The 72,089-nt window shown below is 33.9% G+C and overlaps 1 long non-coding RNA gene across 2 annotated transcripts; it reads right to left on the bottom strand.

Annotated features, from left to right (window-relative positions):
• Window positions 1–34,970: 34,970 nt before the first annotated feature.
• LOC141581456 (uncharacterized) lies at window positions 34,971–62,104 on the bottom strand. 2 transcript variants are annotated; one of them, XR_012514096.1, is made up of 4 exons: window positions 61,677–62,104; window positions 60,839–61,020; window positions 44,390–44,437; window positions 34,971–37,531 (listed from the first exon to the last, which is right to left on the bottom strand). It is a non-coding gene; the product is annotated as an uncharacterized LOC141581456 (long non-coding RNA). The 2 variants fall into 2 exon arrangements; XR_012514097.1 differs by lacking the exons at window positions 34,971–37,531; window positions 44,390–44,437 and adding an exon at window positions 49,199–49,328.
• Window positions 62,105–72,089: the final 9,985 nt, after the last annotated feature.

Genomic DNA, 72,089 nt, shown 5'->3' with positions numbered 1-72,089 from the left:
GTTAATTTTCTTATACATTAACAATTAAAAATTGGAACTTGAAATTAAGGGCACAATACCATTTATAGTAACACAAAAATGAAATAATTTTATATAAATTAATAAAATGTGTGCAATATCTATATTAGGAAAACTATAAAACTCTAATGAAAGAAGTATATATGTATACTCTCTATGTATGTGTGACATATATATATATATACACACACACACACACACACACACATATATATATATATATATATATGCCACACATGTACACATACATATGGAGATATTCCACATTTATGAAGACTCAATATTGTCATGTTAGGGTTTCCCAATTTGACATATAGATTCAATACAATCTTAAAATCCCAGGAGGTTATTTTGTGCATATCGAAAAATGTATTTTAAAGGTTATATGGATAGTAAAAGACCCAGAATAGTCAACCCAATAGTGAAAAAGAAAACAAAGCTAGAGGATAAACTACCTGACATCAAGACTCTACAGTTAGAATAATCAAAACAGTGTGGTACTGGCAAATGAACTGCAAACAGATCAATGAAACAGAACAGAGCACAGATGCACAAAAATTTAGTTAACTGATCTTGGACAAAGAAACAATTCCAATTTAATAAGGAAAGGGCAGTCTTTCTAACAATCAGTACTAAAGCAATTGGGCATTCACATGCAAAATATAAATCTAAATAAATTTCTTACACCCTTCCCAAAAATTACCTCAAAATAGACCATAGACCTAAATGTAAAATACAAAAATATAAAACACCTGAAAGAAACATAGGAAAAATCTAGGCAACCTTTGGTTCGGCAATTCAAAGTGACCAAAAATATCAAAGGTTATATGTTCACACTTTGATAAAATTATATGGGATGACACTGGAGCTTGGATTATATTCAGAAATTATTTGTATATAATAATCAGTGTGATTTCTTAATTCTGAAATGAGGCATAGAAAACAATATGAATGAAAGTGACAAAAATCAGAGGATTTTTAGCCATTATCTTAGTCATTTGTGAAAAGATGCAGGTGACAAAACCAAATATAATGCTGCTACCAATAATTTCATTAGAAAAATTCATTAATGTCTTAATTTCATTAAGAAAATTCATAGTATTCCTATATTCATACTATATTGCATTTATGAATAATTATAGTGTTTTAAGTTTTGAACTAAAATTCTTTGATGAAATAATCTGTCATATAAAGTTACCAATTTATCTGAAGATTTTATAAAAATCATTATAGTTATTATCATCATACTCATTATCATCTTCCTTCTCATCATAGCTAGTATTTGCCAAATTGTCCTATGCTCCAGACATAATATGAATTACTTTACATGTATCTATCTACCTATCTATCTATCTGTCTATCTATCTATCTACCTATCTATCTATCTCTATCTCTAGATAAATATAGATTTATCTATATTTTCTTAAAGATAAATATAGATTTACCCATAGAGATAGACAGATAGAGATATAGAGAGAATACTTACAATAATTATAATACTTACTTGTTGATAAGAAACGGAGTACATTTCTTATCTCAACCTATTCTTAAACTGCAGATATGTTAAAACCAAACCTTCCATACTTTGTTCTTATGAGTATATTTTGTTTTCCTTTGAAGTAATTGAATTATGATGAATTGACTCAAAATGAATAAGTAATAAGGGGTATGAAGTTCCAGTTTCCAATGTAAGAATGTAATGGGAGCTAACAATGAGAAAGCTTGTACTAGGAATAAGTGAGTAGCAGTCCATTCATATGGTTTACACACATTGCTGGGTTAAATGGCTAATGGGATTTAAATGATCTTGACCCGCTACATTTCTTTAAACCTTCTCTTTCCATGATCACTTTTGCAGTTTCAGAATCACTCTGTTGGCTCATATCTATGATTCCATTTAACTTAAAACAAATAAGTTTCATATATTTGAGAAATAAAGGGAATACAAAGTGATCAGAATTTAGACTTGCCTCCTTGCACAGCTGAGTGGCCACAGTTTCCTGAGGCAAAACGACAGACAGAATTTAATAGAAGGAAATAAATTTGAAAATGTGTATCATTGGCTCAGGCCTATAATCCCAGCACTTTGGAAGGTCAAGGCAAGTGGATTACCTGAGGTCAGAAATTCAAGACCAGCATGGCCAACATGGAGAAAACCTATCTCTACTAAAAACACAAAAAACTTAGCCAGATGTGGTGACGGGCACCAGTAATTCCAGCTACTTGGGAGGCTGAGCCAAGAGACTCACTTGAATCTGGGAGGCAGAGCAAGACTCTGACTCAAAAAAAAAACCAAAAACAACACAACAAAAAACTGTGTATCAGAGGCTTGAGCTACTGCCTGAAAAATATTCAGAACAAGAGTACAAAGCCCTGGTGCTTGGGATGAAGAGTAGAAGAAAGAATTGCAACAAAAGAGACCCTGTGTATAAATTTTAAGGGTTTAAATAATTGCATTCATGACTTACTGAGTAAAAAATGTAAGGTACTTTTATAGTCGTCAAAATGTATTACCAATGAAAACAGCCAGTTTTTAGGAAACTACTCAAACTTTTAATGTCTCCTCTTACAAAGGCCAAATATTGCCAGGTATCATTTTCTCCATCACGTGGCTTCTTAAATAATAGATTTCTGAATATTTTTGCACCTTTTGCTGTGTGTAATGCTACTGCACCTATAATTGCACTACTATAATACAGAACAATTCAATTAAAATGTTTGTTCAACCTAGACTTTTGATTTATGAGCCTCAATTGGTCTCCTGCTTTATTTACTGAGCAATATATGGCATGAACCAAATCTCTCTTAATCCTTAGAGAGAGACTGAAATAAATCATAAACATCCTGCAGAAGCTCTGTCAGTGAACCTAGTGAAAAACTGATGTAGAACATTTGAATTGATTCATTCTGTTTCCTAAACTTATTCTTTTTTATTAAAGAATTTAACTTTTTTGGGGAAGGAGCTTTTAGAGATGTGGCCAAGATAAACTGCTGTACCTGGCTTTTCACGAAAACATCCTAAGGGTGACTTTGTAGCTTTGAGTAAGTAAGAAACAGTTAATCATCCTGAAACAAATTATTTATTACTTGTGATTTAAGTAATCGACTTAAATTTATAACTGCCCCTGGAAAGTAAATCACTTGTTAATTGTTCTTTTAAAAGTAGTAGATCTTTGGGCACGGTGTCTCAGGCCTGTAATCCCATCACTCTGGGAGGCCAAGGCGGGTGGGTCACCTAAGATCCGGAGTTTGTGACCAGCCTGGCCGACATATTGAAACCCCATCTCTACTAAAAAACATAAAAACATTCACTGGGTATGGTGGTGGGTGTCTGACTTCCCGTCTACTAGTGAGGCTCAGGCAGGAGAATTGCTTAAATGCAGGAAGCAGAGGTTGCAGTGAGCCAAGATTACGCCACTGCACTCCAGCCTGGGCAACAGAGTGAGACTCCATCTCTAAATAAATAAATAAACAAACAAATAAAAGTAGTAGGTCTTTGGTCCCAATAGTAATATGCCTAAACAGGCAGTATCTCCTTCCAATCCTTCAAAGTTTGTATTCAAACTTTTAGCCCCTGACTTCGTCTCCTATGCACCCAGAAAGGGACAGGTTATCCTCTTCTTAAACAGGTTCTTAACCTAAGACAACTTGAGTTAATCAGCTGATCCAGACACAAGTAAAGGAATTTCTTTTCTTTTCTTTCTTTTAATAGTTTGTTGTTGGCCAGGCTCAGTGGCTCACACTTGTGACCCTAGCACTTTGGGAAGCCAAATGGGGCAGATTATTTGAGGTCAGGCGTTTGAGACTAGCCTGCTAACATGGTGACACCCTATCTCTAGAAAAAATACAATTAGCCGAGCTGCTTAGTGTGCACCTGTAATCCCAGCGACTTGGGAGGCTGAGGCAAGAGAATTGCTTGAACTGCATAGTCAGAGGTTGCAGTGAGCCCACATGATGCCACTGCACTTCAGCCTGGGCAATAGAGTGAGACACTGTCTCAAAACAAACAAACAAACAAACAAATACAAAATTTGTTATTTTTCAATTTCAGCTAGTAAGCATTTTGAAAATAAAAAAACATAAACAAGAAAATAAAGTGATGCATAACCTGATCTTTAGAGGTACATGCTAATATTTCAGGGTATACCCTTCTAGTTTTCCTTCTTTGCATGTGTAAATAGATATTTCTTCCAAATTGAAAATATGTACAATGTATACTTTTCTACTCTGATTTTTAGTTTTTTTTAAAACTTTTAGGTTCAGGTATACATATGTGTGTTTGTTATACAGGTAAATTATGTGTCACAGGGGTTTAGTATACAAACTATTTCTCACCCAAATAATAAGCATATTTTGATCTTCACTCTCCCACCCTCCACCATCAAGGAGGCCCCAGTGTCTGTCATTCCTGTCTTTGTGTTCTTATGTACTCAGTGTTTGGCTCCAAATTATAAGTGAGAACATGTGGTATTTGGTTTTCTGTTTCTATGTTAGTTTGCTTAGGATAATAGCCTCCAGCTTCACCCATGTTGCTACCAAGGGCATAATCTCATTTTTTATGACTGTTTACCAATTCATGGTATACATGTATCATATTTTCTTTATCCAGGTTACCACTGATGGGCATATAGGTTGATCCTATATGTCTGTATGTTGATCCTATGTCTTTATAAAGGAATTTCTTGTGATAAAACATACAATACACCCCAATAGTGAACTTCAAAGTTTTTATTCCAAAGGAAGAGGAGTTATCTGGCAAATGTCATTAGATATTTTTCTACTATTATTTTTTCCTTAAGGAAAAGAATAAGATACTATCGAATGAAAACACAAATAAATCGCTAAAAAATTTTGCTAATAACATGATTTCTGGTTCTGAAGCAACCTCTTTTCTCTGCTTCAACTATCCTTTGGAATTTGACAAAAGCATTTTTGTGATCATGTTAGAAATTTGACACAGAAAAAGAATGCAAAAATCTAGAGGGTTGTTTTGTGAAAATTACCAAATGAATTAGATTTGAGTCTGTAGGCTATGGTTTAACATCTGTGGGGCATGATCTCAGAACACAAGACAATCTGTAAACAAGTGTCTCAAACCAATGTGCCTACTCTGGTAGGGAGGTGTGATTGATTTCCCTTAAGTTTTGAGAAGATATACCTGGTCTATAAAGACAGATAAACAATCTGCAAAGCAGGAGCTTCAAAGTTCTCACAGGCACGAGTGGGCCATTGTGCTTTTGCTGTGTGTCCTTAAATCTCTCTAGAAATGCAAACCAAAAGCATCAATAATGCAGAAAGCCTACCAGTGCTGGCATTTTAGCAATTTACCTTTGAAACATTTCTATTGCTTTTTTATACCTAAAGTCAGGTTTATAGAGTGGCTTCTAACAACTTTAATATAGGAAACATGATTATTTTTCAGTAATTTTTTGGGGGTGGTTTACTATTACTGTTTATTTTGTATATTACAATGATTATTATTGTTACACAGAGGTATTTAGCATTAGGAAATTTAAAAATCATTAAGTGAAATGCTTGTTTTGAAGCTAGGCTTGTGTGTGTATGTGTGTTTAAGAAGCATGTTTCATGTATGTTTAATAAGCATGTGTTTCATAAGCATGTTTCATAAGCATGTATTTCAACAATGGTAGACATCTACTTGATATAAAATATGTTAAAACATTAAATATGCTCTAAGTATAATGAAAAGGAAACATATTTATGTACAGGTAGAAAGATATGTAAATTTTGCTAATACAAAAATATGCCCTAGAGTCCTCAATTACCTTCCCTAAAATCAGGAAATATGCTCAATCTTGGCATACTTAAGGAGTAGCATAAAGAATTGTCAATCCATAGAAATAGTAGGGTGACACAGTTAACATGCATTGAACAAAAATAGCCTTTCTGAAAAGTAATTTGTCTAAATATATGATTTATTTTCAAAAACCGTGAATAAAATGTGATTCATGAGTTACCCAAATTTTATCAGTAATCCTTTAACTAAACTAAAAATTTAACTTCATTCCAAATTGGAAATGTTTATATATCAATAATCCATTATTCTTATATCTTTCCTGCTTTTGGTGTAATGTTCAATCAAGAGTAAGATGTTTAACTTTATCTAGTTTTCCTTTTGTTCAAACTTAGAGAAATATCAATCCACCAAATTAATAAATTACTTTCTAACATTACTAATAATTATGTGGCTGATAATATTAAATGAAAAAATGTGTACTCCTTCATGTAACAATTAAAATTGTTAGTATCAGTTGAATTATCAGGTAATTAGACATGCCTGTCTTCAGGCAGAGCTCTCTGTGAGTATCTGAGAAAATACAAGTTTTCACACCTTGGAATATTAACCATGGTTTTAATTTACATGTAAATATTTTTTCATTTCTATATATCTTTTAAAATTATTTAACAAAAATTCGTTTGACATTCTTTGTGCAATGATTGTACCATGTATTGCTTTCATTTGTGTTGTCTACTTTTTAGTTAAAAAAGTCCAACAAAAAGTACAGAGAAATTTATAACACATAACAATAAGAAAAATGTGGGTAGAACTCAAGAAAACCTATCCGCAAATAATGCTTGTAATAATATATAAAAATTTATGATAGTCACAGTTGTACTTTTAAAGTTTGTTTTTTACAGTTTTTGAGACATTATTCACCTATCTTACAAGTGATCAAATTAAAGTGTTTTAATTTTAATAGTTTAGCATATTAAGATGTGTATGACCATTCCCACAGTCACTGTTAGAAAACATTCATCCAGTTTTTGCCCATTCAGTATGATACTGGCTGTGGGTTTGTGGTAGATAGCTTTTATTATTTTGAGATAGGTTCCATGGATACCTAGTTGATTATATATTTAGAAGATCCCATCATCTCAGCCCAATATCTCTTTAAGATGATAAGCAACTTCAGCAAAGTCTCAGTATACAAAATCAATGTGCAAAAATCATAAGCATTCTTATACACCAATAACAGACTAACAGCCAAATCATGAGTGAACTCCCTCACAATTACTACAAAGAGAATAAAATACCTAGAAATACAACTAACAAAGGACATGAAGGACCTATTCAAGAACAACAAACCACTGCTCGGGGAAATAAGAGAGGACATAAACAGATGGAAAAACATTCCATGCTCATGGTTAGGAAGAATCAATATTGTGAAAATACCCATACTGATGAAAATAATTTATAGATTCAATGCTATCCCCATCAAGCTACCACTGACTTTCTTTACAGAATTGGAAAAAAGAAAAAAAACACCTTATGCTTCATATGGAATCAAAAAAAAGGCTACAGTAATCAAAGCAGCATGGTACTGGTACCAAAACAGAGATATAGACTAATAGAAAAGAACAGAAGCCTCAGAAGTAAGAGAACAAAGGCCACACATCTAAAATCATCTGATGTTTGACAAACCTGACCAAAACAAGCAATGGAGAAAGAATTCCCTGTTTAATAAATGGTGTTGGTAAAACTGGCTAGCCATATGCAGAAAGCTAAAATTGGACCCTTTTCATATATCTTATTCAAAAATTAACTCCAGATGGATTAAAGATTTAAACATAAGACCTAACACCATAAAAAACCCTAGAAGAAAATATAGGAAAAACCATTCAGGACATGGGCATAGGCAAGGACTTCATGACTAAAACACCAAAAGCAATGGCAACAAAGGTCAAAATAGACAAATTGGATCTAATTAATTTTAAGAGCTTCTGCACAGCAAAAGAAACAATCATTAAAGTGAACTGGAAACCAACAGAATGGGAAAAAAAAATTGCAAGCTTCCCATCTGACCAAGGGCTAATATCCAGAATCTACAAAGAACTGCAACAAACTTACAAGAAAGAAATAAGCAACCCCATCAAACAGTGGGCAAAGGACATGAACCGACATTTTTCAAAAGAAGACATTTATGTGACCAACAAACATGAAAAAATGCTCATCATCACTGGTCATTAAAGACATGCCAATCAAAACCACATTGAGATGCGATCTCACTCCAGTTAGAATGACAATCATTAAAAACTCTGGAGACAACAGATGCTGGAGAGGATGTGGACAAATAGGAATGCTTTTACACTGTTGGTGGGAGTGTTAATTAGTTCAACCATTGTGGAATACAGTGTGGCAATTCCTTAAGGATCTAGAAACAGAAATACCATTTGATGCAGCAATCTTATTACTGAGTATATACCCAAAGGATTATGAATTGTTCTATTATAAAGACACACGCATATGTACGTTCATTGTGGCACTGTTTACAATAGCAAAGACTTGGAACCAACCCAAATGCCCATCAAGAAAAGGCTGGAAAGAGAAAATGTGGCACATATACATCATGGAATACTATGTAGCTATAAAAAAGGATGAGTTTATGTCCTTCACAGAGACATGGATGAAACTGGAAACCATCATTCTCAGCAAACTGACACAAGAACAGAAAAACCAAACACTGCATGTTCTTACTCATAAGTGGGTGTTGAACAATGAGAACACGTGGAAACAGGTTGGAAAACATCACACACTTGGGTCTATTGGGGGATGGGAGGCTAGGGAAGTGATAGCAGGGAGTGGGGAGGTTGGGGAGGGATAACATTAAGAGAAATACCCAATGTGGGTGAAGGTGGGATCAAGGCAGCAAACCACCATGGCATGTATATACCTATGTAACAGTCCTGCAAGATCTGCACGTGTACCCCACAACTTAAAATATAATAAAACAAAATTCATCATTCTGAAAAGAATCATCATATAATTTAGCTATCCCTTCATTTTGCTTCCAGTCCTGCAGACTGAAGTGACCCCTAATCTAGTATAAGTTGCAATAGATTTGCCTCTTCTGAACATTTCATACTAAATGAGTCTTATGATATGTGTTCTCGTGACTGTGTTTTACTTAGCATAATGTTTCAAAGGTTCTTCTGTATTCTACCATATAGCAGTACTTCACTGCTTTCTATGAGTAAATAGTATTCTGTTAAACTAATATACCATATTTATTTATCCATTCATCATTAACAGACATTTGAGTTTTTTCTTTCAGTTGAAGTAATGCTACTATGAATATGTGTGTATTATTGGATCATCCATTTGAGGAATTGTCAGACTGCTTTACAAGGTAGCCATACCATTTTATATTTCCACCAGCATGTTTGAGGGTTCTGATTTTGCCACAGCCTCCCCAATATTTTTTAGCATCACTTTTTTTTTATAGTGGTTGTAAAGTTGGTACTACATTTCAGTTTTAATTTCCATTCCCCTGGTGACTGACTATACTATGGGACACCTTTTCATGTGATTGTTGACAATTTATATAACTTTTGTGAATAAATTTCTGTTCATATCTTAATCTCACTTTTTAAAATCGGTTACCTTTTTATTATTGAGTTCTAAGAGTTATTTTTATGTTTTAAATATAAGTCTCCTATAAGAAATATGTTTTGCAATTTTTTTCCATTCCATAGATGGACTTTTTCCTTATGTGACAGTGTCTTTTGAAACAAAAGTTTTAAATTTTGATCAAGTCAAATTTATCTATTTTTTCTTTCTATGCTCATGTTTTTGGAGTCACATCTAAGAATTGTTTTGGCAAATCTGAGGTCACAAAAATGAAAGCATAAATTTTATTTTAAACATTTTATAGTTTTTATTATATTTTGGTCTTTGATCCATTTTGGGTTTTGTATATATTTGTATATTTGTATATTATTTTGTATATAGTGTGAGTTAAGAATGAAACTTCACTCTTTAGCGCCTGAATATCCAATCATCCCAAAACTATTTGCTAAAATTTGTTAAAAAGATTCTTCCTGCACAGAATAGCTTTATACCCTTGTGTAAATCAACCACAGACATGTTGGTTTATTTGCGGACTCTCAATTCCATTGCTTGGCTATTTATGTCTACCTTTACATGAGTACATCTTGAATACTGTTACCTTGTAGAAAGCTTAGAAATCAGAAAGAGAGAGCTCTTCACATTTGTTTCTCTTTCAAAATTGTGTTGGCCATTTAGGTTCCATTGCTATTTTATATGACTTTTTAAATTAGTTGTCAATTTCTATAGCCAGCTGTGATTCTGATCAGAATTTTATTGAATCTATAGACCAATTTTTAGATTATTGGTATTTTAGGAATACTAAGTCTTGATTCATAAACTCAGGATGTTTTTTTTAAACCTATTTAGAGCTTCTTTCATTTATTTCAACAATGTTTTGTAATATTTGAAATATAAGTTTTTCACTTTTTATAAAATTTATTTCTTATTATTTTGCTCTTTGATGCTATTTTAAATGAAATAACTTTCCTGGTTTCATTTGAATTGTTCAAATGTTCAGGAATACAATTGACTGTTGTATTGTATATTGTATAGTGATGTTATATTATGCAAGGTTGTTACAGATATTTATTAGTTCTAGTTACTTTTTACAATTCATTAGAATTTCCTTTGTACAAGACAACGTCATCTTCAAATAGGAATAGTTTTACTTCTTTTGCAAAACAGAAGTCTTGTGTTTCTTTTTCCTGCCTAATTCCTATGGCTAAAACCAATTGTACAATATTGAGTAGAAGTGACCGGAGGGAACATCCTTGTTTTTCTTGTCATCTAAGAGAGAGTATATCCCATCTTTGACCATAAGTGTGATTTTAGCTGTGAATTTTTTTTTTTTTTTTTTTTTTTTTTTTTTTTTTTTTTTTTGAGACGGAGTTTCGCTCTTCTTACCCAGGCTGGAGTGCAATGGCGCAATCTCGGCTCACCGCAACCTCCGCCTCCTGGGTTCAGGCAATTCTCCTGCCTCAGCCTCCTGAGTAGCTGGGATTACAGGCACGCGCCACCATGCCCAGCTAATTTTTTGTGTTTTTAGTAGAGACGGGGTTTCACCATGTTGACCAGGATGGTCTCGACCTCTCGACCTCGTGATCCACTCGCCTCGGCCTCCCAAAGTGCTGGGATTACAGGCTTGAGCCACCGCGCCCGGCCAGCTGTGAATTTTTTATAGATGGCATTTATCAGCTTCAGGAAGTTCTCTTCTACTCTTAGTTATTGAATATTTTTGTCATGAAAGAAAGTTGGATTTTCTGAAATAAATTTTCTGAGTTTACTGAGATGGTATGTGCCGTGTGTGTGTGTGTGTGTGTGTGTGTGTGTGTGTGTGTTTTATTGACATAGTATTGATGGCAATGGTGGCCAGTGCAGCAGGGAAGGCGTGGCTGGTGCTACATCCTCCACAGAGCTGGCAAAGACTGAAAGGGGCCAGGAACAGGTGATCCCAGCAGGAGCCCCACACAGTACTGAGTTGGTGGGGCAGGAGCCCACACTCCCAGGTACAGCTGCAGCTGACCATCTGTGACTCTGGACCTCGGGATCCCTGCACTCTTGGGGTCCAGGAAGCCCCACACCATTGTAGGCTTTCAAGTGCCTGCTCCCATTCCTTGTCCTCTCCTCACTCCCTGGGCCCGCTCTGTGATGGAGCAATGTTGTGGACATGTCCCAATAGCTGAGCCCAGGCCCTGTTGCCACACGCCTCGTGTGTGCATGCTTGGGACAACACTGACACACCAGCCCCGTGCCACCTCAGCCCCCTCCAGAAACTGCCTCTGAGGCTAAAACTTCGGGGTCTAATGAGCATGGAAGGGAGGTCATGGAGCTGAGGGTGGCTGGGCTCAGGCCTGTGGATGTCCCTTAGCATGGACAGGCTGGTCACCACAGGTGGGATGTTGATGACAGTGAAAAGCAGACAGCTTCCCATGTAGGAATGAGCAGTCCCTGGTGAAACCTCACCTTCAAGCTAGGAGTGGCCTGAAGGCTGGAGGCTGGGCTGCCACTTCCAGGTGGAGACCAGGACCTGAAGCAAGAACGTCATTGATGCCTTTGGGCCAATCTGATGGTGCTTTTTCTGACCCACCCATGGCCACCCATGGACCAATGTCAGGCACTTCCTCCCTTCTGAGCCAATAAAAACCCCTGGACTCAACCAGACTCAGAGATTCTTGAAGACACCCTGCCTGTGGATAGGAGCTACCCACTTTGGGTCTCTTCTCTACTGAGTGCTATTTGTTTGCTCAATAAAGCTCCTGTCCACCTTGCTCATCTGACAGTTGTCCACCTAACCTCATTCTTTCTGGATGCAGGACAACAACTTGAGAACCACCAAACAGCCAGAGTGAAAGGAGTGGTAACACTTTCCTGGGCAGCTAACCAAACTGTGGGTGGTGACACCTTCCTGGATTGTGGGAGTCAAGAGTGGCAACTCTTCTAAGGGCTCAGACCTTGGGATTCCCTGAGCCAGAGCTGCTATAACATTATAGCCTTCCTGCCTTCTACTGGCACCAAGTGGCCACCCCACATAACAGCGGCAGGGCTGGGACAGCCCAGGAGCCACAGGTCAGAATGGAGCGAGGCAGCAGCACTGAAAGAGGTACAACACAAATGGGCTGAAACATAGCCTTTTCCCTTACTCACCATGCTGCAGGTGGCAAGAAGAAGGGAAGAGCTGCAGCCTTTCTGGGGGCCCAGACCATGGGGCTCCATGAGCCAGGGCTGTGACACACTGTAATATCCTTTTGGGAGCTCTGTGGTTTCATTGTCTCCAAGCTTTTGGGAGCCACTGTGTTCCCCAGTGCCCACAGCAAACTCCATTTACAATATGCCTAGTCCAGCTGCAGCCTGACATGGAGCTGGCTCCTGTACCAATGCCTGGAACTTCCCACCCTGCTGCAGCTGGCATGTCTGGTTGTGTACAGTGGGTGAATCCCATGCTAGCCCACTCTCACACCTCTCACTGCTCTGCACCTGGCTCATCCTTGGCAGGGATCCAGGCCAGTAGTCGAGCTGAGCACACCCTACCCTTCAGAGAGGGTGGAACAAGCCCAGTGGACATGAGCAAAACTCAAGCAGTGTTACCACCCACAACACAGGTTTCCACCTGGGGAAGAGACATCCTAAGGATCCTGTGACATTTTGTTTTTCATGTTACACCAACTTACATTACCACTAAATGTCTCACTTGATCATAGAGTATAGTTATTTTCATATGTGGATAAATTCAGTTTGCTATTATTCTGCTGAAGATTTTAGATTGATATTCATGAGAGATACTGGTTTGAAGTGTTTTTGTTTTTGTTTGTTTTTTTTTGGCATATTTGTTTTTTGTATAAGTTATATTAGCCTCATAGAATGATTAGGACAGTGTTCCTTACTCATAATTTTCTTAAGATTTTGTAAAGAATTGGTATTAATTTTTTCTTAATTGTCTGATAAAATTGACCTGTGAAGTGATCTAGGCCTAGGCTTTCCTTTTGGGTATTTATTTATTATTACTAATTCAGTTTCTTAATTAGCTATAACTATATTTAGATCTTTTTGCTTGAGCAAGTTATTGTAGTTTGTGTTTTTCTCGGACTTTGCCAATTTCATCTAAATTGTCTAATTTAATTGTATGCAATTGTGCCTAATATTCTTTTATAATAATTTATAATTCTTATAGATATTTTAAATTCTTAATTATTTTAAAATCATGAATAGATACTGATTATATTACAGATAAAATATATAAATAAGCATTTTTAATCAGATAAAAAAACATAAAAATACGCATTTTTTTCTTTGATCAGATAATGACGTATAATACATTTGTAGTTTCAAGAATAATAAACCATCCTTTTAATTTGGGAATAAACAAAAATGTATGGTGTTTTATACTTACATATTTTAGGTGATTTTTTTATGGTGATAACCTTTTTTTAATTTTTGAATTTTTTAATATATTTGTGGATTAAATAGTCCTGTAATTTTTCTTTCTTTTAATATCTTCATCTAGTTTTAGCTTCAATGTTATATATGTCCCAGAATGAATTGTAGAGAATTGCCACTTTTTCTATTCTGGAAGAATTTGTATCTAAATGAGATCATAAGGTCTTGACAGGTTGTAGAAGCACTGTAAACGTTTCTGTGCCAGTGCCTTAATTTGTGATAAAACTGTGTCCTGTAATCCCAATGAAGTTCCTTCTCCTTTGATTAGTCTTAAAATGCAATTTTCATAAAACTGCTTAATATATGCCCAATGTTTTAGTCTGTGAGATATGTTATTACAAGTTATGTCAAATATCAGAGTTACTTGTTTGTGATTTTCTTCTCGCCACTATTTTACCCTTCACGTTCTCTTTCCATGTAACTTTCCAGTGCCTTCACGGGGATATTTTACAATACATTTCCCAAATTTTTTTTTTATTATTGGCAGGAGGGTTCATCTGAAGTTAATTTGACATTGATAAAGGTAGAATATCTGATAAGTGTTTATATGTGTGTATTTTCACATATAAAAGCATTTAATCCATATTTTGCCTGTTATTAATTTCTACCTTATTTTAATTATGGTAGAAAATTATAATAAACTAATTTTTGAGATTTGCATAATACTTTTTTGTTTTTCGAATTACTTTATATGTGCTTCTAGAAGAATTATGTATATTAGGTAAAGCTTCTTAACCATTTATTGGTTAATAAATGGATATTCTCTATCCTGTCCTTTTCAGTGGGGATGTCAAATTATTTTACTAGGAATGGGTTTCTGTTGTCTACTTTGTGGTTCTGTTTTCTTATTGATTCTACTTTATTTTTATGTGATCTCTGTATAGTCTTTTTTGTTTTTGTTTTTGTTTTATAACAACACAGATTGCCAGCAGAGGTGATGAACTAATTCAGAAGAAGAGAGAGAAAGAGAGTGAGGATTGGTCTTTGGTAATAGCTCCCCAGTATTTCTGGAGATCACTAGGTTCTACCTCTTTTATTCCAATGCATATTTTTAATGCTATCTCTGTGTGATGAGAAGTTGGATAATCTAATGGCCTAGGTTTGTTTTACCTTACAAGAGAAGAACTGAGGAGGTAATAGGCTTGAGAATGAGCTACAACAGGCTAGTGACTGGTGGGGTGTTTTTTGTAGATATGTTAGACACTGTACGTTTAAACATTTGCTCTTTGAAAAAATAAAAACAAATAATGTGTGAATAAGTTAGTTTCTTTAACATGTATGTTTAAATGAGAATAAACTCAGAACAACAACAAAAAAATAAGAAATGAACTATCTCAAATGTGAAATTTCTTTACTCTTCCAATTAAAATGGTGCCATGAAAACTGTTCCTGTCGCATTGTTTCTTCATAAGAGAGTTGTTTTTATTCCATTCTTAAGTGTTAAAGAGTTGTTTCTTCTTGTTAACTGTGCAGATTAGCAGGAACAGGAAAATATGTATTTCCTTTCAATCTGATTAAAAGAAAAAATACACTCAATATGGCTTTTCTTTACTTCCAATTTGTTCATAAACTTTTATTTTATAACATCATTGATGTCTTTCATTCATGCACCCTCAGAACCCTGATCAAAACATTTCAATCTTTTCTTTCATGATTCATATCTGTCTTTGTTATAATGGCATTTTTGTGTTTCCATCTCAACATTACTGCTTTTGCCCATTTTAAAACTTTTCAGGAGTTATTTATTAAGTATATTGAAACTGCATGTGAAAATTTAAGCAGTAATAAAAACTTTATTGCATGGTCTATTAATATGAAAGTATTTCAAATAGATTTTTTATTAAAAAGTAATATTAAACACTACTAAGTTAATTACATTTATTAACAGAGCAAACTTGGAGATTTACACGTGTACATTTTCATTTTGTCTATGTGTAAACATCCCATTTTCTGATGAATCTCTGGTATTTAAAATTACATTCCTAACTCTATTTAAACTTCCAGTTGTGACTCTATTTTTCTGTTAACATTTTTGGCAATTTTGCTATTAGCATTTGTCCTTATAAAATATTTCCAAAGCCTTTTACTCTATTATCTGATCTCCACAAATGTCTCTAATGCATCTGTATTATTACCTTTACTAGCTAGTCCTAATATTCTTAACACATTTCTTGGTAGCATTTACCACCATTCATTATTCCTTCATGGAAGCAGTTTTCTTTGGTTTCTATGTGATCACACCTTCCTTTATTTTTACCCTACTTTGTACTATTCCTGACTTCTTTGCTGGATTTTTACTTCTTTCCCTGACTTTGTAATTTAACATGCCTCAGGATCAAACTTTGATCTTCTTTGTTCTATCTTTTCTGTCTCCTTTAATGATCTCATCCAATGTAATGACTTTAAATACTATCTTTATGTCAAGGACTTTGAAATTCACATCTCTAGCTGAAAACTCTCTCACAAATTCCACACATGATTTTAACTGCATACTCATTACAGCCACTTGGATGTCTAGTAGACACCTCAAATTAAACATGAACAAAACTAGACTACTGATTCTCTCCCCAAAACTTGTTTTACCCACACTTTTCCTTGTATCTATTTGTAAAAACATGATCCTTTCGGTGCTCTGGTCTAAGAGCTTTTATTTACCTTGACTCCTCTTTTCTCCTCATATGTTATATTCAACCACCAGGAAATACAGGCAACTTTAAAACATATTCAGAGATATATATGGACCACTTTCCATACTTTCATATTAATAGTTTCCATCTTTCTTCAAATCACAACAATTTCTCTTCTGGATTACTGCAGTAGCTTCCTAATATATTCTTTACTTCTGTCCTTATCCCATATAGATATTCTCAATCAAATAAAATTACAGCGGTCCTGTAATATTGGGATTCAGGGTGCCCTCAGCTCCCCTGAGAGGATGTTTCTCCAGGTTCTTGGTCTCCTGCCCTCTCAAGAATGAGAGAGGGGACCAGTGCAGAGTGTGCATAAATGCCAGATTCAAAAGTGTTTGTAGAAAGTGATTTATTTAAAGAGAGAGAGAAACAGGAAAAGGAGAGAAAAAGAAACAGCTAACTCTCACACTGAGTGAGAGACTCCAGAAAGATGGAATCCAGGAGAGGAAAGCAGCTTCCACACTGAGTAGAAGGGAATAGAGAGAGATGGAGTTTAGGAGGAGAAGACAGGCTTCCATGAGAGAGTGTGGAAGGGGACCCCAGAGGGAAAATCCAAGATAGAGAAAAAACGCTTCCATGAAGGGAGTGTTCCTGGAAGGGGGACCCAAACATCGAGTCTGAAGAGGTGTAGAAGAAGGGGACTTTTAACCTGGAAGGAACCCCCACTTTCTCTAAGACCCCAGGCTAATGAAAGGAGTTCCTTAGAACTTCCGCTGGAGTGATTGATTCTTAGTTTCTTCCCGCCCCCATGAAATTCAAACATAAACCATTAAATCTCCCAAATGGAGAGAGATAGGAGCAGGGCATGGCTCTGGGAAGTTCTTGCCCTTAAAAACTACTCCCCACTGTGGACCCGGAAAGAGAACACATTCCCTCAGTCCTTCCAGTTCAAGATTGCAGGTAGACAGAACCTATCCCAGAAGCTCAGGGCACAAGGCAGAAACCCCTGCTAGACAGGACTCTATCCCATGACAGGGCACACTCACATTCACACCCACAATCACTCAGGTTGGGACCATTTAGCCACACCAATTCACCAAATGTGTGCATCTTTGGAATGTGAGAGGAAACCAGAATACCTGGAGAAAAGCCACTCAGACATGGGGAGGCCTTGCAAACTCCACACAGACAGTGGCCTAGGCCAGGAATCAATTACTTTTTTCTCATCAACATTGTAACAAAATGTCACTGAATGAAATGATGTTATTAGAGGACCTGCTATAATTGGAATCATACCTTTTAGATTGGCTTCTTTCACTTAGCAACATACATTTACATTTCTTCCATGTCTTTGCATAGCTTGCTGGCTCACTTCTTTTTATCACTGAATAATATTTTATTGTCTGGATGTACCACATTTTTTTTATCCATTCACCTAAGGAAGGATGTTTCAGTGGCTTCCAAGTTTTGACAGTTAAAAATAATGTTACTATAAAAAAGACATAATTTTGTCACTCAAATTTATCAAATTTATCAGTGGCTTCGATTTCATTCAGCATAATGAATATGTGCCCAGTGTTTTAGGCTGTGAGATATGTTATTAAACATCATGTCCAATATCAGAGTTATTCCTTTGAGATTTTCTTTCAGCATAAAATTTCATTTGAAATGAATTTTGACAATTTCATTCAACATAAAAGCTAAATACATTAAATTGGTCAATAATTGTGTCACTCCATTGCCTTTCTGAATGTATTTCTTACTGTTTTGCCTTTCATCTTCTCTGCTCTAATGACATTAGCATTCTTCTTGTTCCTTGAGGATGCTGGTTATACTAACTTCTTACTTCTTTTGTTCAGTTCTGCTGATGACTAGAATAGTCTTCTCTCTGACATTTCTGTAGTTAATAGAATTACTTTCTTCAAATATTTATTTAAACATTACCTTTTTATTTGGTCGCCAGAGCCCTCAACTTCCCTTATTCTTCTGCACAGCTTTCCCCTCCACATCACTTACTCTAACATAAAATGTTATCACTCTTTCATCATTTCATTTTAAAAATGGTCTTCCTTATTTTTTTCATGCCCTTAAATTAAACTCAATATAAACAGATCTTGTTCCTGTTTTCGCTTTTCCTAATACATTGCATGTGTTCAATATACACTCTTCTCCAAATGGTACAAAAGGACACGTGATTGAATGATCACCAATTTTGCTATCCTTTTGTTTATGATAGATATGGTCAAACAAAAATAAAAATAAATTTAATGTGTACTATGCAATATTCAATGATACAATAAAGAATAATGCATATGACAGATTAAACAGTGATTTTTGCATCAGATGATTTGGATTTCCATTTCTGTTCAACCAATATATGTGAAGTTTGGACAGATACATTAAAGTCACAGTTGTCATATAAATATATTTCCTGAAATGTATGAGTTTTAACATTTCAAGTTTCTAAAGATTGCATTCAAGATTGTTGATAAGACTTCAAAAGACACAGCTGTGGAAAAAAATAAATTCTATGCACAAGTGAAAAGTGTATGTTTGTGCATTGATTGTGAGTTTGTTTGGGGATACATAAATGATTACAGCACAGTGGTTCAGTGATGGTTCTGGAATCAGAATACATGAGTTTTAAATTTCTCCACCAGAAATGAAGGGGCCTATGGCTAGTTACATAAACTTTGAAATTCTCAAATTTTTATCTGTAGAATGAGATCCTTGTGGTGCTCATCTATGGATTTACAGTGAGGATTAAATAATATAAACAGAGCAACTAGAAACCTGTTCCACGCATGATAAGTATTCAATAAATGTTTTATATTATAAAACATTGTGTTATTCAGTGTTATCCAGATAAATAGAAAAAATAGGAGAAACGGAAGCAACAAAATTTGATATATAGATATCTATATCTGTGGGTACATATGTATATATAGATGTTTATATATTAGGTTTTGTTGCATGTGTATGTGTGTGTGTGTATACATATATGAGACTGAGAGAGAAACAGATATCTTAGGAATTGGCTCATGATATTACAGACACAGGATATTCCACAGTGTGCCATATGCAAGATAAAAAGTAAGAAATCTGGTGGTATAATTCAATGTGAGAGAATTTTTGGAATTTTTACATTCCAAAGGCTTTAAAACCAGGAGTGCCAATGTCTGAGGGTAAGAGAAGATGGGTATCTCAGGTCAATTAGAGAGAGAGAGAGAGAGAGAGAGAGAGAGAATTTAACCTTCCTTGCATTTCTCTCCTATTGTGGCCCTCAATGGATTGAGTGAGGTAGACCCAAATTGATTAGGAAAATTTTTGACTCAGTCTATTAATCTCAAGTACACTCAGAAATAGTTTACCAGCTATCTGGGCCTTCCTTACCCAGTCAAGTTGAAACATAAAATTAACCATCGTAGGCATACAGGGAAATTTTAGAAGAAATTACACCCAGTATGTTGAAGTTCCACATGTGAGAATTTTTTCAGAGTGTACAAGACATCAAGATTTATTACCCTGCAAGAGTTGGCATTCAATCAAAAATATTCTAATGAATAGAAAAGTTAAGTGAAGTAAAGTGTGGTCAAATCAAATCAGATATACGTTTACCTTAAACAAAATCAACTACACCGACCCAACATTAACCAAGAAGTTATTAAGATAGATGTATATTTATCATTGCTCCTAAATGTAGGATCTGATTCCCAGCCTAGTAAAAAGCTATATTTCATCAGATATGAGTAAAAACTCATGTTGTCAAGTTTAGTAACTATATTTCATTTTGTTCTTTTGAGTGTTTTAAGGAATTTTCCAAGATAATGCTGACTATAAATGGTTTTATTCCATGTGCTTTTTTCCAAATATAACTCAATATTTTATACTTAGAAATGTATTTTGTGGTAAGCCAGATGGATCTGTAAACAGATGTTTAAATAAAATATTAGAGTTAAAGTAGAAATAAGGAAGAGAAAAGCTCTGTTCCCTAATTTTATTGAAGGGAAGAGGTTTCCTATTAAAGTAGCCCAATGGTGAGGTGATTAGTATTACATTAAGAAGAAGGAAGTTAACATATTCAATAATGTACAATCAAGAAAAATCAATATAACATAATACATTATGTAAATTGGGCATACTAGAGAAAAGCAAGGTAAAATAAAGTCTCAGAACAGGTTATCAGCGACTATCTTACAATTATTAAAATTAGTACCTCAAGAACATTTATTTTTAAAAAGATCAATATATTGATCACATCAATTTTCCATGTTAAACCTCATTTTCCCTTTCGTCATAATGTGTCTTTCAATGGTAATGTTCAAACTTCATTCTATGTAAAATCTATCCCTGGGGTGCTTGGGCAAAGAGGTTCACAGGTTTTTAGAAAATACTAGAAGCCAAAACTTATTTACTCAAAGATCATTTCTTATAGAACTTCTTTTCAGAATAAATTTTACATTTTAAGAGATGAGAAAATCTATTAACAACTACCATGGGTAATGCTGGCCTTAAACCCAAAATTGTAGTAAACTAAATCTTCTTCATGCAAGTAAAATGCAATATCTTCTATATTTTTCTTCTAGATGAGGAGTATAAAACATGAACATTGTTTTAAAGGTGAGTTGCAAGTGAATGCTTTTTGATCTCTTGAACTTTAACATTTATTTACATTCATAACATAATTATCTTTAAGATGTTCTTGTCATTCTTCTCCACATACATTTTATGGTTTTAAACAATGTCACAATAGACATGCAGTCTATTAAATAGTTGTAATGCTTGTAAGATAATCTGTATCACATAGTTTTAACTTTTACATCTTAAAAATGATTCTGCCTGAATTGTATTATCATACTTATATAATATTATAACTACTTTGGGCATACTAACAAGGCTAATGAGAAAATATAAAAATATTTATAACTTACATAAACTAAGAAAAATAAATGACAATATACTTTAATTATAATCTTTATCATTCTTAAAAATAAATTTATAAAACTAAAAGATATATATGTGTTTTCTTGAATAAAGAGGGAACTCTACAGATAATACATTTTCTGATATTTCTGGAAAATTCATTAGAATAGCAAATACATTATTTGGAATGCCATAACTGTAAAAGCTATTAAATGGGAAAATGATTATAAATTGTGCCATGATGAAACTACTCCGATTTGTAAATGTTAAAATAAATGATGAATATTTCTACAACCTCAATAAGTACTCATGTATTTTTATACATATAGTATGTCTAAGTATCGCTCAAAATTTATTTTCCTATAGAGAGATTTAATGGTGTTAAAAGCTCTGATTTGCGTTTTAAAGAATGATGCAGTATAAGTGATGACTCTAACTGGAAGAACAATCATAGTGAATATTCTTAATGCAGTAATATGCTTAATACCTTCTTCCCTTGCAAAGGAAGCAATAAAATAAATGTTAAAGAAACCGTCGTCATGAATCATGCAGTAATACACAATTGATCACTCAGCATAAAGCTATCTTTGAACATGAAATTGTTTTATATGTTTATTAGAGTTTGAATATCAGATCTAATTTTAACTACCACAGATATTTAAACAAATAGCTGAGAAGATATATTTTATTTCTAGAAATATTATATGTAAAATATGTAATTATTAGATGTGTCTTTCTAGCTCTACTGTCTATCCATGTTTATATGTGTATGTGCATTTGTGTGTATATGTAAACCTGCGTGTGTCCCCACATGGGATGTCAGGTTGGTGTAGGGTTCACAGAAGCAGGAGAATTCCAGTTTCAGGTTAAAAACTCCAATGACATGAAAAGTAAAGCTCAGCATCAGAATGTTGAGTCAACAGGCAGATATTTTAGGAAGTGATAGTAGCTAATCCTTGGGACAAAATGATTTTCAGACGTCAATTTATCCTGTATATATTAACTAAGAGCAAAGTAACTAAGTTCTTTACTAGGCTTGGCAATAGATAATATCACCAGAGTTGAAATTTCAGTCTTTTAATTTCAGAAATTAAACTCTCTCTATGATAGTATACCATCGTTCTCCTCTAGAAATCCTGAATTTAAGAAACTTAAAATCAAATATAAATATTATCCATCTCTCTATTTAGTACTTTCCCATCCAACCCTTATTTAATAGGTAGTACCAATAAACTTAGTAATGTTTGCAATTACTAATCTATTACTGGCATGTCAATATATTCCATAGAGCAATTCCTAATATATCAATCCTTTACAGTGTTTTAATGTTATTCATTAATTCATCTAACAAAATCTTAATTTGGAAAAATTAAGATTTTGTTAGATGAATTAATGAATAACATTAAAACACTTAAAAATCTTAATTTTGTTAGATGAATTAATAAAATGTTAATGTTATTCATTCATTTATCTAACAAAATATAAGAAGCTGTTATAGGTCAGAGTACTTTACTTGACCCAGGACTAAAAAGAAGAAAATGTCATTGGTACATGACTGTCATCAGTCGTGGTTCAGTTATTTAAGTGACAATCAGATAATCATCCTACTAAACTCCGTATTGGTCAGGTGTTTGACTATTTTATCCTATGTATTGTTTTCACTAGTGTCTCAAATGTCCTTTGTTCACAGCCAAAATTCAGATCACATGAGGTTTAAACAATACCTGTTACAGTCAGAGAGTCATTAATTTATGACTGTTGTGTCCTTAGATTATTATTTGAAACATCAGAGCAAATTAGTTGGACTCCATTGTAACGCATACATACCAGTATTACAGCATAGATGAAGGAAATAAGTTTGTTTCATTAAATGATTTGTTAAATGAGTGTTAAAGAGATTTGTATCTGTACACTTAAACAGATTTCTTGCTACTCAATTTAATTGTATGACTTTATCTCTGAACATGAACTTCCTAATTTTAAATGAAGAAACATTACAAAGTTCCTTTCCAGGATTATGATGATGAACAGTTAAGACATTATATAAAAACTTTTTAAAGTTATACAAATTACTATTTATGCAAAATCAGTTGTTAATTTATATTTGATATCTTAATTTACACACTCTAAAATATTCCTAAAGGAGTAAGGACAAATTGAAATTCACTTATTGTTTACTAATTGCTTTAGAGAAGAAATTAAATTAAAAAAACACAAATTATTTCTGCAAGCAAAAAGACGCTCTTTTCCCTGGTCTTCAGGATACTGTCTAAATATGTGTCATACTAATAGAATCTTAAGAAAGCTGACATAGTTTGAGGATACAACAATTAAATTTTGATAAAATATATATTCAAATATTTAATATATATAATTTCTTTTTAATCTGCATTAACGTTTTTACACGTCTAATTAAACATTTCTATAGGACAATACACAATTTCTTGAGTGCTCTCAGTTGCTCAGGTAGATATTATTACAGAAATAAGTAATTCTGAATAAAGTCATTTTTATTTTATGTATATTAAAACAAATTAGCATAATTGTATTTTACAAACACATTAATGGAAAGTGATTACATTGGGAAATATTTATTTTAACATTTCTGGCAAAGCCACAAATTTATTCACACTGCATTAAGTTGTGGAGAGAAAAGTGTATTTTCTGACTCCATTTAAAGGTTTTTGGTTCTTTGTTAGCTACCACTAGATATAGATGAGGAGAGAAATATACATTTAAAATTATGTTATTACTTAAGAATGCATATTGAATTTATGAAATAATGTTTGGAAAACATAGAGGTGAATGTGTTTGTGATGTTTGTTGAATTTATATTTTAACTTATGTGTTTGATATTTTGGTATTATATTTTGAATGTTTATTTGTGTTTTTACTTCTTAGGTAATGGCTATTGCCCATGAACCACTAACTTTAAACAAATAATAATGATGATAATCACTATTTATAATTTGGAATCATAGTAATTACAATTGAGTTTGTTTTTCTCTTTTTCTTTTATTTTTGCAATTAAGTTTCAGTATCAGAAGTATTTTAGATATATTAACAAGTTTGAAATTTTAGATTTTTCTATGTTTTGAATCTTATTAACCACTTTAAGATATATTTATTGAATGATTGATGAAACTTACCCCCCCAAAAATTTAAATCATGATATGATTGGGCTGTAACTTTGCCCAAAACTCATCTTGAATTGTAGCTCCAATAATTCCTCCACGTTATCAGAGGGAACTGGTGGGAAATAATTAAATCATTTAGGTAATTTTCCTCATACTGTTCTCTTGGTAGTGAATAAGTCTCATGAGATCTGATAGTTTTATAAAAGGTTACTCTTTTCACTTGGCTCTCATTCTCTCTTGCTTGCCACCATGTAAGATGTGACTTTTGTTCTTCTTTGTCTTCCACCATGATTGTGAATGTGGAATCATGGAACTCACAGCCACGTGGAACTGTGAGTCCATTAAACCTCTTTTTCTTTATAAATTACCCAGTCTTTGTTATGTCTTTATCAGCAGCATGTAAGATAATGTCATTTGTTTTCAAACGTCATATTTTTATTGATTTATTTTTGTTTGATAATACATGCTTTTTAAAAAAAATCTAGTGAAAATGCATTTTCTTCATTGGAAATTTTCAAACGTACTTAAAAGTCAGTGGCTATTTCTGGTGAAAAAAATGACCTTATGGCTATTGTAAAATTGTATTTCATATTTATCTGTAATATTTAAATATTTTCTTTAGTTGAACAGTTTATTTCTTCTTGTTTGATAGATTTATTTAAAGCTATACTTTTCCTTCTAAATAGTACTTTCCTTGCATCTTACTAATTTTATCATATGTGAAAAAATTTTAATGTCTTTCAAATCATGTAACATTTTATAATTTGCAAAAAAAAATTATTTTTGGGGGGGTGTTGTTTAATGACATTTCTAGCATACTTTCCTAAATTAGTTAAATATTTTTAATAATATTCATTTGTGTTAATGTAATGAAGTTTTGTAAGCCACTAGTTGTTAATTTCATCAAAGGTCCACATCTGCTTAAAATAAATTTATTCTCTGTAAATTAACAGTTTTTATGTCATGTTATTCTGATCTTTTATAGTTTTCTTATCTTTTTATACATTAATGTACCATAAGGTTATTATAAGATATTACATTATAATTATTGGCATATCTATAGCTGCCTGTAATTCTATCAATATCATATATCTATGATGTTTTATTGAGATGTTAATTCATTTACATGTTGCTCTTGATTTCCATCTTATATTTATTGCCCATTTGTTTATAACAATACTTTCTTCTGTTGTTTGCAATGTCTTTTACAGATAATATATTATCTGAAATAATTTATCTTCCAGTTATTGAGTATAACCATTACACTTTTTTCTAAAATACTTTTATCTTTTTATCTAAAATAAGTCTTTTCCTTTTTTTACCTTCGTTGACTTTTATGTGTTTCATTTTATTTTGCTTATTTGAAATGTATTCATATTTTATTTGCTTGTTTGTTTTTCAGAGAAAGGAGCTTGATGCAACATACAGGCTAGAGTGCAGTTGTGCAATCACAGCTCACTACAGCCTTGAACTCTTGATCTCCAAAGATTCTCCCATTTCATACTCCCAAGTATCTGGGACTACAAGTGTGCATCACAACACCCAGCTAATTTTTAAAATATTTTGTAGAGACAGGGTCTCACTCTGTTGTGCAGGCCAGTCTTGAACTCTCAGCATCAAGCAATCATCTTGCCTCAGTCTCCCAAAGTAGGATTACAGACATGATCCACCATCCTCAGCCACCATTTTATTCTTATTTCTCTGATGAAAAAAATTAGCTGATAACTCAATTTTCTTATCAATGTCAAATGTTTACCAATGTCTGTATTTTCTGTAGAATAAGAACATTTTCTAACCCTCTAATCTATTATTCTTTCTGTCCTCTTTCCATTGGTCCAATAATGGTTTCACCTGAAATATTTCTATATTTGTACTTTTATTGTTTGGTCATTTAAAAAATCCACCTATCAGTAGATATTTTATTACAATTATATTTTTTCTTAGAATTACACTTCTGTGGTGGGACTGGTGGTTTTTTTTCTATGTCTCGTTGCTTCTAACTGGGATTAATTAATCTTCTTGTTGGGAAATCCCCAAAGTAATTTCAAGGCAGATCTTTTGCTAGCAATTTTTCTGAGTTTCTTTATGGCTGAAGACATCTGTAATTCATTATCTCATTTAACTGAGAGCTTACATGAGAGGTGAAATTCTTTTTTTAATTTTCCATAAAGGGTAAGAGAGTAAATATTTTATGCCTTTCAGGCCATTTTGTTTCTCTCTCAATTACTTAACACTGCTGTTATAACAGAAAAGCATCCACAGATAGAATATCAATATCTTAGCATGAATGAGTATGCTCCAATAAAATTTTGTATACAGAATAGGAAACAGGATAGATTTACTCTGCAGTAAATAAAATTACTTACTTTTCTCAAGTAATTTTAGAATTTTCTCTTTTTTTTAAATCATCTAAACTTCACAATGTGTGTTCAGCAGTCCTGATATGGCTTTTCTGTTTTTTATTTACTGTTACTGTCTTTTTTTTTTTTTTTTTTTTGTCTATTCTGTTCAAACCTTTGAGTATTTTCAATTTATTTTTAGTTTGTTATTTCTACAAATACTGCTTCTTTTCTATTTATACTCCTCTTACCTTCTATGCCTCTTTATATTTGTTGGATTTCTCACTTTTTTTATCTGGATTTCTCATTTTTCTATCATCCTATCCATTTGTATACATATCTGTTGGATGAATTTTTCACTAATTTCCAGTGCACCACATTTGCTACTGTATTATTCTGCCATTCCCTTTTAACACTGGGTTCTTAATTTAACACCCATGTTTTCATATTTCTAAAGTCTTCTTGTCAGTCTGAATATATTATGTCTTTAAAAGTTTACTTTTCTCCATTAATTCTTTGTCTATGCTACATTTTTTCTATGTTGATTCTCCCCCATAGAGATTTTCCCTCCCAGCTGTCTCACTGTATTTGCTTGTGACTTTTCTCTTTCTTCTTTCTCTTTGAGCATCTCTACTGCTGTGGCTAGGTAAATTAGCCTTGCCATACTGCTATAGTTTGAATGTGTCTCCCCAATTTTATGTGTCGGAAACTTAATCCTCAAGCTCCTATTTTGATTGGAGGTAGGGCCTTTGGGAGGTAATTAGGATAAGATAAGGTCACCAGGGTAGATTCACATGATGAAACCTTGCCCTTGGCATGCCCTTCCCCTCTCACCATGCATGTCTTCCACCAAGCTGTGGCACAGCATGAAGACCCTGCCCAGATGTCACCATCTTGCTCTTAGGCTTTCTAGACTCCTTAACCATGAGGCTAAACAACTTTCATTCTTTGTCAAATATCCGGTCTGTGGCATATATTTATAGCAACAGAAAACAGACCAATATGCCTACATTGTGTTTTCTCAGGTAAGGTATAAGGTGCTAAATACAGCAGACTTTAGAAGAATTTCTTCCTGCAACCTGGGGCATATTCTGCTCACCTTCCCTCCACTCCACTCCACTCCTGGCCATCCTTGAGTACTCCATTCATTCCTGAACCTATTACCTTATCATTTTTTTTTTTTTTTTATCTGTGGGCCTCTAGTCTTTTGTATCATTACCACAGGAGACAGAAGGAGTTCAGAGACTCTAGCCCAGGCGTCCCCAAACTGCAGCCCGCGGGACACATGCGGCTCCCTGAGGCCATTTATCAGGCCCCCCGCCGCACTTCAGGAAGGGGCACCTCTTTCATTGGTGGTCAGTGAAAGGAGCACAGTATGTGGCGGCCCTCCAACGGTCTGAGGGACAGTGAACTGCCCCCCTGTGTAAAAAGTTTGGGGACGCCTGATCTAGTCTTTCATATTTTATGGGAAACAATTCTGGCTACACATGGGAGGGATTTCCAAATAAAATTAATACTGCCATCTATTAAACTTCAATATTAATTAGAACTGTGCTACAGTTTATGTGTTGATGTGGTTTGAATGATGATGTCCCCTCCATAATTCTTGTTGAACCTTGCTTCCCAATGCAACAGTATTAAGAAGTATGTGCTCTAGAAGGTAATTGAGTCATAAGTCCCTTGCCTTAATAAATGGCAGTAGATGCCCTTATAAAATGGCTTGATAGAGGGAGTTTGCTCTCCCCACCCCCCTTCTGTCCTTTCTTTTATGTGAGGGCACAGTGATCTTTCCCTTGCAAGGAAGCAGCAACAAGGCTCCATCTTCGGAGGAGACGGCAGCCCTCACTAGACACCCAATGTGCTGGTTCCTTGATCTACCCAACCTGAGAACTTTGAGAAATAAATTTCTATTATTTTAAAATTGTTCAGCCTTAGGTATTTTGTTGTGGCAGCCAAAAGGGAGCATGACAGGTGATTTAAGCTTCTTTTATAATTATACAGATGATGAGATTAAGTGAAAAAAAGGAAGCATGCAATAAAATGCAGAAATGGCTTTAGGAGAGCTTTATTTAAAGCACAGACAAGCTGTTGTGAGAAGGTTGTGCTTATTTTCTGGAGCACCCTAGTTGCCTACTTGGGGAATTGATTTCATCACAGGCAAGATCAAAAAGTAGATTAGATTACAAATTGTCTGACACTTGTTGATTATTAAGAAGTATTTATTATTGTACGACACATAAATTTTATAGATAATTTTGAAAGAAAGCGTGTTTTTCTCGGAGCAGAGAGTTCCATGTTTTAAAAATCTATGTTTACATAAATGTGTAAATGAACATTACCAAGGAACAGGAGTCATACCCCTTAGAGGCCAAGTTGGTCACCAGGCTCTTTGGAATGTAATACGGAAAGATTTTGGATTTGAATTAACTTATGGATAACAGGTGCCTAGCCCCTCAAAGAGAAATTATTTGAATGTTCTTGAACGTTAGCATTCTTTCTTTCAACAGTTTTACCTTATTATAAATATTTTAATTATATAATGTTTTAAGTAAATTAAATTAATTGAATTAAAGTGACATATAAGCTGGTAAAACCAAATGAAATTATTTCCCTTGATACAACCTCTATTTCATCTGCAAATGATACTCAAACTATAGTTTACTTTTTAAAAATTAGTTATTTCAAGCATTCCAAACCACCTTTGTGATTAGTTACCTTTCTTCCCCCTCAATTCAACTCCCTGAAGAACACCAATTTAAAATGTTGTATCAGCCCATTAACATTATACTTGTGAAAGTATAAGTTAAAACAATTTTTATTAATTTAAATTTGAGAGAACAAAGTGCTTGCACTGATATCATTGGTTTTTCTTTCTTTCTATAATGAAATTAGTCTAGTAGCTCTTGAGCTTCTACAATCTTGGAAGGCCTAGCACAAGGATAGATTTCTATTAACTTTGACCTGAGAGATGTATAATATTGTAAATTACTCTATTACAAGTAAATTTTCAAAATATTAAAAACTGTATTCACATTAATATTTAAATAATGTCCCAAGTATTTATAATAAAATACATAATTGTAACATTAAACGTCAACTGTTATTCAACATTTGATCATCTTCTACTGGTTGCCAAGAGTAAACACCTTTGCAATTGATCCATATAATTTCCTGATCAAATTATTATATAGTGATTTTTTGGTGTAGAATTTTAGTAGAAATCTAGTCATGTTGTCTTGTTTATATACTTAATTGTTAACCAAAAAGCATTGCTGCACGCATTTTTATACTGATGGCTAAGTAATTTATGCAGGTAATTAAAGAAGTGCTTCAATTTTCATTACATCCTTAAGAGTACTCTCTTTTCAATCTAGATTAAGCTTAATAGAGTCATTTGCATGCCCTTTTCACTGATTTGGAGTTTTGTTCGCAAACGAATTGGTATTGTAAAACTTATTGACTTACTTTCAACCTATTTCCTCATTTTATTGATCTATTAAAATATTGTCAGTGCCATAACAAGCTTACTTAAAGAACTCCTCATTAGAGTCAAAGGTTTCCTACCCTTCTTACATAACAGTGAAATAATTAAGTGTAAAGACTTACTGAATATAGACATTGTTATCCTAAGCATTAAAATAAAAATTTAAAAACTTAAAAATACAAGCATAGAAATTTTCACTATTGTCTTCCTGTCATTTGGTGGACTAAACCATTTATATAACACATATGTTCTTCTAGTCAGAATATGAATGATACTGACATTATAATAAAAAAATAGAATTTATTTATACTGAAATAAGCCATTTTGGTTTATGTTGTTATATTTAGTTGTTTTGTGTACCTCTCATGTAGATTTAGTAGTTATTCTTGGACAATATTTTTTCCTTCTAGGGTACCCTTTGCATGTTATTTTTTCTTTCTAGGGCATATATAGAGAAATAAAAAATTAAACATTTTTTTTGCTGAAATAGAAAATATATTATAGTACCCTAAATTAAAATTACCAAATATAATTTAACTCTATTTAAGCCATAGTATAGAATATAGCTCTACACTGTTTATCTGAGCCAAAAGATGCAATAAAATTGAAAAGATAGGCTGAAATTCTGGTTAGAGATGATATTCAACACCATTGTACTTTATTTGAAAAGAAGTTTGATGTTTCAAGTATTATATTCATCTACGTCGCTCCATACCCCTTATCATGACATGAAATTTGACTTTTCTTGATTATTTGGCAGTTCGTTAATATGAAAATGTGACAATTCCTGGGTATTCATTGCTTCACTTCTTGACTTTGCCCCCAGTGGGAAGTAGGCTGTATACAGAAAAGGGTCATCTACAAAATTTACTATTCAATATGTTAGACAACTTTTGTTTAACAGACATTTTAAAAATAAACAAATGAAAGCAAAAGTTTCATTCAATTTAACTAATTATTTCAAATATATGAGCAGGTGTTTGTGTCAGGTGCTACATCTATTAATAATTTAAACACAGATCCTGCCCTCATGGATATTTTCATCAATTACTGGGAATTATCACAGTCTTCTGACTGTCAATCACCAGAAGTTTGCCGGGCTTAAATCATTTTTAAAACTTATCTGTGTGTTAAAATATCACCTCACAATTTGTTTAGTTGTTTTCACATTTATCTAAAAGTGATTACAAATGTGATATAAACAATGTCAATTTTTCTCTGAAATTATATTCTTCAACTACGTTAGTACTTTTTCAAATAGGCATTTTTGGAAAGAAAATCTACTCTTAGATAGTCAATAAAATTCTAGGAGATCTAGTAAAAATACTGAAATCCATTACAATGCAAATAAAATGTAAATATTAAGATAAATATATTACTACAAAGAAAGTCAGTAAATAAGTAAAAGACAAAAACATTTCTAGATGCTGTTTTTACTAGGTCTTAAAGTCTACTCTAAACATCTTATGATTATCTAAATTTAGAATTAATATAAATTATAACTACTGACATTTATGAATTGTTGTATTTATATATTGAGTCAATATTTTTGGCATTATAAATAAAACCATTTTATTTAGAAAAGATTTCAGATTGTGTTGGCTCAAAAATGTCATGACACATTTACTAATTACATCATTTAAATTACTGAGATCATTTTATTTTTATAAAAGTACACAATATTCATTTTTGAAAGAGTGATTTAGAATGAGATCATAGAATGAATGAAAAAAATCAAAAAAAAAAGAAATAACATAATCAGAATGTTAATATCAAATAGGTTTTGAGGTTAAACTCGACTACATTTTTTTTCAAATTTTTACTTTGTAATTTTACATATTGTACTATCTCATACAATGTTTGACTCATTTCAAAGTTGTTTCGTTCTGAAACAGTAATGTGACAAATGAGACCTTGAGACCACAGCTTATTGAATGATGAAAAAATAAAGTCACATTTCAAATATTGGTTCAATTATTTTTTGTATAAACCTACCAGGAGAGAGCTCTGTGCCCAGACTCAGTTTTCAGGAATCATATTTCAGATGTAAAAGTTCAGGGTTACCTTATTCTCTGAACACTGTAATACAGAGAAAACGCTTCTAGCACTGCATGGGAGATGTCATTTTTCTTGATTAATTTGTCTAGGCTTCATTTTGCCAAATATCAAGAATGTACAACCTGTCCAGGTTTATGCTAATCTTTTTGACATGCAAACATCTATTCATTAAGTTTCCTCAATTTGCTAGAGATAAGGACCATTTTATCATTCATTATTGCTAAATTCCAGTCAATGAATAACTCCTTTGTATCAGTTTATTAGATCTTACATTCAAGGCATAAGTCAATCAATAAATATCCTCTTAAAAATATTAGAAAAATTAATGAATCCTCTATTTAACAAAAATACATTACTCAAAAGTTTGCTTTTATAAAACTGCATGTGATTAAAATCTCAGGATTGTCATAATCTATTTCTTATCCCCCTAATTATTAAACTGTAAGATTTTCATGACTATTTGACAAGTTTTTACATTATCTCCAATGAAAACACTCTTAGGCTAGTATACTTATGCTAGGCAAAAATCACATTTATTTTATTACCTTAGACTATTTTAAAAGTTTTTGCTTTGACATAATTGAGATTTTACTAGAATATCAGTTGGTACAATACCTCCTTCCTTGCCTCTTATACTGTTATAGATGTTATGAAAAGAAATAATAGGAAAAGTGACAGTGACTCACTTTAGGTGATGAATTATATTTTTATTCACCAAAAACTATCATTTGTTTCTGAAGGTTAGATATTATTTTCGATGTCTATGTGGCTGACTGACAGAAGTATATTCATGAGCATGTAAAAAAGCACACTCATCTCCTACCTGTTTTATTTTTCTCCTTCCTGACCAGTAACAAACCATGCCAAGCCACTATAAATTAACCAATAAAAGGAATCTATGACAAAATTTTATAGATAGAGGTAACTCATGCCTCTCTTTTAAGTCTCTGCATAATACACCAAGTAACAGCTTGACCTAAGAAAAAAGGGATGGGAAAGCTGCTACTGAAAGCACATAGTATTTGATCTTTGTCATAGAGAAAGGAAATATATTTAAATGGTAGCTTAAATATAACAAGATTGTTAAAAAAAAAGGAAGAGATTTTTATCAGTGTTTGACATATATTTATTATAGTACTACTTTTTTTCTGTCTAAATAAGTAAAATCCTATTTTGTTTAGTGTTTTAAATGTTACTTTCTAAGAATTTTTTAATAGGAAGACTTTTATTGGGTTTTAGTTATCAGGGTTGACTAATTTGCATACTTCTGTTTTATATTTTTGCATCAATATATAGACAAACATTTCCACTATTTAGATAAATGCAATTTTTGAAATAATTTATTGAACCCTCTATTTAGTTCTTTCTGTTGCAGAGGGTTCCAGCTGAAGTAATTTTAGGTGTAATAACATTTCTATAATATGTTCGTTTAACAAAATTCTTAAATAAGTTTCAGCTATGTGTTATAAAAATATAAATTTTATTTGTAACTGAACATGTTGGGGATCTTGATCTAGCCAAAAAAAAAAAAATTAATGCATTAAATGTTTCTCATGTATCTTTAATTTTTCTCTTTCTTTCCCTGCATATGTTTTTAAAAGATAGATTAAAATGACTAAAGTTCTCCATGTATCCATTTTCACAATTCCTAGTTTGCCTATTAAAAAATATTAAAGTGAAGCTTGTGTCATTGTGATTTAAATTATACACATACATATAGATTAAGAGTCAAAGAGCTCAAAAATAGCATTTTATGAAATATTAGAAAAACCTATATTTGTGAAAGGCAGTGGTGAGGGTAAACCATTGCCTTTCTAAATATAGGTTTTTCTAATATAAGGTAGTCATAATAACACTCTTACATGAATCAATCATTAAGCACATTTGGGGAGAATGTGAGTATGGGTAACTTCAGAGTACTTTAAACATTGAACCCCATGCAGGACTACCATAAAACTATGATGTAATCATTTACACCATGAAACTGTGGAGTGATCCATCCATTAAAATCAGATGGAAGAAAGAATAGAGGGAGGAAGTATTACATCTGTTAATTCACCAAACATTGTCATAGGAAAGATTCAACAGTTAAACCAAATAAGTGATAATATGTGCAGTGCAAAGAAAGCAGCTGTCAAATAATAATAGTAATAGCTCAAACAGACTAGCATCTATAAGGGACCATTTGGGGTAAGAACCACAAGAGATATGAAATAACTTCTGAACTCCTTGTTCTAAAATTGTTTAGAGAGATTCTGGCATAATTTACTTCTAGGAGAACAATTATCACACAATTATGCATAATATAAATATTGAAATAATATAATGTAATACATAAATGCATAATATTTACCAATGAATAATGTTAAGACAGTTCATGCAATTTTGTATTTTCTCCAAAAGAATATTCAAGAATATGAATGTATGGATAGTCAATATCTTAAAAATGTATAATGTAAAAGCTCACCAGAGACAATTCTTTTAAAATTACAAATAGTTATGGTTGCCAGTTATTAATAATATTTTAATATTATTCTAGATTATACAATATATCTACTAAACTAATATGAAAACTCATTTTGCATCAAAATTATTTTTGAAGACCAAATATTACAAAATTTACATAAAATTAAGTAATTAAGAATACACATTGAAACTCAAGTCGCTAATAACAACATAGCAAGGGTTAGGTGCCAAAATACTTTTCAAAATCAACTTTTGAATATACCAAACATTAAATTGAAGATACGTAATAGTTACAAAACATGTAAAGTAATGATCTTAATGGATAAAACCCAACTTCTTACCTAAAGACATAAAACAACCAGAAGCATAGATGTGACATTTCCTACAAAGCAACACAGTTTACATACTTCTTAATTATTTATTGAACATTAAATGTTATGCCAAAAACATGAAAGCAGGGAGGTAGGCAAGAGGATTATTAAATGCAATTCAAAAAATACAAGTTATCTTGGAAAATAAACTGATGAGGGTAGAAAAGAAATCTTTCAAGAGGAAGAATACAGAATAGGAATCTATAAAAAAATTTCTAAATAAAAATTACAGCAAAATATTCAATTAGATAAAGATGCTAACACCCAATTTAATTCACAAAAATAAAAGTCAGTAAAAATATCAAGTAAATGATTTTTTTAAGTGACCAAGAATTATAAATTAGACAATTAGAGAAATTCAGAACATGTTTAAAATATAAACTTCAGTGAATTTTCCAGTTAATTGTGTAATTTAAGATCTTCCAGAACATATTCAAAATAAAGAATCTATAATAACATAATTGAAAGAGTAGATTTCTTAAGATTCTGCATTTGTAAGAACCAGTACACTTATAACTGTAATCTTTATAGCTATTTAACGTGATGTTTGTCTAAACAAATGGGATTATATAGACCATCAAATGATACTGATACTCATATGACTCATATGTTAAAAATTTGTGCCAAATTATTGTATATCAACATGGAATTAATAATTACTTCTTCCAGAAATTTTTATATTAAATAAGAAATAGAATTAGTAGTATTTTGGAATGTGATACTATGTATGCATCTTTAAACAGTGAATTTAAGCCTTAATTATTGCTCAACAATGAATCATTTTATGATTATCACAGTGTATCTTCTGGTCTGTTTCATTTTTCTCTAAGTCAGTATTCTTTGATGGTACAGAATTTTTCAATTATTAAAGTATATGTAAAGGTAAATTTAACTCCAAGATAAAACAATTACTTTAAAGTTGCTATCAGAATATAATTGTAACTATAATATACATTTTGAAAATGCCATTTTATGTGTTTAAGAGACAAATATATTTTAAAAGAGAAATGGGTTTTTTACCTTCTGTGAAAAAAGGACTTTGGAAGTAGTATTTTATTAATTATTACCATGGCATATAATTTTATTAATTATAATTGCTTCTATGGAATCCCTTCAATATCTAAAATGCTATAAACACATTGCTATTCAATGCCTGTTAATAGAATGAAGATATATAAACATATTTTTCAGATTGACACAAATATCTCTCTCAAGAACTCTTGTTATGGCGAATTCTTTGGTTATTTGTCATACTGAAAGAGAGTATTTATATATAATATCAATTTTCTACAATATAGAATATCTTTATAGCCCCAAATAAGACAAAATTAAGACTTCAAAAGAAAACCTATGATGATAAAAGAAGATCCTAAATACTCCACCCTGAGTGAATTCCAACAACTCTTAAAAGTTACATCAAGTCCCTGACAAGTTCAGAAGCCCACACTGATTACCTAGGCTTAACAACAAAATCTGATTCATGAGAAGGTATTAATATTTAATTTAATTACTCTGCCATGGTATCTGCAGACTTGGAGAGATAATATCTATGCATTGAAGTATGATTGAAAAAAACGTTTAACATGTAAGTAAAGAATGGTATGGCATTGCTTTGTTAGCAAGAATTTGAAGCCTATTTGTAAATCTTCATTCTGCAATGCAGAATCATGAGGAGGCATTAGAAAAATGCTTTTAAAAGGATAAGCAAACATGAAAATTCTCTTTCTCATTCTTGAAAACAGAACAACTTAGGATTGAATAAACAGAAAGGATTCCTGAAATATTCAAGTGGTGAGAAGCTGCAATAAAATAAATCAAAAGGAGCCAGAGTGATTAATGAAGTCAGTAAAAATTAAAAGTATATTACCATCTTAACATTGACACCAAGCTAAGAGAAGATAATAAAAATATAAAATATTAATATGTAACAAACATGTACTAACTTAATTGGTATGATAATTATATTGTAAATTGTGCATATCTGTATAAATAATTAGAAAGTGAGATAGAAATAAAAACAACATTTAAATATAAGTAAAATTAGGCTGGGCACAGAGGCTCATGCCTGTACTCCCAGCATTTTGGGAGGCTGAGGCTGGCAGCTCACGAGATCAAGAGATGGAGACCATCCTGGCCAACATGGTGAAACCCCGTCTCTACTAAAAATACAAAAATTAGCTGGGCATGGTGGCGTGTACCTGCAGTCCCAGCTACTTGGGAGGCTGAGGCAGGAGAATTGCTTGAACCTGGGAGGTGGAGGTTGCGGTGAGCCGAGATCGCGCCACTGCACTCCAGCCAGGAGCCTGGCAACAGAGTGAGTCTCTGTCTCAAAATAAATAAATAAATAAAAATAAGTAAAATTAGTCTTTAGAAGTAGTGTTTTCCACTTTGATATATTTGAGACAGTTATTACCTATGCATACATTTCTGTTTTCCAGTTTTTAAACAATACACCTATGTTACATATGTATATAAAAAATAGCATGATGATATATCACTTATGAAAAGTAGTTCTTTAAAAATTAAGAAAAATATATATTACTATATAAACTTAATTATGAACATTACATTTTCTAGTGAATTGGAATTAATCTGATTTATGGAATATGTAATATTTCAAATATTACATTGTTTGATTATTGCCAATCTAGCTAATGTAGACAAACTTTTTGATTTGATATACAATAACCATTATTAAAATCACAATAAATATGAGAATTTAAACATGTATTTCATATAATACTATTCAAGCATAGACAAAAGAAGATGATTTCTGACAGAGCTTTCCATCAGAAAGGTTAAATATCAAAATTATTCAATTAAATTGAAAATATCAAAAAAAACTCTGACACTTTAAATTTAGGCTTATATTATATACAATTATTTATATTTGAGCCTTACTTTTCTACTTATTTGACACCTTTCTACTTATTTAACTTATTTGACATTTTCTACTTATTTGACATTATTTTTTTTAATATTGACCTCAAGCAGATAAAATAAAATAACTGATTGTTCTTTGATTCATTCTGCCTTTTGAAACCAGTTAAATGATTTGCAACAAAGTAAAGCATAAACATTGCACATTTTCTGTCATCACCCATTTTCCTAACAGTCAAATCATATACAAGTAGGCTAATTTATATTTGCTAATGTCTTGTGATCTATGGTATTAAGTATAAAATGTCCCTCTAATTAGATTGTTGGACTCTGCTGGAGCCTATTCTACTTGTATTTTCCTACAGTGAGTCTTTTGAGATTTAAGAGGTCTATAGGCTTGCTGTGCCTAGTAGGCTAGACGTAATGCCTCAGTACTCCCACTGAGCCTATTTTGGATAAATTTTTAAGAAGAGAAAAAGTTATTCAAATGTAAGTAAAAGGCAGCTCATTGGTGTTCAGTTAATTCTTCTATTTTTGAGAAATAGAAAGTAACTTAATATGAAGAGTATGATCAAAACATATTCCAGAAACAGCAATTTAACAATGAATGAATTAATCAAGCCCAGAATAATTTTGAGACGTATTTTGTTGCCTTTTTAATTTTCCCTTTCCAGCAAGATGTGACTACAATAGAGAAAAGAGAAAAATATCTGAAATGTCTGGGTTTTGAATCAAAATGTTTCAACAACTCTCCATTCCATTTTTCTGTAAGAAATATTTAAATATTTCTAATGTCATTGAAAGAAAAAATGTTGAATGTTAACAACATGCAATTCCTGCTTTACTTTATTACTTAAGTCCAAGAGACATGATTATCAATTAACTTTCAAGCTGAAATTAAGTGAGCAAGCACATGCTCCTTTAAATGTGTGTGACCTTTAGTAATATTATTTAAATTTTCATGATGAACTGAAAGAAACTATATTTCACAAAAAGAGATTTTTATCTTACTTTCAAGGATATATTCTAGTAAGAATCTCCTTAAGCCTTTAGATTTTTAAAAATTTCCAGTAACCACTTATATGATAGTTAATCATATGGACTGAAAATAATTTAATACCTAACAGTTTTAGATTATAATCATATGGACTGAAAATAATTTAACACCTAACAGTTTTAGATTATATATTTCCAGTCTAAAATCAATAGGGATGTCAGTTATTTTAGAAAAAAAATGAACTGATAATGTCTCTAATCTATCATATTATCTTTAGGTTTTCGTAAGTTATTCTATACAAAAGTGAAACGTTTATTATTCAAAATACGTGCCTATGAAATCATTAAGGTAAAAAAATCACCATTTTTTCCAATAAGATGTATTTTTATGTAACCATCTCCAATATTTTAAGTCAAAATGCAGCTATCCTTTCAAAGTGTACATATTTTGTATATGCAGTTAACTTATGAAAAGATCTCAGTAAGCATTTATATGTTTGCCTTTTTTTGATTTTTATGTTTATGATTCATCTTATAAATATTATAACAGAATGTTGCTAAAATAGATGGCATAAAGGTCAAACTATATGGTAGCAAAACAAAGAGATGACTAAATACTACATTAAATACATGAGCTGCTATTCATCATAAATAAGAAATAAAAATTCATGCCTTTCATACTTGAAACTATGATTTAATTCAGTAAAGTCTAAGTTAAGTATCTCAAAAGTTCTTATGCCTTTACTGCCTATCCAGGTTCTGTAATTTACTGGGCTTAAAGTTTTTCCTGTTTCTTTTTAATTTAAATTATTTTTTTATTTTGCTTTAAGTTCTGGGATACCTGTGCAGAACATGCAGGTTTGTTGCATAGGTATACAAGCCATGGTGGTTTGCTGCACCTGTCAACACATCATCTAGGCTTAAAGCCACACATGCGTTAGGTACTTGTCCTAATGTTCTCCCTTCCCTTTCCCCTCACTCTCTGATGGGCCCCAGTGTGTGATGTTCCCTTCCCTGTGTCCATGTGTTCTCATTGTTCAGCTCTTACTTATGAGTGAGAACATATGATGTTCGGTTTCCTGGTCCTGTGTTAGTTTGCTGAGGTTGATGGCTTCCAGCTTCATCCATGTCACTGCAAAGGACATGATTTCATTGCTTTTTTATGGCTGCATGGTATTCCATGTGCCATGGTATATGTGCCACATTTTCTTTATCCAGTCTATTATTGATGGACATTGGGTTGGTTCCAAATCTTTGCTATTGTAAGTAGTGCTACACAGTGATAAACATAAGTGTGAGTGTGTCTCCATAGTAGAATGATCTATAATCCTGTGGGTATGTACTCAGTAATGGGATTGCTGGGTCAAATGGTCTTTCTGGTTCTACATCCTTGAATAATCATTCAATTGTCTTCCACAATGGTTGAACAAATTTAGACTCCCAGAAAGAGTGTGAAAGCGTTCCTATTTCTCCACAGCTTTACCAGTATCTATTGTTTCCTGAGTTTTTAAAAATCACCATTCTGACTGGCATGAGATAGTATCTCATTGTGGTTTTGATTTGCATTTCTCTGATGACCAGTGATGAAGGGCTTTTTTTCATCTGTCTGTTGGATGCATAAAGTCTTCTTTTGATTAAGTGTCTGTTTATATCCTTTGCCACATTTTTGTTTTTTGTTTGTTTGCTTTTGAGAGAGAGTGTCAGGTACCAGGATGATTCTGGCCTCATAAAATGAGATAGGGAGCATTCCCTTTTTTTTTTATTGTTTGGAATAGTTTCAGAAGGCATGGAACCAGCTCCTCTTTGTACCTCTGGTGGAATTCTGTGAATCCATCTGGTCCAGTGCTTTTTTTGGTTGGTAGGATATCAATTACTGACTCAATTTCAGAACTTGTTATTGGTCAATTAAAGGACTTGACTTCCTCCTGGTTTAGTCTTGGGAGGGTGTATATGTCCAGGAATTTGTCCACTTCTTCTAGATTTTCTAGTTTATTTGCATAGAGATATTTATAGTATTCTCTGATGATAATTTGTATTTCTGTGGGATCCATCATAATATTTCATTTATCATTTTTTTATTGTGTCTGTTTGATTCTTCTCTCCTTTCTTCTTTATTAGTCTAGCTAGCAGTCTTTTCTATTTTGTTAATTTTTTCAAAAAACCACCTCCAGGATTCATCAATTTTTTGAAGGGCTTTTTGTGTCTCTATTTCCTTCAGTTCTGCTCTCATCTTAGTTATTTCTGCTCTTCCTCTAGCTTTTTATTTGTTTGGTCTTGCTTCTCTAGCTTTTTTAATTGTGATGTTAGAGTGTCAATTTGTGATCTTTCCAGTTTTCTGATGTGGGCATTTAGTTCTGTAAATTTCCCACTAAACACTGCTTTAACTGTGTCCCAGAGATTCTGGAACAGTGTCTCATTGTTCTAATTGGTTTCAAAGACTTCTTTATTTCTGCCTTATTTTCATTACTTACTCAGTAGTCATTCAGGAGCTTTTTCAATTTCCATCTAGTTGTGTAGTTTTGAGTGAGTTTCTTAATCCTGAGTTCTAATTTTACTGTACTGTGGTCTGAGAAACTGTTTGTAATTATTTCCTTTCTTTTGCATTTGCTGAGGAGTGATTTATGTGGTTGATTTTAGAGTAAGTGCCATGTGGCACTGAGAAGAATGTATGTTCTGTTGATTTGGTGTGGAGAGTCCTATAGGTGTCCATTAGGTCCACTTGATCCAGAACTGAATATATTAATCTTCTGTCACATTGCTCTGTCTAATAAGTGTCAAAATCTTCCACTATTGTTGTGTGGGAGTCTTAAGTCTCTTTGTAGGTCTCTAAGAACTTGTTTTATGAATCTGGTTGCTTCTGTTTTGGGTAAATTCTCTTTGTTACAGTGATCCCTTTACCATTATGTAATGCTTTTCTTTGTCTTTTTGGTTTTTGTTGATTTAAAGTCTGTTTTATCCAAGACTAGGATTGCAATGCCTGCTTTTTTTTTTTTTTTTTTTGGCTTTGCATTTGCTTGTTAAATATTCCTCCATCCCTTTATTTTGAGCCTATGTATGTATTTGCAGGTGAAATGGGTCTCCTGAATACAGGACACTGATGTGTCTTGACTCTTTATCCACTTTACCAGTCTGTGGCTTTTAATTGGGACATTTAGCCCATTTACATTTAAGGTTAATATTGTTATATGAATTTGATCCTAATATTATAATGCTAGCTGTTTTTAACTCATTTGGCACATTAGTTAATGCAGTTTTTTCATAATATCATTGGTCTTTGTGTTTTGGTGTGTTTTTGCAGTAGCTGGTACAAGTTTTTTCTTTTCCTATTTAGTACTTTCATGTGCAAGTCCCCTGGCTTCTAAGCTTCCAAATCCCCCACTCCTTTCACTTTCCCTATGTAGTGATGTCCCATGCAGCTTCTCACTCTCCATGGGTTGCACCCACTGTGTAACCAGAACCAATGAGATGAACTGGGTACCTCAGTTGGAAATGTGCAATCACCACCTTCTGCATTGGTCTCACCAGGAGCTGGAGACTGGAGCTGCTTCTATTCAGCCATCCTGGCCTCACCCCCTACTCCACTTAAATTTAAGCACTGTGTTTATGCTAAGCAAGTACTCACAATTATTTATTACTTGATTTGATCAAGCTTTAGTCAAACTTCTCTTTTTTACAAAGGCCCCTGAACTTTGGCTCATAGATAAGCTTAATCAGAAAAACGTTTCCCTTAATGGGTCATTCTGGCTGAAGAAATAAATACTTTTCTGTTAAACCATCTTGCTCATATCTTCTCAACTCCACTGCTCACCTTCCATCTCCTATCCTATATGCCTAATACTGACAGTGGAATCCTCAAACAGAAAGAAATCCTGAAGTCATCCTGCTAGCCATGCTTATCTCTTCCTGTTTTTAAAGCTTTTTTCCAATTTATTTTCTAACAATATGTCTCTTTACCTAAATTCAGATTTGTTTTAATTTGTCACTGCCATTTTACCTTCATGTAAAATCTCAATATACTGGATACAATTTGTCACATCTGGTTAAGAATTAATGATCTAAGTGTCAAAATATATAATGAGCTGAATATGTAGTATTTTGTCAAAAATAAATATAAAATGCAATGGGCCATTCAGAAGAATCAATAAAACTATTCTTAGCTTATACTCAAAAAGTGTAAACCCTGATTACAGCACTATATGTAATCCCACGCTCTGCAACTGGAGAGAAATGGACTTAAGACAGAAACAAGTGCAATTAAAAGACAGAAAATCCAAATGAAATAAGCAAGATGAAATGCAATAAAGTAACATGCTTTGAAGTCATAAAAGGAATTAAGAAACATGATATAAAGATACTAAACATATGCTCTTCATTTCTTCTGAAAAAAAAAACAAAAAAAAAAAAAAACAAAAACAAAAACAAACAAACAAACAAAAACCATGCTGGGTGTGGTGGCTCAAGCCTGTAATCCCAGCACTTTGGGAGGCCGAGACGGGTGGATCAAAAGGTCAAGAGATCGAGACCATCCTGGTCAACATGGTGAAACCCTGTCTCTACTAAAACTACAAAAAATTAGCTGGGCATGGTGGGGCGTGCCTGTAATCCCAGCTACTCAGGAGGCTGAGGCAGGAGAATTGCCTGAACCCAGGAGGTGGAGGTTGCGGTGAGCCGAGATCGCGCCATTGCACTCCAGCCTGGGTAACAAGAGCAAAACTCTGTCTCAAAAAAAAAAAAAAAACACACACACAAAAAAAACCATAAAATAAATAATAGTGATCTGTGGTCATAAAAACTGAGGTTAGGAAGATATAAATAGTATTTACATACCCAAATTAAATATATTGAAAATATGATAAATATATTGATTAGGAGGACAGTAGGAACAGGTTTTTTTCTTTCTGATACCTCAGTTGTGGTACTCCTTTTAGGTTAAGAGTTTCAGAGTTCAATAGCTCTTTCAGAGTAATAATTGAAACTTCTGAGGCATGATGTTGGTTTTCAAGTGGAATTATATTTATACCAGATTGCATCTTTAAGATTGTAATAGAGAAGTGTTTGTTAATAAGGAAGCAAGTAATTATTACCAGGAAGAAATTAGGTTCCATTTTACTTTTAAGAGAGCAGTTACAGCTGAATAAAATACACTGCCACTATTTTTATTCTTCAGACACAGCTACTATTCACTTACTTTGATTTATTGCATTTCTATTGCTTATTCACCTTAAATTACATTTTATTGTTTCCATCTTGAACAGTAATAGTGTCATCATCATGAATGAATTTCTCACATCAAAAAGTGTGTACCTGCTGCTTTCCATCTGCTTTTCTTCCGCTTTAACCTTGCTGGAACATCTAAAGAGATACATAATAAATCAGGTAAAAGTTCCTACTACAAAGTTTCTTTCATTGTTACATGCAGGATTCAAAAAATCTAGTTAATTTACAAATAATATATAAACTTCTTTTTTTTTATATTTCTGGAGAATCTGCCTCTTATTTTTTTCTTGTATTATTCACATTGCAGTATAATACCCAAAGAAATCTGAAAATCATAAGTATACATCATGATGAACTTTTACTAATGTTACAAATTTAATAATGTGTTCAAAAAACTAAGAAAACAAAATATTATATATTCATCACATGGCACGGTTGCAAGCTCATAAGGCACAGTAAAAATATTTGTCTTCTAAAATTTCAGACACTGAATTTACTGATACTTTTTCACTGAAAATTCCATGAGATATATTATACTTGATTTCAAACTTCCTTAAAGTTTAATCAAAGGTATGCCTGTCTTCACAAGTTACTCTATTTTTAAAGATATAATGCAAAAAAAAACTTTGTAAATGATACATCATTTGATTTGAATGGACCATTTATCCTTGTAGATTTTATTGCTCTGGGAATGAAAGTGAAGAACTATAAAGAATATATGCATACTTTCAAACTTTTATTAATGCATCCAGGGAGTACTCAATCTTTTTTTTTTTTTTTTTTTTTTTTTTTTTTTTTTTTTTTTTTTTTTTTGCTTTTAAAGATAGATGGAAGTGAGTAGTGGTAATGTAACAATTTGCATAGGTAATTCAATCAAGTCATTCCTCCCGCCCACAATTGATTCAGTTGAGCACTCTGAATCTTATGAAAATACATTGTGGATATAAAAATAAATGCATGTATATATGTGCATGCATATGATTTGTAGGTACACACAATGTTTTCTATATTACTGTATTTGAAAAAGCATTTCTCTTCTAATACATATGTAATTTGGGGCAAGTAGAAGTTTAATCCGTGAAAGAAATGTTTGTTTTCTCAATTTACTCACCCTTGCCCACATTTGTTCTAGTAAATTTGTTCTATCAAAGTCCTAATTGGACTTCTAGCTTTGATTTCTTTTTCCCATTGAAACACTCAAAATGCCAAATCATGGCTCTTTGACAATACCACCAGAACAATCTGTTAATTAAAACAAATTGGAATTTATTGCTTACCACAATAATTAAGATAAAATATTGACAGACTCCTATAGCATCTCAGAAAGGTATAAGTGGAATATTTTTTAAGTTGGGTAGGAAGTCTTATTTGTTTCTGAGTATAAATCTTGAGAGAGTCAAGAGCTTCAAGGTGTGTTAATTCATTTTTTATACTGCTATAAAAAAACTGCCTAAGAATGGGTAATTTATTTTTAAAAAAGAGGTTTAATTGACTCACAATTCCTCATGACTTGGGAGGCATCAAGAAACTTAAAATCATGGCAGAAGGCAAATGGGAAGCAAAGTACCTTCTTCACAAGGTGTCAGGAATGACATGTGTGAATAAACAAAGGGGGAGAACCTCTTATGAAATAATCAGACCTCTTGAGAACTCAGTCATAACAGCACGGAGGAAACGGCCTCCATGATCCAACCACCTGCACCTGGTCTATCCCTTGACATGTGGGGTTTCTATGGATTATGGGGATTACAATTCAAGATGAGATTTTGGGTGGAGACACAGACAAACCATACCACAAGGCCAAGGCTCAGAGAAAAGTCTTGTGGAGTCACTGAGCCTAGCTGAACTGTCTATTTTTAGTAGTTGACTACTTTCAGGAAGTTTCTGAAATAGTAAAATTTAGGGAGAAATCTGTGTTCCTGAACAGATGTTTTCGAGAATCACATGGTCATATTAATGTGAGAAATAGAAGAGTAAGATGGTGTTAATGAAGTCATTAGGCTATGAAAGTGTAGATGATTTGGTTCTTAGTATCAATCTTAGTGAGCATCAATCACCCTTTGTTGTTACTCTTCAGTTTAAGCTGAAGGATCGAACATCAATATCTGGAGGAGTAGTCAGTCCCTTTGTTCTTTTCTTATGAGGTGTTATAATCACACTGTATTAGTCCATTTTCATGCTACTGATAAAGGCATACCAGAGACTGGGAAAAAAAAAAAAAAAAAACAGGTTTAATTGGACTTAACAGCTCCATATGAATGGGGAGGCCTCAGAATCATTGTGGGTGGGAGGTGAAAGGCACTTCTTACATGGTGGTGGCAAGAGAAAATGAGGAAGAAGCAAAAGCAGAAAGTCCTGATGAACTCTTCAGATCTCATGAGACTTGTTCACTGTCACAAGAATAGCACCAGAAATACCACCCCCTCTCCCCCATAATTCAATTACTTTTCCCTGGGTCCCTCCCACAACAGGTGGGAATTAAACAATTCAAGTTAAGATTTGGGTGGAGACACAGCCAAACCATATTATTCCACCTATGCCCCCCTCAAAGCTCATGTCCTCATATTTCAAAACCAATTATGCCTTCCCACAGTCTCTCAAAGTCTTAACTCATTTCAGCATTAACTTAAAAGTCCACAGTCCAAAGTCTCATTTGAGACAAGGAAAGTCCCTTCTACCTATGAACCTACAAATCAAAAGCAAGCTAGTTACTTCCTAGATACAATGGGGGTACAGGTATTGGATAAATACAACCATTCCAAATGGGAAAAAATTGGCTAAGCAAAGGGGTTACAGGGCCCATGCAAGTCTGAAATCCAGCTGGACAGTCAAATTTGAAAGCTCCAAAATGATCTCCTTTGACTACAGATCTCACATCCAAGTCGTGCTGATGCAAAAGCTGGGCTCCCATGGCCTTGGACAGCTCTGTCCCTGTGGCTTTGCAGGGTACAGCCTCCCTCCTACCACTCTCAAGGGCTGAGGTTTAGTGTGACTTTACCAGGTGCAGCGTACAAACTGTTGTGGCTCTATCATTTTGCGGTCTGGAGGACAATAGCCCTCTTCTCACAGCTCCGCTAGGCAGTGCCCCAGCAGGGACCCTGTGTGGGGGCTCTGACTCCACATTTCCCTTCCACACTGCCCTAGCAGGGGTTCTCCATGAGGGCCCCACCACTGCAGCAAACTTTCTCCTGGGCATCCAGACGTTTCCATACATCTTCTGAAAGCTAGGCGAAGGTTCTCAAATCTCAGTTCTTGACTTCTATGCACCAGCAGGCTCAACACCATGTGGAAGCTACCAAAACTTGGGGCTTCCACCTCTGAAACCACAACCCAAACTCTTCACTGGCCCCTTTGCGACTTGGGGCACCAAATCTCTAAGCTGCAAATAGCATGGGGACATTGGGCCACAAAACCACTTTTTCCTTCTGGGCCTCTGAGCCTGCGATGGGAGGGGCTCCCATGAACGTCTCTGACAGGACCTGGAGACATTCTGCCCCTCCGCACCAACCTGCCATGGTCTTAGGGATTACATTAAGGTTCTTGCTACTTAGGTAAATTTCTGCAGCCAACTTAAATTTCTCCTCAAAAAATGAGTTTTTCTTTTCTATAGCATCATCGGGCTACAGATTTTTCTGAACTGTTATGGTCTGATTCTCTTTTAAAAGGTCATGGTTTTAACAGCATCCAAATCACCTTTGGAATGCTTTGCTGCTTAGAAATTTCTCCTGCCAGGTTTCCTAAATCATCTCTCTCAAGTTCAAAATTCCACAAATATCTAGGGAAGAAGTGAAATGCTGTCAGTCTCTTTGCCAAAAAATAAGAAGAGTCACCTTTGCTCCTGTTCCCAGTAAGTTCTTCATCTCCATCTGAGACCACCTGCACCTGGACCTTATTGGTCATATTACTATCACCATTTTTGTCAAACCCATTCAACAAGTCTCCAGGAGGTTCCAAACTTTCCCACACTTCCCCAAACCCTCCAAACCATTCCAACCATTGCCTGTTACGCAGTTCCAAAGTCTCTTCCAAATTTTCATGGATCTATAGCAATGCCCCATTCTATTGGTGCTAATTTACTGTATTAGTCTTTTCTTTTTCCCACTGCTGAAAAAGGCATACCCAAAACTGGGAAGAAAAAGAGGTTTAATTGGACTTATAGTTCCACATGGCTGTGGAGGTCTCAGAATCATAGCAGAGAGTGAAAGTCATTTCTTACATTGGGAGAAAGGGAAAATGTGAAAGAAGCAACAGTGGAAACCCTGATAAACATAACAGATCTCATGAAACTTATTCACTATCATGAGAACAGCACTGAAAAGGCCGCCCACATGATTCAGTTATCACTCTCTGTGTTCCTCTCACAACATGTGGGAATTCTGGGAGATGAAGTTCAGGTTGAGATTTGGATGGGGAAATAGCCAAACCATATCACACATGCTAACTATTGGAGTGTATTTGTTTCAACTCCATGAGTGTCAGACTTTCCAGTTCTTTTAATTGAAGGGTCACTTTCTGGATCATTTGATAGAATAGCAGCAACACAGGAGAATTTAAAATTTTGGAGATTACACATTTAAATGCAGCAAAGCAGAAAATATTTTTTTTAAAAAGTTATATGAATAGATTCTTTGACTCTGTTTTTAAGCCAAAACCTGATTCCTAAAGTAAGCTGAGGCCAAACTCCGAAACTGCTCTGAAAACAGATATTAATTCCACTCTAAAGAGCCCACAGAAGCATGTGGCACTACTAACCAAAGTATCTACATTTATGGCTTTTTGTTCTTTTTACATCCTTTTAGAAGATTAAAATCCAAAAGATTTGTAGGGATTGAGTATAATATTATTCTCTTTAAACAACCCATGCTTCTTCTTGAGAAGGTAGTATGTTTTGGACACCTATTCCAAGTAAACTCATGTCCAATTTAATAAATCCTTTTGTCTGAGGGTTCTGTAACCACGGCAGCTTCACCTAGTTCTCTTGCCAGTCTCAGACTATGACATGTAGTATCCTCCCGACTTTGAAGGCCTGTTTTAAAGAATAAGTTGAAGAGGCTTAAGGACAACAGAAAGCAACTAGAATTTCTCTTGAATAGAGTTTTAGATTCCTGGATGTCTATATTATTATAATGTTTGCCATGGAAAAAAGGCCACTTAAAGGTTGGGCCACATTACACAGGACATCAACTGATTGTTAATAGAAACTGGTATCAAGGGAAGCTCAGTGGCTCCTACAAGAAAATGTGCTCAGAGGAGTTGGATAATTTCACTAGCTAAATCATGAGTAAACTGCAACTTGTTATTGTTTCATGCCAGTTAGTGGCAAAAAGAAATTTTAAGAATGTGGGACTTACAGGTAACAGATGTGTATTAATACTTCAAAACTTTAAGCTAGCCAAAAGAAAACAAAGAAGTTGGGAAAAATATGCATACATGTTACAATGTGCCAACATGCCCCTCTAGCTATTTAGGTCTTATTCTCTGGATTTTGAATGGAAACTATTCGCCTCCTGAAGACTATTTGCTTCTTGAAGATTTCTATGCATCTTCAGTCTGAAGGGTTTTATCTTGATAGTCTACAGGTGATTTGAGAAATCGCTTAGGTCTCTACATGACAAACAATGACACAAGGGCAAAGCCCTTGGCATTTTCACTGATGAGATCATTGTAAACCATATTTGATAAGGTCCTTTGTAGTGGTGTTCAAATGATGTCATTCTCTGATACATTCCTAAGGAACTAGTTGTCCAGAATTTGTTTACGCAGAGGTAGTTTAGTATGATGTTGAGAAATGGATGCCTAGATTCCGTGACAATACTAGGTGTATTGCCAGAGAGTGAAAATTTGAATGGACAATGATAGTCTCAGGAACATTGGGTGGCCTCTAAAGGCTTTATGTAATTTTTGAAGATAGTAGTAAACCCCAAAGGTGCTGATCCCCCTGGATTAAAAGTAATAGCTATACTGTGGGCAATGGGAATTTATCACTGGCAAGTTTAGTTTCTTAATTTCATTTGTACTTACTCCTCGTCTTTTCCAAAGATCAAAAGGAATTGAGACAGTTACATTTCTTATTAGTTGTCCAGGTTTTACAAAGATACTTACTAACAGTTCCAGTAAAATGGGTGCTTTAGTCATAAGTGATTTTGGAATTGCCTAGGTTTAATTACAAAATCAAGTAATTATTTGTTACTATTAGGACAATATATCTCTGGCAAAGAAAAGCTTCAATTAATTTCAAGAATAAAAACAAAATGATAAAACATATTCAATATATATTGCGGGTAAGTTGTATAAATTCTATTAGAAGATGTTAAAAAAGAAACTCAATGCAATGTATGGAAACTTGTCAATGTCTCACTTTTGCAACTTAGCTGGAATTCTGATTGCAACAGATAAACATGCACCAGAGACACTGTCAAAAATTTAATCCCGTATCAAAAAAAATTATTGCTTAGAAACAGTGAATAATTTGTATTTATTGTATTCTCTCCTGAGGTTTAACATACAATATGTAAGTGGGTACTTAAGTATCTTTCTTGGATTAATGATATAAGCAGTGATGGCACTGGTTTATAGCATAATACATACCTTCATGAATTTGTCAAGAAACATCACCATATTTTCTCTTATTTAGGAGGACATTTAACTAAGATAGAAAGGGAGCACCATGAAGAGAGTGACACATAGACAAATTACTGTAACAATATTTGTGGTTGATCTTGAGTAGGTTTATATTGAATACTGAAAATTATTGAAAAATATGTTTTAATTCAATTTCACAGAATTAACACCAGAAGAATGTCTTTATCTTTTTGTGATAAATTTGATAAACAATAGAGCTCTCAAAATAGTTTTCAGTTAAATACTCTTTGGAGAATGTCAAGACACATTTAAATGATTTCCATTTTTTTACCTTTATAAAAATAAAGGAGCACATCTTTTTTACCTGTTGGCAATACAGGAAAGCCAAATATATTTTTAAGCATAAAACACATCTTAAAATTTCTATATTCTGAATTTGAAGCTTGAAATTTAGGAAAAAAAAAAAAAGCAAGACTTCTCAGGAGAGACACATTAAAATGTGTAAAGGTAAAAAGTAGTTATCAAGAATATTTACAACCACAGTCACAAATAGTAGAAATCTTCAGGAATCATTTTGCTAAAATAAGTCAATAGATAATGAACTTAAAGCTTCTAACTGACATACAAAGAAGAACCTGTACCAGTGCTACTGAATCTATTCTAAAAAATTGAGGAAGAGTGGCTCCTTGCTAACTCATTCAATGAAGCTGACATCAGCCTGATGCAAAAATCTGGGAGAAACACAACACACAAAAAAAGGAAACATCAGGCCAAAGTCCCAGATGAACATGGATAAATCCTCAGCAAAATATTAGCAATACAAATCCAGCAGCACATCAAAAAGTTAATACAACACAGTCAAGAGGGCTTTATTCCTGAGATGCAAGGCTGGATCAACATACACAAATCAATAATGTGATTTATAACATAAATATTATTAAAAACAAAAACTGCATGATCATCTCAATAGATGCAGAGAAAGCTTTCAATAGAATCCAACAATGCTTCATCATAAAAACCTACAGGAGAATCGGCATTGAAAAAATATACCTCAAAATAATGGAAGTCATCCATGACAACCCACAGCAATATAATACTGAATGGGCAAAAGCTGGAAGCATTCCCCTTGAGAACTAGCACAAGACTATTTACCCTTACAGTAATACTACTATGTCAAAGATTAAATACAAAAGTTAAGCAATTAAAACATTAGAACAATAGATTTATAAATTTAACTTTAGTATGACAGAAAACAGAATAGTTATAAAATTTGAGACAAATAATTTTGACTACATATAAATATCAAAAATGTCTGCAGAAGAATAAAATCCTTTAATATTATGTGGCAAATTGATAGAAATATTTGCAGCAGATGTAATAAGGAAATGGCTGATTCTTCTAAATAAAAGTTACTATAGGCCTGGCGTGGTGGCTCACACCTGCAATCCCAGCACTTTGAGAGGCCGAGGTGGACAGATCACGAGGTCAGGCATTGACATCAGCCTGACCAAAATGGTGAAACCCCTTCTTTACTAAATATACAAAAGAATTAGCTGGGCATGGTGGCTTGAGCCTGCAATCCCAGCTACTCAGGAGGCTGAAGCAGGAGAATCACTTGAACCTGGGAGGCAGAGGTTGCAGTGAGCCAAGATAGTGACACTGCACTCCAGCCTGGGCAACAGAGACTCTGTCTCAAAAAAAAGAAAAAAAAAAATGTTGCTGTAAATAAATTAAAATACTATTGGTAATCCAATGAGCAATAAATGTGAACTAGCAATCTGTAGAGAAGGAATTACAGTTGGCTTAATACATATTATAAACAACGCTCCTTTTCTTATAGAGAAATCACAAATTAAAATAACAATGGAATATTGTCTCAGGTTTTGGTAGCTTGTTAAAGAGTTAGAGAAAAGGTAATTCTTGAGATGGTGTGGATTTAAAATGTGTGAAAGAATTACAGGGCCGGATGCGGTGGCTCAAACCTATAATCCCAGCACTTTAGGAGGCTGAGGCTGGTGGATCATGAGGTCAAGAGATTGAGACTATCCTGGTCAACATTGTGAAACCTTGTCTCTACTAAAAATACAAAAAAAAAAAAAAAAAAAAAAAAAAATTAGCTGGGCATGGTGGTGCACGCCTGTAGTCCCACCTACTCAGGAGGCTGAGGCAGGAGAATGGTTTGAACCCAGGAGACAGAGGTTGTCGTGAGCCGAGATCGTGCCATTGCACTCCAGCCTGGGTAACAAGAGCGAAACTCCGTCTCGGGAAAAAAAAAAAAAAAAAAAAAAAAAAAGAATTACAGAAAGCCTTCTGTCACTGCAATAAGGCAGAGGATCTAACTGAACTGATTAACACAAGACGCCTGCAGACATCAAAACTGAGAGTGTACTTTAACATATGGCCACTGGGGTTTCAGGAGCTGTAAGCTTTTACCTCCAGACGCTGCCATGGGGTCGGAGCCCCACAACCTGCCCATGTCTGTGCTCCTCCTAGAGGTTTGAGCAGGGAGGCACTGAAGAAGAGATTAGGGAAGTTTTTCTGCTTCACAGTAATTTATGAAAAGGGAAGTACAGATCAGGCATGGTGGCTAATGGCTGTAATCTCAGCACTTCGGGAGGCCAAAGTGGGAGGATCACTTAAGTTCAGGAGTTCAAGTCCAGCCTGGGAAGCACAGCAAAACCCCATCTCTCATAAAAATACAAAAATTAGCCAGGCGTGGTGGCACACGCTTGTAATCCCAGCTGCTTGGGAGGCTGAGGCACAAGAATCACTTGAACTTGGAAGGCAGAGTTTGCAGTGAGCCAAGATCATGCCACTGCACTTCAGCCTGGGTGACGGAGTGAGACTCTGTCTCAAAAACACAAGCAAAAAGAAGAAAGAAAGGAAGGAAAGGAAGGAAAGAAAGTAAAGAAAAGAAAGAAAGAGAAAAGGAAGGGAAGAAGAAGAAGGAGGAGGAGGGAAGAAAGGAAGGAAGGAAGGAAGGAATATTACCATCACCATAAGAAAATCAAGTGTTATTTCTAATAAATTTTATTTATTAGTGAGATATTATAAAATGTAATGTTATTAACTATGTATGATGGGCACCTGATTGTTTTATATATATATATTAGAGAGAGAGAAAGAGAGAGTTCATTATGTTGTACATTTTCTACATTATTATTTAATTAGGAGAAAATGTAATAATTCATTACAAAAACAAAACACAAGTAACAGAGGTTTTCAGGAGGCAAAAGAAAAATACACTAGTTGAGTGAAAGTCACATATTTGTTCCTTTGCTTTAAAAAATTGATTTGCTTGCAGCTACTGTAATTGATACAAGAACAGTTACTTAAACGGGTGTGCTGCTATTACAATAACCTAAAGTTTGCAGCATTTTCATTGTTCTTAGGTCACAGGAATGCAGAAACCTGTCTGAGTCTGGGAAATGGTGACTTATGCTATTAAAGGGGAAATTAATACTTCATAATTTGGGTTACTTACGATTACATGAATGTCAGACCAAGTTGGACTCTCTATTAAGTCTGCCATTCTAAGGGGAGATAATGCTAAAGTAGGTTTTAGTTGTTCTAGGCTGAGCTTAACAAGGTGTAAGTTAGGGGGGCCGCAGGCAATAAGAAAAGGGAGTCAAGAGAGCCCAAATTGTAGAGCTTCGGAAAAGCCAAGTGATCCAGACTTCAAACAGTAACAAATAAAATATTTTGAATAATTTCAAAACTGACTAACTGTATCTTATGCAGAAATAATCACTCCTTAAAAATAACCATTTGTCATTATGAAATTTCAAATTATGTTAAGGTTAAATCTATAATTTAATATATTTTTCTTATAGTACATTTTATTTAATACTATCAAATATAAATGCCAGCTGTATATTTGCACAAAAGAGATGAAACAGTTTTTTTTCAAAGCATTTCCAATAAATAAACCCTGAAGACCAGAGCAGCATCTCTCGTTAAAAATTTCCAACAGTCCATGTGTTAGTACTGTACAGGGCGTGATAACTTAGCATATGTAGTGTTTGATGTTTTAATTATAAGACCCAGATATTAATTAAAGTAAACTTTTCACTTTAGGCAAATGGAGACATACTGTTATATTATATTTATAGTAAAAATTATATTAGTAACATTTTTGTCTGCAGATAAACAATTAAAATCTTTAAAGGAAGTGGTGTAAATCTATTGAGTATTAGAATATAATAGTCCTGTCTTCCTTATTCACAAAATGTAGCCTCAAAATGCACTGAAAATTTTAATATTTTCCAGCACCTTTTTGTACTTACAAATTATTGCCTGAAGACAAGGTGAAAATATTGTTTTCAACAGAACCTTAATTTTTTGAATTTTCATTAAACTTATCATCCTACCTTGGTGTGAATTTTAAATGTGTTTTGTGGGGCTAGTCTGTGGTTATGCTTATGTGGACCAAGGCAGTGATTACTCTGCTAACATCTTGTCAAGCAAAAATTACTTTTACATTTATTTTTCATCACCCTTATTTTGAAATAATATTGTATCTTCAATATGCTAAGTTTCACATCTGCTTCATTGCTCATTCATTGAATAATTGTTCAATACTTCATTGTCTTATAAACATAAACGAATTAGGTAAAGTCAGATTAGTTTTCTCTCTCTTTAACTTATACGTAAGAGAAGAGAAACAGTGAGATATATGTATTTTAAGTGAATTTATACCTGACGAGGGATAACTATAGACTCACCTTAAATTGCTTGAGAATTTGTTTTGTATGTTAAAACTGTCAAGTAAGAAGAAGAGGGAAAAGACCAGACTGTTAAGTAGTACAACAGGCGTTGGGTTGGGTAGGGGATCATTTTCAATGTTTTTAAACAGTGAGTCTGCAATGTAAACAGCTAGACGTTTCCCTGAGTTATTTTGAAGAATCCATCAGTAAATCAAGTAATTTCCACATTGAAAATAGGGATTTCCTATAGATTCTGTCTGGGGACTTTCAATGTATCAGTTAGAGATATGCACTCATGTGGCATCTTGTCAGAAGGAAGAAATGAAAACAGCAAGATTCAAAGAGTTGTACTGAGTAACATTTACAGTACAGGGTGATAATAATAGGATTTCATGAGAAATGAGCTTCCTAGCAAGAGACAATTTGGATATAATGAGAGTTGAGGAGGGCCTCAATAGAGTGAGACATAAATAATTGACGGATTCTATCCTTAATTGATCAATTGACTCTAAAAAATACACAGTAACTGCAATGACTTGCATACAGCATGGGAGTACTTTGTCCACAGATTCCTACTGTCAGTTGTAATATTTGAAGGGTCGCTTTTAGTGTCCATGCTTTTGGGTAAGAATCACTTAGGTGTTTCCAGTTGGTTCATGAACAAAAAGGGAACAGAAAAGTTTAAAAGTGGAATGTTCTAATGCAGGATTCTCAATAAAACTCTCCTTAAAATACTCAAAAGAGGAGAACACTTCTTTGGGACATTATAGAAGTACGTGATGGCTGGCTTTTAGAGGGAATACATAGGCTGAGCCATGGCAGATAAATTTGGGGGTCTATTGTTTACACTATTGTAGGGATTGAAGGAAAACTTCCCCTTTAACCTCTGAAGTTGCTGCAAACAGACTGACAAAAGGCAGATTAAAAATGGAAAGAAGGCACACAAGTTTATTAATGTGCACAGAGGAAAAATCACAGTGATCACTTCACCGCACAATGAATACAGATGGTTATACAGCCTTCTTATTAGGAGAAAGGGAGATGGAGAAGTGTTAGTGATTCTATCGTGGTAGTAAATCATCTTTAGGGGAATTTAATGGGCCTGAAGAACAGGCAATGGCTTAAGACAAAGTTTGATGGGCCCACAGAGCCCACGATGGTTTGTAGGTGCACAGACGAACTTTAGTCTTTGTTCCTAAAACTCAGGGAAGGGACAGAGGCAATTGTTTTCTTCTTTGGCATGTACAAGCTTTAGGCTGATGAGGCAAAGTTCACAGAACAACTTCATCTTGTGCTTTGGAAGACACAGAGAATTGAGAGAAGTGCAATGGGAAGGTCAGAGAGACCTTGGAAGTTTTCTTCTTTATAGTTCAGCATGTCAGCGGGTCATATTTTGGCGTGTTGGTCATTGACCCCCAGTACTATCTTGCTAATCTCAAGAACCTTTGGAGTTGTCTTTTGGTAACTCAGTTAGGAATAGCCAAAATTTCTTTTATTCTTTGAGGATGAGTCAAAAGACTCTGTCCTGAAATTGAATGCTACAATATTTTACTTATGAGAGAGAGAGAGAGAGTTGTAGCTTCCTTTTTTAAAAACTTTATGGCATTTGGTGGTTAACTTCTTTAATAGAGGCGCTTCTCTATGGAGGTCTCTAGGGTGGAGAAAAAAAGTAATGTCCTTCACATATCTAGGATAAGAACAGAATGTGAAGGAAATTCCAAATCTGTTACGTCTGCTTTTAAGACTTGGGAAAAGTACATGGGAATTTCAATATACCCCTGAGACATTGCAGTTCAGATATATTGCTTTTTGTCCCAGGTGAAGGGAAAAAAAATGTCTATCTGGATTAACTGGGATGCTAGAAAAAGCAATGCAGAGGTCGGTCGTAATGAAAACCTGTCTATCTGGTGGTATGGCTGATAAAAATGTGTTTGGGTTACTCACAACAGGATGGTGGCTATTATAATTTCATTGATGCCTGCAAAGTCTTGGACAAATTTCCATATGTTTGGATTTTGTACTGATAGGATTGATGTATTACATTGCCTAGTACATAAAATAATGACCCTTGATTGGGGTAATCCTCAATAACTGACTTGATCCCTGATTGACTTTCTGGCATAAAGATATTATTTAATATTTGGAAATCGTGTTTTTTTTCATCTATCTGTATTTTAATTGTTGATACTGAATGAATGTGATCAATGGCAGTGGTGCACTGGGACCATACATTTTCAGGGTTAGAGTTGAGTAAGTCCTAAAATGTTTTATTAGGAGATAGTTCCTCTTCGTGTTTAAAAAATGGAAAAATAGAGAAAGAGTGTTCAGGGGGTTTCTAGAGGACTGCCTCTTAGGTAATTTTTTTTTTCTTTTTCAATGTCAATGTTATTTTCCCTTTTTGAGATAAAAAGAAAGTGAGCTCTATGAGTTTTCAGAAAATTTCAGACAATTAATTTAATGGAAGCTAAGGGACTAAGAGCAACTGGTGAGAAACCTGTAGTTCTGTGACTTGAAAGTCTATGGAAAGAGATTAGTAAATGGTCATCAGTTAATTTGAAACCCAAACCATTTGCATTTTGTTTTCCAAGGAAGAACAGAAAATATAGTTGAGTTTATTATTGATAATGTGGCCCCTCTCTCTATGAGAGCTCTAGTGGCTTCATAGTTAATAATTTCAATTTCACCTAAAGTCATAGTTAAAAGAAAGGGTAAAGTTCCCCTTGAAGCATCCATAGCATCTTGTCTTGTAAGAGAAAGGAAAAGGTACTTTCTCATGTTCTTATCTGAATCAGATTTCACCAAAAAAAGTGATGAAAATTGAAAGTAAAGGAAAAAAATATGTATAGGAGGTATTTAAAGAATCCTATATGCATTTACACAAACAAAGGAGAAAAATTTAAAGGATGTTTTTGGCTATTTTCCAATTATTATTTTGTAATTTTAATTTTTCTATAATTAACATGAAATGTAATCTGAAATTAATGTCAGTAACAGATTAGGCTATAATAATAGTGATTTCTCATTTAAATTAGGAAACATATTTAAATGTGACACAAATGGTTTTGTTATTTTCCTGGCTTTAGTCACAAGATTAATTGAATGGTAACACATAAAGGTGAATTTAAGAGATTTGTTGTCTATTATAAAATGTTATTACTTACTACGTTGAGAAACATTGTACATGCTTCAATATTACTGTACAAAAGACCTCTCAAGAGTACATACTGTTTTTTTTTTCATTTTCCTTCCACATGTTTAAAAAAGGGTCTTAAGTTTACATTACATTACATAAAGAGACATTTAACATTTGTATTTGTCAACCACAACTTTGTATGACACCAGAGAATGTAATGATGGAGAAATGATTTGAATAATTAATTTTAAACCTTCCATATTATGTGACTCAACATCTGGCAAATTTACAAGAGAAAAACATTAGAGTTTTTATGACAAGTAGTCTTTATTCATTCACTGTAACTAACGTTTATGAGCTGCAATATGGAAACCTCTTCTGGTTCTCTATGCCCCTGCCTTCCCCATGGATAATATTGCTTCTAGAACAAAAGTTTTGTGCATCAATTAGAAAGTAAATGCATGTAGAAAAATACATACATGAATGAAATAACAACATGTTTTACAGTTTATGCAGCTGTCAAATAAGTTTTTTGTATATTGTTTAAGCAACCAATGTGTTGATTTGAATACTAAAGAATAAGCTTAACATAAATTTGGGGTATTAAACATGAATTAAAAAACAGTGAATATATAGTGCTATAAAGGGGAGAGGGTTGTTCAATTTTTCATAAGTAAATTTTAAATACTCGTTACATATTTGAAAGATACATATGTGTGTGTATGTGCATACATATGCATATATATGATATAAAGCAGAAACAGCAACATAGCACCATAAAAGCTAACTTCTGGTAAATTTTCTTGAATGAATTTGCATGTGGACACATATGCAGCATTCTCAAAATAAGAATATTTTTTAAATAACCTGATTCACTAAATAGTCATTTGTCCTTAATGTGATATCATTTACTTCTGGAAATGATGCCAGAAAGAAGAATCTAGAAAATAATTTTACTTTGACTTAATATAACATATATATCTGAATCTTCACTTTTTAAACTGATAGATGATTTCATTAATAACCGTAAATGACATACTACTATTGGGAATATGTACTTTTAGAAATATGTTTCTGCAACTGACCATTAAACAGGTTAAATAGTACAGAGGAAGAAAAATATTTTTTTCTTTTACTGTCATAAATTATTTGTTGGACTGGACTCTAGTAACAAGACAGCTTAACAAGAAAAAAAAGCCCAAATTTATTAACAGGCATATTTCATATGTACAGTTGCTCCTCAATTTACAATGGTCTTATGTCCCAATAGACCTATTATAAGTTTTCAGTATTGTAAGTAAAGCAAAAGTTTTCAACTTATGATAGGTTTATCCAGGCATATTTGTTTCATCAAGAAGCCCACTGAATACCTATTGCTTTCACATTATCATAAAGTAAAAAATATATATAAATGGAACTATCATACATCAAGGATGTTCTGAATATGGAATGTACCCAGAGAATGAGTAGTTCTCAATCTCAAAGAAGTGGGTTTGCAATCCCAGTTATAAGTCATCTTCAACAACAGTAAATTTGTAAGAAAATAACAAGACAAAGGAAAAGGAGTCTTTAGGGGTGGCAAATCAAAGGAAGGCAAATAAATGGCACATAAGGGCTAATGAGTAAAGCTTGCTAACATAGATTCTTCTGGAATCATCTATAGACCTATAAGAGTCTAATGTTTTCTTCAGTGGCTAACCTTTGTTCTGCCTAGTAGAAGCATTTGGTCATAAGGAAGAATACCTTCTGTCTTTGTAAATCCATGGATTGCTTTTAGGCATACAGAAGGAGGACAGAGTTTTTCTGTATCTGCTTCTTTGTAATTGCCTTCATCTCTATAATCCCTCATATTTAGGGGTGGTATATTCTAGTCTCCCACAGTAGTGAATAACCAGAGCGTCATATTGGAAAGTGACATACACACACTCTTTGAAATATGCAGGAATGAAAGCAGAAATACTCAGATGAACAGATAGGCATGCAACACCAAAAACTGAAGAGATCCATTAAACAAAACAATTATGTTTGCTTACTAAAAATAAGCTAAACCAAAATATTGAAAATTTTACTTTATAATGATGCTTACCAATTACAATTACCGAAACCTTTTCTTACCTCCATTAGCAGTATTAATTTCTCTTAGCAACATTTGATGGAAGTATCATGGCCTGTGTAGGTATGTTATCTGCTAATTGATTTCATGATCTGTCAAATGTTTCAAAAGTATTTTAAGTTGACTTTTCCCCTTAAGAGTCTGTTATGGAGATCTGTTTCAATAAGCCTCATAAATATTCAATCTAGGAAAAGGAAAAGGATCCATTACCAAATCATTATCTTGCATTCACTTTCTAAACAAATTCATATGATTGCTTTTTTGCTTATGAAAAGCACTTGAATCTATCATCAAAATAATAAAATATCTCCAAATAAATAAAATCTATTATTGAAGTATATATCTGTCCAACAGATGGAATTTTATGAAAACTTTCTTATTTAAACACTTTTAAGACAGTACTATGAATATGGTATTGGAGCTCAGAAATACCTATCCCAAACCATGGCACTTTGACATGCTGAACTGAAGAAGAGTCTTCTCAGTCTTCTCAAGGTCACTCTTACCTTTATCCCCTCCTCTAGTCTCTCAATGCTGTCCCTCCTAAAGCACAGGATAAAATTGTTTTCTAAAGTTTCCTTATCTGTCTAAAGCTAAGCTCTGCCAGAGAAGTAAACAATTACTTCTGGCCCCTTTCTTGAATTTGCATTAACTGAATGAGATCACAAAAAGAAAGATTGAAATCGTTGTCAACAAACTTGGGCAGACTTTTGTCATTGTCTGCTCCATGTGCCCAACAGACTTTGTCCCATGCCATCGTAAGTTCTTCAAGCCTATTGAATTCCCCTGAAAATCATTTACTACCCCTCTAAAATTATCCACATTTCCTGAGTCCATTACCTGCTTAGAAGTAGGATGTATAGGTATATGTCCCCACAGGGATATTCGGCAATCACTCCATGATTCTCCTCTATGCATGCTAATAAATTTGTATCCATTTTTTCTATGAATCTGGCTTTTGTGAATTGATCTTTCAACAACACTTCAAAGGATGAGGATGTTTTCTTTAGGCCCCTACAATGACTTGATTAGATTAAAAATTTAAAATCTCATATTAAAAGGTTTCTTACAGTACCTGTAATTTTATTTGACATTTTCTCAGTGAAAAGTTATAATCGCTTGTCAGATGTCATGAATCATGTGATTCAGTGGATAGAGATCTATTTTGTTTAAGGAAACAGCTAGAAATAATAGCAATAATTATTTACACACAGGTTGAGGGATACATAAGCAGAAAAAAAAAATAGATACCTACTGAAACTTTATTTATCTTACATTTAAAAGTATATTACATTTTATTAATATTTTATCAAAAGATGATGAACTATAATTTCATTAGAAAAATGTGGAGTGACCATGATTTATTCATGTTTTCTTCTAAAGAACCATAATATTATTGGACAAGTTGACCAAATTCAAAAATTTCAAATGTAAGATTGAATAAAATATCATTTCATTATATAAAATGTGAATAATGCAAAACAACATGCATTTCTTTTGTACTTGTCTATTAGGAAGTTATTTTCATCTTGAACAAAGGCAACTCAGAATTCAATAAGCACTATTTTTACTACTTTCAGAGCAGTATGAAACCATTGCTGTTGTGTTGGTGTTTTTCTCACTGCCTCATTCTGCATCATTGCTGCATTTAAAGAACAATGAGACACTTCTTACTGTCCAAAACTATTAATGCAATAGTTATAGTCAATTATATGTTTGATCAGTTATGAAAGCTACAAAATAGAGCAAAGTAAAATTTCTATTGGATTAAAATTAAAATGTGTGCAATATGAAAAATATCTTAACTTCAGTGTTTTTTCTAATATTTCAGAATTATTTACATGTTTTTATATGTAGTTTGGTTTTATGTTTCTCTTATAAAAACTACATATATTTAAAAATGTCCACCTCATGAAAAAGCATATCTATAAAATACAAAGAGCCACATGCTGCTTTTCTTATGCAATTCCTTGTGTATCTTTTAAATAGTCTTTTTAAGCCCACTGAATTTCATTTTAATGTTAATTTTAACACTTGGCACCTATATAGTGTTTTTCCTCTGAAGAAAGCCAAAGCAGTTAGCAATGAAAAATATCAGCCATCAATGAGGACAAATATGTGAGGAGAGACTCCATAAATGAAAAGCCAATTTAAACTAGGAAGTGATTTGAATTCACACCCCTTTCAATCGGGCAGCAGGAAAACAATCAGTTTTTCACCAACTCTAAAGATTTGCTGCAGAAGATAAAGGTCAATTCCAATACTTAGATCCTTGTTGTTCAAAAGACATATGAGAAAGAAAGAAGAACAAGAATTCCACACTAAACCTATACACATGAAGCTGATAAAATGGATTATATCATGCCAGGCATGGCCAGATTCATTCCAGGGAGCAAAACTGCTTAAGCAATATTCATACTAATCAGAATACCCAGGAGCACTGAGGAAAAAAAAATACACACACACACACACACACACACACACACACACACACAACTAAACTCATTCCGCACTTTTTTGTATAAGTGGTGGTTAAATGTACAGTTCTTAATGCCAGAAAGAACTTTGTTTAAATTCTTATTCAGTACACTGCTGGCTTAAAGGCTCTCAGCTTTTATGCCTTCATCTGAAAATTGAGGACAATGGTAGATTTCTTGCCAGACTTGTAAAGTTGTAATTCAAATGAGGAATATATATGGTTTTTTAAAGTAAGAGCTTTGTTCATTGAAAGTATTCAATAAATGATAAGTATTATTAGAATAGTTACACAGATACAAATTTATAAAAATGTATATATTTCAGGTTTACCTCAATTTAATATTCCTGATAAAGACATAATTTGTAGATATTTTAAATAATTATGTATCTCTTTTTTATTATAAAATAAAATTATTTTAAATAGTTTTATGATTTCCCTCTTTTTATCAATTTGTTTTTGTAAGTCTTTACTTGGAATTTTAAAGTATCCTTTCTAAAACTCAAAATACAGAACTTATCTTTCTCTATAAAATTATCTTTTGCTGATAAAATTATAAACATGAATTTTATTTTATATTAAAATAAAAACCTGTATGCTGGCACTTATATTTGATTATAGTTTAAATTCAACATTTATCTGTAATATCGTCAATAAAGTACTCCCAATTTTTCCAAAGTAATTTTACTTTCAAAATACATTATCCATAGGAAAATTATTTACTTACAATTATCTCTGTGAACTAAGAATGTCTTAATATCAACAGAGGTGATAATACAGGAAAGGGTCCCTGAATCAGACCCCAAAAGAGGGTTCTTGGATCTCATGCAAGAAAGAATTCAGGACGAGTCTGAGGTGCAAAGTAAAAGCAAGCTTATTAAGGAAATAAAACTGTGAAAGGAGAGCTACTCCACAGGCAGAGTAGGACATTCCAGAAAGTAAAAGGAGGAATGTATTCACCCTAGATATGCTCTGCTACAAGGGTTTGTGATAAAGGATTAATTTTCTTAATTACTATATTTTGTAAGAATCAATATTATTCTCTTTAAAGTAAAAATAGCTGATACCCAGAATCTACAAAGAACTAAAACAGATTTACAAGAAAAAAACAAGCCCATTCAAAAGTGGGCAAAGGATATGAACAGACACTTTACAAAGGAAGACATACAGGAGGCCAACAAACATATGAAAAAATGCTCATCATCACTGGTCATTAGAGAAATGCAGATCAAAACTGCATTGAGATACCATCTCACGCCGGTTAGAATGGCGATCATTAAAAAATCTGGAGACAACAGATGCTGGAGAGGATGTGGAGAAATAGGAACACTTTTACACTGGTGGGAGTGTAAATTAGTTCAACTATTGTGGAAGATGGTGTGGCCATTCCTCAGGGACCTAGAAATAGAGATTCCATTTGACCCAGCAATCCCATTATTGGGTATATATCCAAAGGATTATAAATTGTTCTACTATAAGGACACATGAACATGAATGTTCATTGCAGCACTGTTCACAATAGCAAAGACCTGGAACCAACCCAAATGCCCATCAATGATAGACTAAACAGGGAAAATGTGGCACAGATACACCATCAAATATTATGCAGCCATCAAAAACAATGAGTTCGTGTCCTTTGTAGGGACATGGATGAACCTGGAAACCATCATTCTCAGCAAACTGACACAAGAACAGAAAATCAAACACAGCATGTTCTCATTCATAGGCGGGTGTTGAACAACAAGAACACATGGACACTGGGAAGGGAGCATCACACACTGGGGTCTGTCGGGGGAAAACTGGGGAGGGACAGCGAGGGAGGGGGAGTTGGGGAGAGAGAGCATGGGGAGAAATGCCCAATATAGGTGATAGGGAGGAAGGCAGCAAATCACACTGCCATGTGTGTACCTATGCAACAATCTTGCATGTTCTTCACATATACCCCAAAACCTAAAATGCAATAAAAACAAAACAAAAACAACAACAGACAACAAAAAGGAAAACAAAGGCACAAACAGAACTCTAGCAATAAAAAAGAAACAAAAGTGGATAGCTGAGAGGCAATTTAAAAATTGAAAGAAGATGTGGACAAAATTATGTTCTAGGGACTAACATAATACCAAAACTTAGTAAGATGGAAAAGATTGCATAGACTACAAATCATCACAGATTAACTTCTTAGACTTATAACTTTGGGACAGCGAATTTGTTTCTCTATCTGTCTTCTCTCCCATATAATGAGAATAATGGAACCTTCTGGCATTTGATTGAGGCATGTGAACAGAACACTTAGGACAGGGCCTGCCATGTAACAGTTCATCACTAAGTGTTAGCTGTTATCACTTTTATTGCAAGCATTTCCATTATGACCTTTCAATAGTGAAAAATTTAAAAACCATTAATATTTATCAATAAGGGAATGATTAAACTGTGGAGGATCCACAGTATAGGACTGTATAGCATGAAGTTAAGAATGAGGACATTCTATTTGCCTCATAAGCAAGATCTTCTAGATGTATTGTTTCATGAAAAAAAGAAAACTGCAGAATAATATATACATAGAATGAAACTGTTTATGTTTCAAAACCAGAGTGAGAGAACAAGAATGAAAGCGAGAGCAAGACTGAAATTGAACTGATAATTGGGATGGCGATGGAGGTTGATTTGGGTGGTAGTCAAAGAGAATTTTATCTTTAACTCTGAATTTTTACAATAAAAATGGTGGATATAGTTAAAAAGAAGAGGAGAAAGAAGAAGAAGAAGAAGGAAGAGGAGGACGAGGAGGAGGAGGAGGAGGAGGAGGAGGAGGAGGAGGAGGAGAAGAAGAAAAGAAGAAGAAGAAGAAGAAGGAGGAGAAGAAATGAAAAGAAATGCCTTTTATTCTCCAGATATTGGGATATCTGGACACTCTCAAGTCTGGGTCTGTTTAGTAAACCTTATTAATTTGTTCCCTTTACCATAAACATCTAGAGGCTAGGTTGCTTAACTTTCTGGGAATGGATCCCAGTAAGTCCCAGCCTCATTTTCCTAGCCTTCATTCAAAATGGACTCCCTCTGTTTCAAATCCCTCTGACAGAACTAGTATTTCACTTTTCACTTTAAGTAAAATTATATATGTATTTTTCTTATATCAAAATGTTATTCGTGTTTGTGTGTGTATATATATATATGTGTGTGTGTGTGTGCGTGTGTGTGTGTGTGTGTGTGTGTTTATATATATGTATGTATAACACTGTTAATCTCTGACATACATTCTTAAGAACAAAAGCTGCCCTCCTGTAAAATTTCTTTTAATCTGAAACAGGACATCAAGATAATTTTACCTTTTCATTCTTCATGCTAGGTTCTATTTTTTTCACAGTAAGATCATTGACTAGATTGTCTTTATTTACCTGATGATTTCTTTGTTTCTTTTTTTTAATTGCATTTTAGGTTTTGGGGTACATGTGAAGAACATGCAAGATTGTTGCATAGGTACACACATGGCAATGTGATTTGCTGCCTTTCTTCCCCTCATCTATAGCTGTCATTTCTCCCCATGCTATCTCTCCCCACCTCCCCACCCCGTCCCTCCCCCATTTTCCCCCAACAGACCCCAGTGTGTAGTGCTCCCCTCCCCGTGTCCATGTGTTCTCATTGTTCAACACCCACCTATGAGTGAGAATATACGGTGTTTGATTTTCTGCTCTTGTGTCAGTTTGCTGAGAATGATGGTTTCCAGGTTCATCCATGTCCCTACAAAGGACGTGAACTCATCGTTTTTGATGGCTGCATAATATTCCATGGTGTATATGTACCACTTTTTCCCTGTCCAGTCTATCATTGATGGGCATTTGGGCTGGTTCCATGTCTTTGCTATTGTAAACAGTGCTCCAATGAACATTCGTGTGCATGTGTCCTTATAATAGAACAACTTATAATCCTTGGAATATATAACCAGTAATGGGATTGCTGGGTCAAATGGGATTTCTATTTTTAGGTCATTGAGAAATCGCCACGCTGTCTTCCACAATGGTTGAACTAATTTACACTCCCACCAACAGTGTAAAAGTGTTCCTATTTCTCCACATCCTCTCCAGCATCTGTTGTCTCCAGATTTTTTAATGATCGACATTCTAAGTGGCATGAGACGGTATCTCAATGTAGTTTTGATTTGCATTTCTCTAATGACCAGTGATGATGAGCATTTTTTCATATGTTTGTTGGCCTCCTGTATGTCTTCTTTTGTAAAGTGTCTGTTCATATACTTCACCCACTTTTGAATGGGCTTGTTTGTTTTTTTCTTGTAGATCTGTCTTAGTTCTTTGTAAATTCTGGATATCAGCCCCTTGTCAGATGGGTAGACTGCAAAAATTTTTTCCCATTCTGTTGGTTGCCGATTCACTATAATGACTGTTTCTTTTGCCATACAGAAGCTGTGGAGTTTGATTAGGTCCCATTTGTCTATTTTGGCTTTTGCTGCCAATGCTTTTGGTGTTTTGGTCATGAAGTCCTTGCGTATGCCTATGTCCTGAATGGTTTTGCCTAGATTGTCTTCTAAGGTTTTTATGGTGTTAGGTCTTATGTTTAAGTCTTTAATCCATCTGGAGTTAGTTTTAGTGTAAGGTGTCAGGAAGGGGTCCAGTTTCTGCTTTCTGCATGTGGCTAGCCAGTTTTCCCAACACCATTTATTGAACAGGGAATCCTTTCCCCATTGCTTGTTTTTGTCAGGTTTGTCAAAGATCAGATTGTTGTAGATATGTTGTGTTTCCTCCGAGGCCTCTGTTCTGTTCCATTGGTCTATATCTCTGTTTTGGTACCAGTACCATGCTGTTTTGATTACTGTAGCCTTGTAGTATAGTTTGAAGTCTGGTAGTGTGATTCCGCCAGCTTTGTTCTTTTTGCTTAGAATTGACTTGGGTATGCAATCTCTCTTTTGGTTCCATATGAAGTTTAAGGTGTTTTTTTTTCCAGTTCTGTGAAGGAGGTCATTGGTAGCTTGATGGGAATAGCATTGAATTTGTAAATTACTTTGGACAGTATGGCCATTTTCACGATGTTGATTCTTCCTAACCATGAACATGGAATGTTTCTTCATCTGTTTGTGTCCTCTCTTATTTCATTGATCAGTGGCTTGTAGTTCTCCTTGAAGAGGTCCTTTACATTCCTTGTTAGTTGTATTCCTAGGTATTTTATTCTCTTTGTAGCAATTGTGAATGGCAGTTCATTCTTGATTTGGCTCTCTTTAAGTCTGTTACTGGAGTATAGGAATGCTTGTGATTTTTGCATGTTGATATTGTATCCTGAGACTTTGCTGAAGTTGTTTTTCAGTTTCAGGAGATTTTGGGCTGAGACGATGGGGTCTTCTAGATATACAATCATGTCATCTGCAAGTAGAGACAATTTGATTTCCTCCTTTCCTATTTGAATACCCTTTATTTCTTTTTCTTGCCTGGTTGCTCTGGCTAGAACTTCTAGTACTATATTGAATAGGAGTGGTGAGAGAGGGCATCCTTGTCTAGTGCCAGATTTCAAAGGGAATGCTTCCAGTTTTTGCACATTCAGTATGATATTGGCTGTTGGTTTGTCATAAATAGCTTTATTATTTTGAGATACGTTCCGTCAATACCTAGCTTATTGACGGCTTTTAGCGTAAAGGGCTGTTGAATTTTTTCAAAGGCTTTCTCTGCATCAATTGAGATAATCATGCGTTTTTTGTCTTTGGTTCTGTTTATGTGGTGAATTACGTTTACGGACTTGCGTATGTTGAACCAGCCTTGCATCCCTGGGATGAATCCTACTTGATCATGATGGATAAGCTTTTTGATGTGCTGTTGCAATTGCCTTGCCAGTATTTTATTGAAGATTTTTGCATCTATGTTCATCATGGATATTGTCCTGAAGTTTTTTTTTTCTTGTTGAGTCTCTGCTGGGTTTTGGTATCAGGATGATATTTGTCTCATAAAATGATTTGGGAAGGATTCCCTCCTTTTGGATTATCTGGAATCATTTCAGAAGGAATGGTACCAGCTCCTTTTTGTATGTCTGGTGGAATTCGGCTGTGAACCTATCTGGACCTGGGCTTTTTTGGGTGATAGGCTCTTAATTGCTGCCTCAACTTCAGACCTTGTTATTGGTCTATTCAGGGTTTCGACTTCTTCCTAGTATAGGCTTGGGAGGATGCAGTGTCCAGGAATTTATCCATTTCTTCCAGGTTTACTAGTTAATGTGCATAGAGTTGTTCATAATAATCTCTGATGATGGTTTGGATTTCTGTGGAATCTGTGGTGATATCCCCTTTGTCATTTTTTAATGCATCCATTTGGTTATTCTCTCTTTTCTTTTTTATCAATCTGGCTAGTGGTCTGTCTAGTTTGTTGATCTTTTTGAAAAAACAGCTCCTGGATTTATTGATTTTTTGAAGGGTTTTTTTGTGTCTCTATCTCCTTCAGTTCTGCTCTGATCTTAGTTATTTCTTGTGTTCTGCTAGGCTTTGAGTTTTTTTTTTTTTTTTTTTTTTTTTTTTTTTTTTTTTTTTTTTTTTTAATCTTGCTCCTCTAGCTCTTTCAATTTTGATGCTAGGGCTTCAATTTTAGATCTCTCCTTGCTTCTCATGTGGGCACTTATTGCTATATATTTTTCTCTAGAGACTGCTTTAAATGTGTCCCAGAGATTCTGGTATGTTGTGTCTTCATTCTTGTTGGTTTCAAAGAACATCTTTATTTCTGCCTTCATTTCATTGTTTATCCAGTAAACATTCAAGAACAAGTTGTTCAGTTTCCATGAAGCTGTGCGGTTCTGAGTTAGTTTCTGCATTCTGAGTTCTAACTCGATTGCACTGCGGTCTGAGAGACTGTTTGTTATGATTTCCATTCTTTTGCATTTGCTGAGGAGTGATTTCTTGCCAATTATGTGGTCAGTTTTAGAGTAGGTGTAATGTGGTGCTGAGAAGAATGTATATTCTGTGGATTTCGGATGGAGAGTTCTGTAAACGTCTATCAGGTTTGCTTGTTCCAGTTCTGAGTTCAGGTCCTGGATATCCTTGTTAATTTTCTGTCTGGTTGATCTATCTAATACTGACAATGGGGTGTTAAAGTCTCCCGCTATTATTGCGTGGGAGTTTAAGTCTCTTTGTAAGTCATTAAGAACTTGCCTTATGTATCTGGGTGCTCCTGTATTGGGTGCATATATATTTAGGATCGTTAGCTCTTCCTGTTGCAGTGATCTTTTTACCATTATGCAATGTCCTTCTTTGTCTCTTTTGATCTTTGTTACTTTAAAGTCTATTTTATCAGAGATAAGACTTGCAACTCCTGCTTTTTTTTGCTTTCCATTTGCTTGGTAGATCTTTCTCCATCCCTTTATTTTCAGCCCTTGTGTATCCTTGCATGTAAGATGGGTTTCCTAGATACAGCACACTGATGGGTTTGGCTTTTTATCCAATTTACCAGTCTGTGTCTTTTGATTGGGGCATTTAGTCCATTGACATTTAGGGATAGTATTGTTATGTGTGAATTTGATACTGTCATTTTGATGTTAGCTGGCTGTTTTGTTGGTTAGTTGATGCAGATTCTTGATTGTATTGATGTTCTTTAGCATTTGGTATGTTTTTGGAGTGGCTGGTACTGGTTGTTCCTTTATATTTGTAGAGCCTCTTTCAGGAGTTCTTGTAGAGCAGGTTTGGTGGTGATGAAATCTCTGAGTACTTGCTTGTTCACAAAGGATTTTATTTTTCCTTCAATTATGAAGCTTAGTATGGCTGGATAGGAGATTCTGGGTTGAAAGTTCTTTTCTTTAAGGATGTTGAATACCGGCCCTGACTCTTTTCTGGCTTGTAGGGTTTCTGCTGAGAGATCTGCTGTGAGTCTAATGGACTTCCCTTTGTGGGTAACCCAACCTTTCTTTCTGGCTGCCCTTAGATTTTCTCTTTCATTTCAACTCTGGTGAATCTGACGATTATGTGCCTTGGGGTTGCTCTTCTTGAGGAATATCTTGTGGTATTCTCTGTATTTCCTGGACTTGAATATTGGCTTGTCTTGAATATTGGCCTGCTAGGTTGGGGGAGTTTTCATGGATAATATCCTGAAGAATATTTTCCAGCTTGGATTCATTCTCTTCGTCACATTCAGGTACACCTATCAAATGTAGATTAGGTCGTTTCACATAGTCTCACATTTCTTGAAGATTTTGTTCATTCCTTTTTGCCTGTTTTTCTCTATTTTGCCTCCTCCTTTCATTTGATTGAGTTGATCTTTGACCTCTGATATCCTTTCTTCTGCTTGGTCAATTCAGCTGTTGAAACTTGTGCATGCTTCGTGAAGTTCCTGTGTTGTGTTTTTCAGCTCCATCAATTCACTTATATTCCTCTCTATGTTGTCCATTCTCGTTAGCATCCAATCTTTTTTCAACATTCTTAGTTTCTTTGCATTGGGTTAGAACATGTTCTTTTAGCTCACTGTAGTTTCTTACTACCCACCGTCTAAAGTCTGATTCTGTCATTTCATCACACTCCTTCTCCATCCAGTCTTGTTCCCTTGTTGGTGAGGAGTTGTGATCCCTTTTAGGAGGAGAGGCGTTCTGGTTTTGGGAGTTTTCACCCTTTTTGCACTGGTTTCCTCCCATTTTTGTGTGTTTATCCACCTGTTGTCTTTGTAGTTACTGTCTTTCAGATTGGGTTTCTTTTTACTTGTGTGTGTGTGTGTGTGTGTGTGTGTGTGTGTGTGACAGAGTTTCGCTCTTGTTACCCAGGCTGGAGTGCAATGGCGTGATCTCGGCTCACCACAACCTCCGCCTCCTGG

The sequence above is a fragment of the Saimiri boliviensis genome, chromosome 1 (assembly GCF_048565385.1).
Source record: "Saimiri boliviensis isolate mSaiBol1 chromosome 1, mSaiBol1.pri, whole genome shotgun sequence".
In the NCBI taxonomy this organism is placed as follows: domain Eukaryota; kingdom Metazoa; phylum Chordata; class Mammalia; order Primates; family Cebidae; genus Saimiri; species Saimiri boliviensis.
This window is presented reverse-complemented; position numbering and strand designations above follow the sequence as displayed.